At 36.1% G+C, this 72,089-nt stretch overlaps 2 protein-coding genes and 1 long non-coding RNA gene across 4 annotated transcripts; all 3 read left to right on the top strand.

Moving 5' to 3' along the window:
* Positions 1 to 11,414: 11,414 nt before the first annotated feature.
* LOC145791793 (uncharacterized) lies at positions 11,415 to 13,529 on the top strand. Its single transcript, XM_082872233.1, has 2 exons — positions 11,415 to 12,504; positions 12,604 to 13,529. The coding sequence occupies exons 1-2, from the start codon at positions 11,415 to 11,417 to the stop codon at positions 13,527 to 13,529; spliced, it is 2,016 nt and encodes a 671-aa protein (XP_082728359.1).
* An 11,081-nt stretch (positions 13,530 to 24,610) lies between these two features.
* On the top strand, positions 24,611 to 27,775 carry LOC145790245 (uncharacterized). 2 transcript variants are annotated; one of them, XR_014328922.1, is made up of 4 exons: positions 24,611 to 24,806; positions 25,049 to 25,282; positions 25,773 to 25,905; positions 26,956 to 27,775. It is a non-coding gene; the product is annotated as an uncharacterized LOC145790245 (long non-coding RNA). The 2 variants fall into 2 exon arrangements; XR_014328923.1 differs by lacking the exon at positions 26,956 to 27,775 and adding an exon at positions 26,015 to 26,600.
* Positions 27,776 to 61,935: 34,160 nt separating this feature from the next.
* Positions 61,936 to 64,515, top strand: LOC114308103 (putative pectinesterase/pectinesterase inhibitor 20). The gene is made up of 2 exons (XM_028253596.2): positions 61,936 to 62,860; positions 63,523 to 64,515. The coding sequence occupies exons 1-2, from the start codon at positions 61,966 to 61,968 to the stop codon at positions 64,212 to 64,214; spliced, it is 1,587 nt and encodes a 528-aa protein (XP_028109397.2). The 5' UTR covers positions 61,936 to 61,965; the 3' UTR covers positions 64,215 to 64,515.
* Positions 64,516 to 72,089: the final 7,574 nt, after the last annotated feature.

The following is a 72,089-nucleotide window of genomic DNA, read 5'->3' as shown; positions in this document are numbered from 1 at the left end:
TCAACCTGGACTTCATCACATTCACTACTCGAGAAGTTAGCAAGAAGGCAACTAAGTTCACTTCGTTCACGTGGATCATATACCGGTGATAAGACTCTATTCACCCGGTTCCCCAAGAAATAAAATTAATCACTGCTCATGGTACATACAGTAACCCTCTGACGGTAGCAATCTATAACAGTCTGGTATAACGAAAACCAGTCCATACCCAAAATAACATCAAAACTAGACATGTCAATCAATACAAATGCAAATGGAAGTCAACGATCGACAACCTCTATGTCACAACCCTGACATCCTTATTTCAAAATAACTTCACCATTGATAGGTAACTCTACACAGATAGGAGATGTTAATTGAGCCAACTCTAACCCCAAAATCGATACAAATGCAAATGAGATAAAAGAATGGGATGCACCCGTATCAATCAATACATTAGCAACTGAATTGCAAAACAAGAAGGTACTTCTCACTACAGAAGGAACAGGTACATGATCTGGCACTGTAATAACATACACACACCCTGTAGGCCTTTGCTAAACCTGCCCATCCCTTGGAGCATAAGCCTGATGCATTGATAGAGCCAAAGAGGCTCCCTGATTAGCCCTTGAGGCCTATGCTGACTGTGTCGGCTGGTGGCTCTATGCCTGCCTCGAACCAGACACACCAGATGTGCCACCCAACTGTGGACAAAATCTCTTCAAATGCCCTGCCTGCCCATACTGATAACATTTGAGCGACTACCCTCTCCATTTACTTTGGCCTTGAGAACGAGTCGAAGATGATGTTACTCGCTGCGATTTTCCTCTCTACGAGCAAGTTGAAAACTTGTGGCCTAACTAACCACACTTAAAACAAGTAAAATCTCCCTGGCCACCCTTCCCAGAACCTGAACTCGGTATTGGAAAAGTGGACCTCGACTGAGCTCTTTGGGATTGTTAGGGGATAGAACCCCTCTGCCTCTTATTGTCCCCCTGATTATCATGACTCCTTTTGGAGCCCTTCATCCTCTATTCCTCTGTCTGTATAATGGTTTCAAGATGGGTCGCTGCCTCCACAAGGCGTCCATAGTCTCTAATCATGGATTTGACCACTCTAAACATGAGCCCGGTCCTTAATCACTCCTCAAACTCTAGACAACGATGTTCCTCAGTCACCACAAGCTTAGGAGCAAACCTAGAGAGGCTAGTGAATGTGGCTTCAAACTCAGCCATTGGTGTGTTCAACTGCACCAGCTTGGAAAATTGGTCTCTCAACTTCTCTTTAATTGTGGGAGATAGAAACTTGTCTTGGAAGGCATTGACGAATGCCTCCCAAGTCAACCCAATGCGTCCATGCGCATACTTCGACCATTGACCTGCATCCCTTTTTAGTTGGAAAGATGCCAAGGTCACCCTTAATTGGTCATCCTCGATGCCAAGAATCTCGAACATCTTCACTATTTGCTCTAACCACTCATCTACTTTTAGTGGCTCCTTGGGATCACCCAAAAACTTGTCCAGATTTGATCAGAAGAACTCTTTTTTCAAGAAAGATGGCCCTACCTTAGTTACTTGGGCCTAGACTTGATTCTTACCCTTGACAATGTCCATGGATTCTCACAATGCTCTGACCATTTTGTGAACTAAGGCGCCCATGGCCTGTGGGCCCACTGGTTTGGCTACATTGGCCTGACCAACTCCCTCCTCTTGTGCCGGAATATCATCTAATATGGGCACCTCGTGCCTTCTAGGCCTACCACGCCTATCACCACCACCACGTCCTAACATTCTAATGAAGGTAACAAAAGAGTTTAACACATTTACAAATGTGTTGAAGCTAACTCACTAGCGTCCTAATCCGTTGGACAACAGTAATTCACTCCATATAAGCACATAGTCACATAAACACATACGAATTTTATTTCCAGATAATGACCGTCCCGCGGCGTTGCTAGAGTTCCAATTAGAAATGGCAGTGATTAGGTGTCTTTCCAATAGGACTATTAGAAACCCGTAGACTCGACCAACATCCTAGAAATTTAATTCCATACCTATATAATCACATAAGCATGTTATCACATATGCACACAATACATACTAACGTCTCAACTAAGCGAGACAAACCCATTGTGGTAATAACCACTTTCCATGTACCCAAAGTATTCAAACCCCGTACGCTCTGATACCAAATTGTAACACCCCCAAAAATAATACAATAAATCCAACCCATAAGCGAAGAATAATAGAAATGAAAAACTGTCATTCATCAGAGTTCGTTTACAAGAGTTAACATATGCGGTATACATTCACCAATGTTCATCCTGAATCTATAGCATGTATTACAATATTGAGAGAAATGAAACTAAACATATAGTCAGGTACCCTATAGGTTTACATCTTTCCAAGTCATTGCTTGGTTACACAAAAGTGAGCTTAGCTCAATACAATTAATGCCCTTGGCTATACAAAATAATAAAACAAAATAAAGAAGCTCTTGCTTCCCAAAGGTCCCTTCAAGCTATTATCTTGGTGGAGGCATGTCACCAGCACCTGAAAATAGTTTTCCCGAATAGGGTGAGCCAAAACCCAATAGGAATAATCTAACACAGTGTATAAGGTTTAGCAGAGATATAAGTACAATGTGCATGTACAATGCCTGTGACAAGATATTCACATTTGATAAAATCATAAAGTACCAAAGTTCGTATTTCAATTCATTTTCCATCTATTCTTTTTAAGTTAATTTACCCTTTTCAACTCATGAGCCAATTTCATATTTTTTTCAACAATCAAAATGAGACTATAACTCAGTGGTTACCTAATCAATACAATTATCACACAAACACTTCAATCTGCCAATTTTACGAAAATTTTGTTCGCGGGATCGGCACCTATGTATACACAAGATTTTGGGACTTTCACCCTGGACACTTCGGCCAACTTAATTTCAAATAGAGTACATCTTGTATCTCCTCCCAAACAATGAAGTACATCTATTTTCTCATTCCAAACATCATACATACACAATGTATTTAAACATAGTCATATTCAATGAAAACCAACACTAGATTAGTTTCAATTTACCTAATCCTCATGCAATTTCTACAACAATCAAAACTATCCTCCACCGATAGCCCAATACAGTTATTTCTAAACAGATATTCAATCTCATGACAGATAATTTATTCGAAACTTCCAAAGGGGAGAGGTATTACATACACAACTCCACCATCTATTTCAATTTTCGCCCAATTTCATGTTTACAACACAAATTTCATTTATTTATATAAAATAAATATTATAATCTTTTTAGGGCAAACTCTCCCTCTTTTCAAATATCAACCCAAGTTCCAAAATCAATAACTTTGACACAATACAATCTCATTTACAATCTCCATAACCATTTATTTTCTATTCATCAAAAACCCCTCTTTTTGTTTCACACCTAAATCCTAAGTTTGTTCAAATTACTTTTAAATTCCATAATTGTTACACAACGACATATAACTAAGCTAAAGACCATAAGAAAGTGTAGAAAATCCTTACCTCAAGAAGAAAAGATGAGCAAAGCAAGGTTGGAACTTGAAAGACACCGAAACCCACTTTTATTCGAATGAAAAGAGAGCCCATGACGTGCTCTACTTTTTTCTCAAAGACACTAGGGTGAAGAACCCAATGGATCTAGGTGAAATAGTAGAGAGAAGACGAGTTTTAGATAGAGAAACTCAAGATCTAGGGTTTTGGAGAGTTTTAGAGATAGAGAGAGATGAAAAAATGATGAAAAAGGTCATCTTCATAGATTATTATATACGCGGTCCGCTTGATCGTGGAAAGTGACGCTCGAGCGTCAGACACAAGGTTCCTCTAGAGCATAAGAAGCGACGCTTGAGTATCGAATACACTCTTCCAGCATTTGTAGGTCTACAAAAAATACTGAGAGTTTGCAAATCCTGCTCGAGCATAAGAATGGCCGCTCAAGTGGAGGAGAAAAATTGCAAAGCCTGCTCGAGTGCAAAAATGGGTGCTCAAGCGGAGGAGTAAAAATCTAGGTAACATAGGTTTTTCCAAACAACCAACATATTCCAAACACACAATTACAATCCAAATGGCCAATCCAAGGAACAACAAGAGGAATAAAACATGAACAACAACATTGGACCATGAAACCCAAGTCTGGAACATAATAAAATGTCGGGTCAAAACTAGAGTTGCTATAAAAAAGTTGATTTTTTAGTTTTTTTATTTTTATTTTTTGTGACTTTTTTAGCTTAAAAAATTAGTTTTTTTGTGATTTTTTGGCTAAAAAAAATTAAAAGCTAGTTTTTTTTTTTAAAGTTTCCAAAACACCATCAATTTCACCAATACTATTCTAATGGTTAATATGATATTTTGATACAACTAATACTCATTTAAATGTTTGGTCATAAAAATTACTTTGCAAAAAGCCTCTTGTAATCCAAATTAAGAAAAAAAAAAAAAAGTTTCTTGTAATCATAATTTAGTTTTGTTGATGGGACAGAAATGACTTTGCTAAACTTCAAGTTAAATTTAGACTAAGATTTGGCTTATTTATTTATTTATTTATTTATTTATTTTTATCATTAGATAGGAGAGTAATTACATTATACGAAATACTTACATCTTCAAAATAGATCACTAACATATAATAGTTAGAAAGTCAACAAAGTCTAACAATTAAGCCCCATAACCACAAAATATATTAAACTCCTTTCCGTAGGAGTTAAACCCAAGATTTCACACGATAAAGGGCGCTATATAATCACCAGGCAAATGCCCTAATTAGATTTGGCTTTATTTTAGTAAGGCAAATCATTAGAATTTTTTTTTTTTTTTGACATGTCTAATTGAAAAATAATTTTAAAAAATCTTATGATTTTACAATTAGAGTTTTGAGATGTCTAGTTGAAGAATAATTTTAAAAAATCATATGATTTTACAATTAGAGTTGATCTCCTGTACCAATTTGACACAAAGTTTGATAGATTATCAAAATTTTATTAAAATTTTTCCCTCTATCTCTCTTTTGATGGAGACTACAAATGCTGTTTGTATTTAAATTTATTAAAAAAAAATAACAGAGACAATATTTTTTTACATTGGATCAACGTTGCTAAATTTTAGTATTTTGACTATTGTAACATTTGATTATTTTTATTTCATTGTAAGAGTTGTATTATGCTATTTTTTATTTCTATCTATTATGTGCTATTCTTTGTGGTGATTGTTAAGATTGTAGATATGAATTATTAGATTATAATTGTTCTTATATTTATAATTGATCTCTTACCAATTGAAAAAAAAAATTAAAATATGTCAAAATTTAATTGTAATATGCTAGTTTGACAATTTAATATTACAAAATGTTTTTAGTTTGTTTGTTAGATTTGTTATATGTTTTTAACAACTGTTATTGATCCTGAATTTGCAGGCATCCAATTCGATCCATATTCTCTCTCTCTCTCTCTCTCTCTCTCTCTCTCTCTCTCTCTCTCTTTCATTTTTCCGTTTTAAATTTTTATTTATTTTTTTGGGTGTGTAAAATGTGGCCTAACCTATATGTGTGTTTTGGTTTCATTAATTCACTTAGGGGTTGTCTGGTGTCCTAAATAAGTGTACTTTTTGACTTTTTAAATTAAAAATTAAAAAAAAAAGATGATTGTTTGGATTAATTTTTTGATTTTTTATTAAAAAATATGTATTAAAATATTATATAAATTAACAAAATTATAATTTTATCCATATAAATTTGCATGTATGTCAGTACGGATCCATGTGTATTAGAAAAAGTTGGAAAAAAAAATTTTCCGTTCTTTTCCACCATGGTTTGGTACAATATTTAAAAAATTTTTTTTTTTTTTAAATTTTTTATTTTGTTGGGACGTGTGTGGCAATGTTGCATGTCTCCCTCAATTTTTTTTTATTTGAACCCTTGATGTGTACTGTTTTGGTGTAATATTTTTATTTCTATTTTGTATCATTAAAATATTATAAACAGGGTTAATTTTTTTGTTTTTTTAATAACTTTTGATTTTTTAACTTTTATAGTGTATGTCCAATCAGGCCTTAGTCCTTGGGCATCGATTCAAGATGTTGAACTTTGACTTTAGGGGCAAATCGGTTATGTTAATTTAATTATTGATTTATGCAAAATTGTTATATAAAATTTATTATCAGAATAATATGGCAGTAATATTTATACAATTAAATATCAATTAAATGGGCACTTTGATCCATTATAATTATATCATTTTCTATAACTACACAAAAATTAATCACAAAATCAGATATTCAATTCTTGTATTTTTAAACTTTTTCAAATATAATAATAAGTTTAGGGAGGCTCCCCAATTTACTTAAAAATTTACCAACTATCCACATAGCAACCCACCTTAATGTGGAGATTGTTCTTATTTAAAAGGAAAAAAAATATATACAATAATCTTGTCCGAACATAATTCAATTAACTATCAACTTGTACTACTCATATAGAAAGGGAACAAATTCATATGCATCAAATTAAGTGATTATTAATAAAATCTACATACATAGCCAAAAAAGAAAAAAGAAAAGAAAAAGCCTTACATAAATAAGTGATTACCAAATAATTAAGTTATCAAAATGTATTATTGATATCAAAAGCCTCACGTGAATAAGTTATTATTACAAAACTATCGAAAATCAAATTTGTATGGATCTATCAAGACTTAGAAAAAAAAAAAAAATACAAAAAGAATAAATTCATCTTTCAATTTCAACATTTTTTTTTGTCTTTTCTTTTGATTAAAAAATTAACGAACTTGTGTCAAGCTATCTGATTCAATTTGTTTGTCTGAGTTTTAAAAAAAGAAAAAAAAATTCTAAAAAATATTAGAAATTAGTTTGGTAAAGAAAATAAAAAAAAAATCATTATTTTTATATAATTTTCTATTTTGAGTTAATTACCTAAAAGTTCTATTTACAAATGTTATGGTAGCTTAGGTCCTATCTAAGATTTTTTGAATCAATAAGCCCTATTTAATAAAACTAAAAATATTATCAGTTTTCTCAAATTTTAAAACTAAGAACATTATTAATTCTGCATAGTAATGTTCTAGATAATTGTTTCACTAACTAATGAAAAAAAAGCAAAGCATGAGATTAAACGTTTTTGCCTTTTACTTATTGGTTTGATTCAATTATCCGATAAAATCGTGAACATTATCAATTTTTTCATTTTTAATTTCTTTTCCAATTTTGCACGTAAATCTTCCATCATTATTCTCCTTTATAGACACAAAATTTTCAATTTTGCATAAAAAAATGATTCAGGTTTTTAAATATTTTTTTTTGCACATAAGTTTTTATTTTTATTTTTTTCAATTCGAAAGTTGATATTTTAAAGTTTTGCAAATCAAAATAAATGTCAAATCATCATGTTTCTTTATAAATAATCATAAATGATGAACTATCATTATTTGAGGGTGAATAATTATTGTTTGAAGGGCAATTCCGACTATTAAAAATTTAATAGGACTTGAAAGTTCAAAAAAAATTTAGTTACAACTTAATAGAATATAAATTCATAAATTAGAACTTGTATGTAAATGAGCCATCTAGTTTTTGGTAAAAAATAATTTAAAATATTTAAAATATGTGTTTTTTAGTATTTATTTTTGTGAAACCACTTTCTAATTTTTAGAAACAAAAAATTAGAACACAAATTTTAAAAACTCAACAAAACAGACTCATATATATTTGGAACTATTTATTTTATAATTTTGTGCATCATGGTGCCTACAATTCTGAGACAAATTTTGAGGAAAAAAAAAAAGAAATAAATACATACCTATTTTCTTTACTTGTCTTTCTCTGTATACTAATAACAAATTGATAACCTAATTAATTGGAACACTATTTTTTTCTTAAAAGTCTCCACTTTGGCAATTTGGGAAGATTAACTTTTTAGCTTTTTTGTTTTTTTGAGTCACATCACCTCTCTATTTTTTTTTATACAAAAAAATCAAAAAAATCAAAAAGTCAACTTTTGACCATCTTCCTAAAACACCACTGAGGTGGGCTGTCATGTGGGCAGTTGATAAATTTCTAGGTGAATTAGAGAGGCTCTCTAGACTTATTGATATAATTTGGTTGGTATTTTGGGTGGTGTCATTCCTCTACTATAAAATAATACAAGTGTGAAAGAGACATTAAAATGACTTTGGGGTTTGGCCAAATAGTGTAGTAATCATACTTTAGGGTGTAGTAAGTGGGACATTAGAAATTCGAGCTAATAGAGTAGCGACGAACCTTTCAGTTGTAATTTAACTATATTAATATTAATACCATCTTTGTTAAAAAAATTAGACTAGAAATAGACAAAAATATTATATATAAAGTGACATGGCCTTTTAATTGTAATATAATTATACTAACATATTAATGACTGTTTTTATTATAAAAAAAATTAGACATTAAAATATTGTATATAAAGTGGCATGGATGGCTTGAATAGTTAATCGAATTTGCTTCTTGAGTTCAATTTGACATCTTTTTGTCTGCTTTCCTGAAAGAGGGTAGAAAGAGAGGGAATTTTGCAAACTTTTAAATGTTCTTGGCTACCAAACGACAAATTACAATATCCATCTGGGATGCGTTTGGTGAACCTCACTAATTCCCTCGCACGTTGACAAAATCAATGTGATAGATGATAGTGATAGTTCAGAAATGAATAAAAAAAAAAGTAAAATAAAAAATAATTCTAACAAGATGGAAATAATCACACATGTGAGAGCTAGGCCATTTGTCTCATATCTATAGTGGTTTGTGTTTCAATTCTATATCCTTAATACCACTTTCGAAAATTTATTTACAAATTACCATAGAAGTTATATCATGTGTTTTATAAATGAAGCACTTTCTAAATATATGTGGTATTTGAGTTTGAATCTTATTGTTAGGTATTATAATTTCAATTTTATGTCATTGATTAAATAGAAAAAACATATTGTCTTAAGCTTGATGTATGCCAAAAGAATTGTAAATAAACTCACTCTATCAAACTCAAATTTATTAAAAATAGGGTTTTCAAAAATTCCCCATCTAGCCACTCAAATTGACGAACCCATGTCCATCCGCTGTCACTAAGTGGTTTGAAAGTATTGGCATGTGTCATATTTGAGTTTAAATTTCACTGTTAAATTTTATAATTTTTTCTTCTCTTATTTTCCTATCATTAATTTATTTTTTGAAAAAAAAAAAGGAACTGATTGTCTTAGGCTTGATGCATGTCCTGAGAATTGTAAATAAACTTAATTTCTTATAAACTATTCAAAATTATTACAAGTAGCCGTTTGCAAAAAAAACCATTTACTAGCTCAAATTTTTCAACCCTGCTTCGCCACCCGTGACTTGAAAGTGCAGTAATGCTAGAAACACAGAAACTAAACACAGAATAAGATATAACATTTTCACAAAGGATGGGTCCTACATATGTATTGATGTAATCTTTATATATATGTTTGCTTTTTCCATTAATAAAGTTTCATTTCTTTTGTCGAGAAAAAAAAAAAGAAAAAAAAAGGGACAAGTTCTACATGTGGGGCCCTACCGTTTGTGAGAGGGTTGTATACCATTCTATATTTGATTTTTGTCCACATAGATTTACTCTTAAAAGTATTAACTACTTTTAGTTGGACGAATTATATAGTTGTGTGTGGTTTACAATTTTTAACCGATTCAAAAAACCGATCTAACCCTTCAATACTTTTAAATCTTCTCGTTTTTGACTTTCGTCTCTCCCTCTAGACTTTTTATCACCGCTTCCCACCCTTCATTGCCATGCCCACTCTTTGCCGCTTCCTAGACACAAATATATCATCAAGCATTTCATTTATTTTGATTTTGTAATTTTATAATTATTGTATAAGATTTTAACTTTAAAATGTATACATGCTATATGTTGAAATTTACAGCCTGTCCAAACTCATTGGTTTGAAATTGTCAAAAATTCATACCAACCTGCTGGTTTTGAGGCCATGCATATTGATGGTAGGTTAAAAAATTGTCAACCCGTTAAGAGCAGTTTGATTGAGATTATTTTTCCTAAATCAACCTCCACAAAACTCCAATTCCAAGTTTAAATTTGATTTGTTTATAAAATGTTGAATACATGGTTTGAATGTACCACTTGTGCCAATAAATTATTCGTTGGCACAAACGTTTCTTCCAATGTATTATCCCCAGCCTTTCAAGCTAATAATAAAGATTCTTACATTCTTGTAATCAACTGGATTAGCTCGTACCTTCATCAAACTACAACTTTCATGTACATAAAAAATTTGTCTTATTAGACATATCCAAATAAGCATCAAGAAACCTTAATTTTTTAGATTAGGTAGAAAAGGCAATTCAAACAAAATGATTGAACATTGATTTTTAGAATAGGAGAGACCTTGACTTGGTCATGTAAGCCTTTGCTCGAGGCAGACACGTCGAACTTTCCAAAAACTTTAGTGCAAAGATTGTCATATGACTTCTAAAAACAACCTCCCCTAGGCACTTCAATAGATTTCGTTGAGGGTTTTTAATTTTTTTTATTTATTATTAATCTATAATCTAATGATGAGTCGTTTTTTTGTAGGGAAAATTACCATGTAGTCCTATGTAGGGGATCTATTTTCCTTCTAATCCCAATTTATTTTTAATAGTTTAATAGGTCCACAGTTTTTTTAGTTTTATACCCAGAGGTCCCGTTTTTTATTTTCGTATTTTTAAATGACTGTGTTACCCTTTGTTTTGAGATCTATATGTACGTGAGAAATCAAATTTTTGCTTCGTTGAAAAAAAGGAAATCAAATCTTCGTCTCCGCGATCTCGATTTCTCTTCGTTGTGGCGATCTCATTGTGCTGTGTGGTCGATCTCATTGTACTGTGAGGTGGATCTGGTTGTGCGATTTGAATCTCTGTGTACAGGCGATATCTTCGTACGTTGTCTCTCTCTCTCTCTCTCTCTCTCTCTCTGGTGATAGATATATGTATGTGTATGTATGTATCTGTCGATACATAGATATACATATATATGTATATATATATATATATATATATGTCTGTGTGTGTATGTGGTTTGTATTTGTCGATATATATGTATGTATATATATATATAAGCAAATTTGCGTGATATGTGGTTTGTGTTTGGCGAATTTTGTTTGTTTGATTTTGATTTTGTTGATTTTGTTTGTCGTATAGTGTAATGTGTTTTGAAGTTGTATTTTGGAATTGTGAATTCTGGTGTTTTGATACTGATATGTTGTAAGTGTATAATTTTGCAGTTTTGGAATTGTAAATTGTGCACTGTTGTTATTGATATGTTCTAACTGCATAATTTTGCAGTTTGGAATCTGTGAACAATTGTTTGTTGGTTTCTGATTTTGTAGTATGGAGCGGTGTTTCATGTTAATGTGCAAATACAATAATTGTTGTGCTGCTATTAAGATTAGTGACGGATGTAGTTATGATGAAGTTGTTAAGAAAATATGTGCGAAGTTCAAGGAGTTGAGTTTTGGTAACTTTTGTTTGTTTTTCTCTGTTCCTGGATATTCTAATTGTATTGTTGAATGTGATGATGATTTGGGGAATATGCTGTCAATGGTAGGTAGTAGTGGTTGTCATGTTGTTGATGTTATTGTGGGGGATAAGAAAGTTGTGGAGGTTGATGATAGTAATTCTTGTAGGATTGATTCTGTAACTTGTGAGAGTTCTTTTGGGAATGATTGTGATGATGTTGGTGGTTTGTTGCGTAGTTTTTATCCAGAACCAGAGAGAGTTTTGTTGTCTGCTAGTTGGAAGGGGATTATACATAGTGTTGGTCAAGAATTTGAAGGTGGAGTGTCGGGGTTCCGCATTGCATTGGCTAAGTATGCAGTTCAGTGTGGTTTTGCAGTGAATTATTTGAAGAATGATGCAACAAGAGTAACCGCTGAATGTATGATGAAGTCGTCTACGGGTTGTAAATGGTTTGTGCATGGAAGGGTGTTGATGGATTCTGGTATTTTTTTTATAATGAAGTTGGATAATACTTGTGGGGTTGTTGCTCGTAGATCTTGTAGCAAAATGGTTGGTTCTAGACTTGTGTCTGATATTGTGCAAAATGATATTAGTGATAATCCGTTGACTCGTCCTATTGAAGTTAAAAAAAAGTTGAAGAAGCAATATGGTATAGATGTTTCTTATCGGGTTGCATGGTTAGGAGTTGATAAGGCAAGAGGTGGGTTGTTTGGTGATTTTGCAACTTCTTTTGACCAGCTTCGATGGTACCTTGAGACGGCTATGAGAACGAATCCGGGAAGTGTGTTTGAATTAGATGTGGATGAAAGTAGTGGGTGTTTTCGGAGGTTGTTTGTGGCATTTCATGGATGTTTGTATGGCTTTCAATTTTGTCGTCCGTTGTTGTTTGTTGATGGTACATTTTTGAAGGGGTGTTACAAGGGGCATTTGCTTGCAGCAACATCAAAGGATGGTAATCAAGGTATGTATTTATTTGCAGTTAGTATTGGTTTAGTTTGTCAGTGTGTTATTGTATTGTGAGTCTGCTAATTTTTGCAGTTTCATGTGGTTTTGTTTGCAGGTTTGTTTCCTTTGGCTTTTGCGATTGTTGACGCTGAAAATCAAGATAATTGGATGTGGTTCTTAAGTCAGTTGTTGAAGGCTGTTGGTTCAGGCCGGAGATTGACTTTTGTGTCGGACCGTCAACATGGATTGCTAGACGCTCTTTCAGTGGTTTTCCCCAATGCACATCATGCTTATTGCTTGAATCATTTGAAGAGAAATTTGATTGACAAATTGGTGGGACTTCGTACTAACTATAAGCTGTGTTTGATGAAGATATTAGTTAAATGTGCTTATGCGCCAATGGTTGCTTCTTTCCAACATTATATGGAGAAATTGAGGCGTATTGCTGGGAATTGTAGAGTTGATAGTATGTTGGATGGTTTGCAAAATGATAAGTGGGCCAATGCATTTTTTAGAGGGAAACGATATGGTGAGATGTCATCTAATGCTGCCGAGTCTTACAATAATTGGATTGGTGGGGCCCGTGAGTTGCCTATTACTTGTATGGTTGATATAATTAGGGTTCAAATCATGACTCAATTGTCGGATAGAAGAGCTGAATCTAGAAGATGGACTACGAAATTGTGTCCAGTTATGGAAAAGAAGTTGGTGGACTCTTTGGAGCTAGCTAAGTCTTGGGATGTAATTGTTGCTAGTGATACTGTGCTTGAGGTTCATTCTTCTATTTCTTTTTATGTTGATATTGGTAGACAAACTTGTTCTTGCCATGAATGGCAATTGAATGGTTTTTCTTGTTGTCATGCTGTGCATGCTTTGCGTAGTAGTGGTAGAGATGTGTATGGTTTCATTGATCCTTTTTTTCATGTAGATTGTTTTAGAGAGTCATACAAGGAATCTGTTTATCCAGTGCCTTCAAGTGAGAGATTTGACTTTGATGGTGCCAGTAGTTCGGTTATCAAACCTCCTATAACGAAGAAGTAGCCCGGGCGGAACAAGAAGAAGAGGATACCTTCAAGGGGTGAGAATGTGAAGCAAATCAAGTGTGGGAGGTGCTTGAAATATGGGAATCACAATAAGAAGACGTGCAAGGCTGCTATTTGAGGCCACAATCTATTCTTTTGGATTTGTATTTGAATTTGAGGAATTATGATAATAAAAAATGTGATACTTGGTATTATGGAAGTAATGAATAAAGTTGGTTGAATTGTTTTTTGTTTGTTGATGTGTTTTTTACTTATTGAAGTTGTTTTCTAATAGTCTGGTTTTGTTTTTTATTTTTATGGAATGCAGAGAAGGTTGTTGAAAATTTCTTATTGAAACAGTATAATATGGAAACGCAGTTCATATTTCATAGCGATAAAACTGTATAATTTTGCAGTTTTAAGAATTATTAGAAACAACCTGATGAAACCGCATAATTTTGCAGTTTTAAAAATTATTAGAAACAAGCTGATGAAACAGAAAAATTTTGCAGTTTGAAGAATTATTAGAATCAACCTTTACTGTATGAAAATATATGCAACCACAAACAGGTAGACAAACAATCAGAAGAAGAACCACAATAATAATAATAATAATAATAATAATAAGAGCAACAACAACATCAATCATTTTCACCATAACCATGATAACCAGAAAAAGATCATTCCCAAAAGTATATAAAGTACTTGTCACATGTTAAAAAAGAAAAATAAAAAAAAAAATAAAAAAAAAAGGTTCAAAGATATGTTCCCTTGAATATTTGTATTGTTAAGAAGTTTGTTCATTGTTTCTATGGTTTGGTATGTTTTGTCAACATTTGGTAGTGCTCGAGTTTCCAAGATCGGTTCTCATCATTGAGGAATTGATTGATGATTTGTGCTCGAAATTTGACCCACTCAGTTGGACGAAGTTTTTTCTGCACAGGTTGCCAGTTGAGATATTGGTTGATAACATTGCAGACGGCAATTGCACAATCATTCCTGCAATGTTTGAGATGAAGTTAATTAGTTAGGTGAAACTGCAAAAATTAGCATATTGGAAGATTAGTTTATGGATTTTGTATCTTACGAGTGTGGGGTTTGTTGTGGGCATTCCTCAATTGATGCAATTTCTGTCTCGCACTCTTGAGATGAAAACATGTTTCCCTGTTTGCTGAGTAATGCTTTATTCCATCTCAGTTGATGTTGTTGCTACAAAATAGTTAGTGGGTGTTTTTGTTAGTTATAGTGATGAGTTGAGATGTTTGTAAAGGAATGGAACTAAGTATGAAATTTTATTTTAACTTACAATTTGCTTTGCAATTTCAAAGTGATTGTTGTGGCAATCTTTTGCTGGTCTCAAAGAGTCATAGTGTCTCCATATTCCATCAGCATTGTCAAAGACCACAATTGTCCAATGGTTGTCGTGGTTGATTGGGAAATGGATATATCTGTTTTTCATTGCTTCTGGAAAATGGTTGTCCATCAGTTTTTCTCTCAGTGCTTGATCTTGGTTTTGTAGTGGAGTCTGTAAGTCATATATATGTTTGAAATATGTCATAAAACTATGTAGTAATACATGTTGATAAAGTAGAAAATTTTGCAGTTGTAAGGTATGTTAAGTTTTGCTTACATTGATAAGTGTTGAGAAAACGTAAGATCTTCCTGCGTATGGATTGCTTGCAAAGACTAGATCGTTTTTCTCAAATTCTTCAATGGTTGGTTGGAGTGCCAATTGCTTTTCTGAGAAGGCATCAATGACCTGAAACATGTTATATATGAGAATGTGTTAGGTTTGTGGAATAGGTTATTGAATATGTACAGAAACTGTAAAATTGTGCAGTTGGAGACCTACATTCCCATATAAGGGTTCCCTGTTGGTCAATCTGCATATATCTGAAAAGTATACGCAGTTTTCATCTTCGCTGCCAGACCAGATAAAAGCAGTTGATTGTGTGTTGTTGATGAGTTGAATTTGGTCTTGGTCTTTTTTGGATAGGCTATGCCAAACCTTGTTTGTTTTGCGGCATGAAATGGTGAGTGGCTTGTTTGGGATTGATTCTTCCTGGAAATCATCATCACTTTCCAATACTTGAAGATTTGTCTTCTTTTGATTGGCATGCTCTTTTGGGTTTGTTTCAGCAGCAACTGGTTTCTCTTGGCCAATATGTTCTTGCATCTTTTCTTTCTGCTGTTGTTTTGCTTCATGAGCACCCTCTTTTTTGTTGTCATTCTTCTTCTCTTTTTCTTCATTGGTACCCTGTGTTGGTTTGGGTACATCAGCAGCAGTTTGTGTCTTGTTTGTTGCATCTTCTTTGGGTTTGGTCATTGGTTGGGATTCAAAATCTGGGTCATGTGCTTGTTTTCTTGATTTTTGTTTGATTCTCTTGACCATGGATCTTTGTTGGGGACTACCAGTTTTTTTGGTGGACATTTCCTTCAATTGATCGTCTTTTTTACGCAATTCAGCCATGAATTTTTGTTCCATTTCTTGCATTTGTGCTCTCAGGGCTGATATGAGCTTGTCCTTGTCGTCCTCTTTGGTTGGTGTTTGTGGTTAGTCATGACCTATAAAAATGTTGGATTGTGTTTTGGTTAGTTTAATGAAATTTTGCAGTATGCTTTAGTATTAGACAATAGTTTACCTTGTGCATGAAGTATGTCAGATTTCTCTTGCAGTTCTTCTTGTTGGTTTGTCAATTCTTGTTCATTGACTTCTTCGTGTTGGTTTGTTTGTTGTTCTTCTTGTTCTTGTTGTTGGTCTTCTTCTTTATCAAGGTGTTCTTCTTCTTCTTCTTCTTCTTCTTCTTCTTCTTCTTCTTCTTCAGTTTCTTCTTCAGTTTCAGTTTCTTCTTCTTCTTCAGTTTCTTCTTCATCAGTTTTTTCTTCATCAGTCACTTGATTTTTTTCATCATCACTCTTTTCTTCTTGTTCATCACTTTGTGGTTCTTCTTGTGGTTTTTGCTTTCTTTTCTTTTTTTTTTTTGTTGTGCTTCTTGTTCTGATTGTGATTCTGATTCTGAATGATGTTCTTCTTCGAGAAAGTCGTCCTCATCACTGTCTAGAAGTGTTCTTTTTTTTGTTGCTTTTGTTTTCTTTTTTTGCTTATTGTCCTTTTTGTGGTCTTGTTTCTTTGTTGAAGAGTCTGTTGATGTGCTTTGATTGATATGCAATAACTGTATTTCTTGTTCAGTTGGGGTTAAAGCACTTTGGTTAACCTACATTGGAACAATGTGGCATATATCAGTAATACTGTAAATTTGGTCAGTTTCATAAGATGAGTTGTACTGTGAGTAATGTGGGTTAAGTTTCGAAATATATTTTTTGAAACTGAAAAATGTTACAATTTCATAACATGAGTGATGTTAAAGAAGTGTGTGCTTTGAAACTGAAAATTTTCACAGTTTCATAATATGATTTGTACTACAATGAATATGAAAGGAGTGTTGAATAGATTTGTGCTAGAATAGTATAGAAGAGTTTGAATACCTTTTCAAAGTGAGCGAGGCTGATGTGTTTCCACTTGGAGTACATTTTGCCAAGGTTCCATTTCATAAACCTTGGGAAGCCTTCTTTGTTGGATGGTCGGAGGAGTTTACTGTGCTCACAATACCAGTACTGTAAAAAAAAAAAAAAAAAAAAAAAAAAAAAAAAAAAAAAAAAAAAGTTGAAATATGTTAGATAGTTAGAAATAGGTGGATGTCTGATATTTTTGTGGGAAGTAGTTGAGTAATGTGTTTACCAAAAGTAACATGACGCATCCAGTGACATGCCTTGGGTTGTTGTTTGCATTTGCCATTGAATTCATCAGTGTGTCTTTTATTGCCTCAACCCAATTGTACTTCTTGATGTTGTTGAGATTGTCAACATAGTTGAGGAAACTCCAACTGAGTGTATGGCCTGTTGTGGGCATGAGAAGTTTCAAGCACAAGTAAAGGGTGATTACCCTTGCAAGATCTTGACAATCATTGGTTGATTTTCCTTTTTTTGTTTGTTGAAACATTTTGGTCAAAGACTTGCCATCCAATCTCTTGACTGATTTGCATCTTCGTTTGTAAAATGGAAGCTCAAAATCCTTTGGTCTTGCATAGGATTTGGTGGTGATGCTGTCTTCTCCACAGTCGATACCAAAATGAGCTTGACATCACTGGTTCTGAGTTTCATTTCCTTTTTGCCAAGTACAAATGATCTTTTTCTTTTGTTGTAGAGTGTTGTCATTTCTGCTACAATGGAATTGTAGCATCTGCACCAAGAGGCCTTCAGTTGTGTTGAGGAGAGAGCATTTATAAGGGGCCAAAAAGGGGTTTTTTGCAGCTCTGTCTGTTGGGCTTTTGTGAATTTGACCCCCTTCAACAGTTTGATTACCGTTCCGATGTTGGAACGATAATTAAATTGTTGGACTCTCTTTGCAGGGACTGCTGCTTTTTTTTCTTTTGATGCCTTGGTTTTTGTTTTGGGAGTTGATTGGCTTTCTTGGAGCTTTCTTTTTTTGGTTGGAGGAGCTTCTTGGTTTTTTGTTGGCTTTCTTTTGTTTGTTTTTGTTGTGATTGGAGGTGTGGTTGGTGTTTGTTGGGTGGGTAGGGTCTGTGGTGTAGTTCTTGGGCTTTTTCTTGTAGGTGGTGTGGTTGTTTTGTGGGTTTTTTGGTGGGGTCTGTTGGGTTTGGTTGTTTTTGGGTGTGGTGGTTTGGTTTTTTGTGGATGGGGAGATGGTGGTGGCATTTGAGTGGATACAGGAGAGGGACTTTCAAAAGGGGAGATGGTTAAATCCCTGATTGGATTTGTGGGCATACGGGTTTGTTTCTTCCAATATCTTCCAACAGCTATTTCTGAAAAAATGAAAGTGACAACAGGGTATGAGTAATATAGTGACAAAACTGTATAATTTTGAAGTTTTATATGCAGTTTAATATGAAGTTATATGTATTTTGTTGGTAAGAGTTACGAAACTGTATAATTTGACAGTTTGATTTGCACTTTATAATAAGTTAGGTATTTGTTTTGAGTAGTGGTTAAACTGTGTAATTTTGCAGTTTCATTTGCATTTTCAATAAATTTAGATATGTTGCTTGTATAGTGATGAAATGAAACACTATGATGTTGCAGTTTTTATAAGGAAACAGTATGAACAATAGGAACAACCCATTGTATTTTGTAAAAAGCAACAATAACAACAAGAAGATTAAAAATTCAAAAATAAGAATAAGAGAAGCCAATATTGAACAACAAGAATAAGAATAAGGTGTTGAATGTGTAAAAACAGGGATTTATGTGCAAAAATAGTGTTTAGAATGTTGAAAAACAGGGGACTATATATATATATTAAAAGAGGGTTTATACATTTGGAAGTATGTAAAATGTGTATATAAGAAATATTAAAGAATGATGTACAAATGTGAATGAAAAATAATGAATAGGTGAAGAGAGATGTTACTTTTTTTCCCCATTTTTGTGAATCGGAAGTCAGGAACTATGAAATCTCTTCAGAGTGGTGATGGTTCTTCGTGTTGTTGAGAGTCGCCGATTGGAGAATATGAACGGCTTGGTGTTGTGTTGAAGTTGAACGGTTTGGTTTTGTGGTTAGGGTAGGGTTTCAGAGAGAATGGAGTCGAACGGAGGAGAGATGGAGGATTGAGAATGCGATTTCGAGCGGCGGAGATGTAACAGTGTACTGATCAGACTGAGATGATTGTGGGTGATGAAGATGAACGGTTACGTTTTCTGGTTAGGGTTAGGGTTTCAGAGGGGATGGAGTTGAACGGAAGAGAGATGGAGGACTGAGGAGTCGATTTCGAGCGGCGGAGACGTGACAGTGTAGTGATCGGACTGAGATGATGGGGACGTGGGAGATGGTTGCGCGCGTGTAAATTGGATGATATATTGTGGGTATTTTCGTCTTATTGTTAATTTGAGGACTTAATGGAGTATTAAATTTGTTTTGGGTCTAAATGGGGTATGATATGTTGGGCTTGGACCTTTGGGTCAGTCTCCCTTTTTTGTATTCACATTCGGCCATTGGCAGGCACATTTGGATCACATTTGGGTGGGTTCTTCACATGCTTAAGCCCATTTGCTAAGACGTTTTTATTTTTATTTTTTATTTTTCAACAGATAGGAAAGTAATTACATTATGAGAAATATTTAATTATTTATATTATTAAATAAACAGACTATTAGTCTATAATAATTAAAAAGTTAACAAAATCTAACAATCAATTCGCAATGTCCACCAAGCCAAGTTCAATAACAATCACTAATTGTCTAACAACCAATCCACCATGCCCATCAAGCCAAGTCCAATAATCACTACTAATCATATACAACCCTTATAATGGAAAAGAAATAAATCAACCACCACAAAAGATATCAAACTCCTCTCCAGAAGAGTTAAACCTAAGATCACACACTACAAAGGGTGCTATACAACTATTAGGCCAAATGCCTTTGTTTATTTGATAAGAAGTTCAAACACTATAAAGAGGGAAATTTATGATTTGTATTCTCAAAAATGGGTATATTATAAGAAGATTATGAGTTTTGTTCGGATTGTAGGGATTTAAAATAGTGTGCACAAGCTAATTCAAGATACTTTATACATAACAAACACACAAAAAAAATAATAATAAATAAAAAAATCTAAGGTTTAAAATGTGTTTGATATCGATAGTAGTGGTTAAAGAATTTTGAAACTTTTGACATTAAAATGAGATTTTATTTTATTAAATTTTACAAAAATTAAATTCTTTTAGAAAAGCTAATCACCTAAAAAAATTGTCTAGAAGCTTATCCGAAAAAGTGATACGTGACCTAAATTCAATTCTTATATGGTGGTATGATAGGCTTCACACTTAAATAAATCTCAAGTACACAAATTACTATATTTTTTTCGGATTTGGTTGGTAGCTCGAAATTTAGGGGCCCGAATGCCCCTAAATTTCCATATAAGGCAAAAAAAAAAAAACAAGGCAAAAAAAAAAAAAGAAAAAAAAACAAACTTATCCAAAAAAGGAAATTAGGGCCATTAGGGCCACTGTTTTTAGGGCCACAATTCATTTTCCTATTTTTTTTTAGGAAAATGTCTCGTAGCTCAAATTTTGTGGCTCAAAAGTGGCTCAAATGGCCAAAACGACGTCGTTTTGGCCATTTTTATGTTATTCTGCACTCAAAACGACGTCGTTTTGGCCATTTGAGCCACTTTTGAGCCACAAAATTTGAGCTACGTAGCATTGTCGTTTTTTTTAAACTTTTTCTTTGTGAGCTTTGCACATTAATTTAAGTGACTTAATTAGTTGATACATCAATTATGGACAAGTAAAAACCTTTTAACGTTGTATAACACGAGTTGACATATGACAAGATGCCAACTAAGAAACTATCACTACAAAACTTCTAAAGCAACTGTCCTCTACCCACAAATAAGACACACGGTGGCTTGGCATTCTTAAAAGTTATTTATTTATTTTGACTATGCCAATTGTTCGTGCATATTTCAATGGACATGATATTTTAATATTGAATATTATTTGAGAAGTTAATTAAAAGTTGATTTTTTTAATTTTTTTTAATTTTTTGTGACTTTTTTAGTTAAAAAAGTTAACTTTTTTTGTATTTTTTTGACTAAAAAAATTAAAAAGCTAAAAAGCTACCTTTTTATGAAGTTTCCAAAACGCCATCAATTTCACCAATACCATTCTAATGGTTAATCTGATACTTTGATACAACTAATACTCATAAAAATGTTTGGCCACAGAAATTACTTTCCAAAAAGTCTCTTGTAATCCAAACTAAGAAAAAAATAAAAAAAAGTTTCTTGCAATCATAATTTAGTTTTGTTGATGGGGGCAGAAATGCCCTAATTAGATTTGGCTTTATTTTAGAAAGGCAAATCATTAGAAAAGAATTTTTGAGATGTCTAGTTGAAAAATAATTTTAAGAAATCTTATGATTTTACAATTAGAGTTGATCTCCTATACCAATTTGACACAAAGTTTGATAGATTATCAAAATTTTCCTCTCTATCTCTCTTTTGATGGAGACTACAAACGCTGTTTGTATTTGATTTTTATTATAAAAAAAAAAAATAACAGAGACAATATTCTTTTACATTGGATCAGCATTGCTAAATTTTAGTATTTTGACTATTGTAACATTTGATTATTTTTATTTCATTGTGAGAGTTGTATTGTGTTGTTGTTTATTTCTATCTGTTATGAGCTATTCTTTGTGGTGATTGTTAAGATTGTAGACATGCATTATTAGATTATAATTATTCTTATATTTATAATTAATCTCTTACCAATTGAAAAAAATATATTAAAATATGTCAAAATCTAATTGTAATATGCTAGTTTGACAATTTAATATTGCAAAATGTTTTTAGTTTGTTTGTTAGATTTCTTATATGTTTAACAACTTTTTTTGTTCCTGAATTTGCTGGCATCCAATTCGATCCATTCTCTCTCTCTCTCTCTCTGTTCCTTTTTCTTTTTCATTTTTCCTTTTTAATTTTTGTTTTTGTAAGGGTTGGCCTAACCTTGGTCCTTGGGCATCGATTCAAGATGTTGAACTTTGACTTTAGGAGCAAATCGATTATGTTACTCAATTTAATTATCGATTTATGCAAAATTTTTATATAAAATTTATCACTAAGATGATATGACAATAATATTTACGTAATTAAATATCAATTAAATGGATGCTTTATTTCATTATAATTATATCATTTTCTATAACTATACAAAAATTGATCTTAAAATCAGATATTCAATTCTTGTATTTTAAAACTTTTTCAAATATAATAATAAGTTTAGGGAGCCTTCCTAATTTACTCAAAAATTTACCAACTATCTACGTAGCAGCCTACCTTAATGTGGGGATTCTTTTTACTTAAAACGAAAAAAAAAATACATAGAAAGAGAACAAATTCATATGAATCTAATTAAGTGATTATTAATAAAATCTACATACATAGCCAAAAAGAAGAAAAAAAAAGAAAAGAAAAGCCTTACATAAATAAGTGATTACCAAATTAAGTTATCAAAATGTATTATTGATATCAAAAGCCTCACGTGAATAAGTTATTACAAAACTATCAAAAAAACAAATTCGTATGGATCTATCAAAACTTAGAAATAAAAAAAAAAATTACAAAAAGAATAAATTCATCTTTCAATGTCAACTTTTTTTTTTTTGTCTTTTCTTTTGATTAAAAAATCAATGAACCTGTATCAAGGTATCTGATTTAATTTGTTTGTCTGAGTTTACAAAAAAAAAAAAAATTCTAAAAGATTTCAGAAATTAGTTTGGTAAAGAAAATAAAAAATAATTATTTTTATATGATTTTTTATTTTTTTGTAAAAACACTACTAGAAAATGGTTTTTTGCGTCTATTTTTTTGCGACCGTCTATTTAATCGTAGCAAAAAATATACTTATGACAACATTTTTCAAGTTGTTTATTTTCCCTATTTTCTTTTATTTATATTTGCCCTAGTCTGGCACAGGCTCGCTCAAACTCTTGACATTGTTCTCTTTCTCTCGCTCACCCATCGTCGTCTGAAGAACAACGGTATGAATCTCTCTCTCTCTCTCTCTCGATCTATCAATATCTCTTGATCTCTCTCGCATACTCTCTGTATATACATTTGCTAGGGTTTGGATCGATTCATTCATCTGCCCTTCTCGATTTCTGTTCTTCAATTTATGCTCTTTGCGATTTCTTCTTATGATCGATGCCTTCAATATCATTTGGAATTTTGTTCTTTGCGATTTCTGTTTTTCACGATTTCATTTCATTTAGTTTCAATTTCTAGCATAGAACCGCTCTGTTCGCACTCTCTTCTTCTCTTCGATCATTGTGTTTACTCTTTCTATCTACTTCTTATATTTCAATTGTTATTCATTGAGGCCATATTTATATTTCAATTCTTGATAATTTTTATTGTGATTTCTGAGCATCAATACCTTTTTCAACATATAGAAAAATTGCTACATATATAGGTCAATGGTGATATATATATATATATAGAATTGTGGACCTTTGATTAATTTCAATGATATACCTATAGTTGTTGTTGTGGATTGCAATTGAATTCCTTTAGATTGTGTTTAGATTTTGTCGTTAATTTTTTTATTCACTTGAGTGTTTCTATTTGTCTTGATTATTGCCTTACATATAGTTCTGTCATAGTAATTATCTAAGTTTTGGAGTAGCCATCGAAAAGAAAATTGCTACTTGTTAAGATTGAGTTAGTTGTTTAGCTTAACAGGTGCTGATACATGACAAAAGGGGGAAAGCAAGCATTGATATAATGGACATTGCTTCTTTTTAGAAGTATTTTTGCTCTTTAGACTTTTCATTGCAATGTTTGCAATTATAATGAAGTATTTAATCTTAGGAAAATAATTTGTGGTGGTGTAATTTCTCTAGTTTTACATTTGACAAGGCACAAGGTAATGCATTTTGTTCTCTTCTTAAATTCAAAACTAAATGCTACCCGGTTTAAACTTAGCCCTTGCTGTTTTTCTTAACTATGTGGGATTTTGTTGTAAAATATGAACTTAAACCAAAATGTGTTGATTGATTCACGACCTTTACTTAGTTTTGAGGTTTATTTGTAATTCTTATTTGAGCTAGAAGATGTAACAAATTGGAAAGACCAGGGAAATTTATAAGTTTCAAGATTACAGTTGTACGATTCTATGACTCGATCCTACGATCCTAACAGTCATGATATGATCCTACCTCTGCTACGGTTTTTAATGCGATCCAGATCAATTTTAATTTTTTGGATCAGAGGATTGTACTATCCTTCCATGCAGATCACAATTTAACAACTATGTTTGGGCTACATGAGATTTTTTTTTTTTTGCCTGAAGCAGGGTGGTTGGAACTTCTTGGTGGTGGTTTGGAATCCCTTGATTCTTTTATGGATGTTTGAGATTGAGAGTTGGAGTTGGCAGATGTATTCATTGATTTGTCATATAGCATTGCTTTTTTTTTATTATTTATATTTTTTATTATCATTGGTAGGGCAGAGAAGAGTTATGTAACAAGAAATGTACCAATTATTTATACCCATCCATGTACATATTTATGTGTGTTGACTATTTTTTGTGTCTTTGCCCAGTTAAGAGTCTCTATCTTTTACATGATCCCACACTTTGGATTTCTCGCTCGATCAAACAGTTGCTGAGGGACATGACATGATGATGGGGTTCAGTCCACTACTTACGACATAATCTAAAGGTCTAATGGAGAGAGTTTAACAAAAACTCAAGATTGAGCTCAAGCATACCCAACTGTGAGTAACTAACACTTACCAATTTTTTAAGTTTTATCATTTTCTCTTTGTATTTGCTACAATTTCTCTATTCAATTGAGAAAACTCGCTTGTAATCAAAAGAATATTAGAAATTCTTCAGTAAACAAAATAATATTCAATTTCTCTACCTAGTGGATAGCCATTCTGAATTTTCAAGTGTTGCCCATGTGTTGGCTTGCGTGGTTGGCAATTTGAATTTTTTTGGCATATTTCTTGTGCAGCTATTGAATGTTTATGCACCCAAGTTTAAGACTGGTGGAACATTTTGGCCAGTAGTACATAGTCCAACAATATTTTCCCTAATATTGACGCAAACTATTGCCATTGGAATATTTGGGCTGAAGAAAATTCCCCTGGCATCCACCTTTTGTGTTTCTCTTCCAGTTCTCACTCTTATATTCAATGACTATTGCCGGAAACGTTTTCTACCCATATTCCAAGCTTATTCTGCTGAGGTACGTTTACACAGAACACCAATTGTCTTTTCATCCTTTTGATTTTTATTGTTCAATTGATGTCTAACTGATATCAAAGACATTTTGTATATATTACTTACATCTAAGAACAATGAATGAATTCGCTAATTGATATGCATAACTCTGCAAAAACTTTACTCTAATACAGAGGTCAAAACAATTAGTACAAAATATGCATTGAAAATGGCAACTATTCCTAATTTAAATATGGACTGTGAAGCCATCATGGACAAGTAAGAAAAAATTGATAACCTAGAAAAGGATAATAAAATTGATCCGTGTAATAAATTTCTAACAATAAGGCCACCTACTCCGGTGAGTTTTGGGAGCCTAAAATTTGGTTCGTTAGGTAAGATTTATACAATTCACGACTTTGACCTTTTTTATTCTTCTTCTTCTTAATCTTATTTTATTTATTCTTTCTTTCTTTCTTTCAGTTTGAATAGTTTTGAATTTAGTTGTTGTTTAGGGATGATTTGCAAATCCCTTCTTGTCCATACTTCCCAGCCTATGACTATGCCTATGCGCAAGGACATGGATGAGGACACCCCCCAATGGTGCAAGAGCATTTTCAGAGTGTTATCAGTCAGCTTTTTCAGCATGTAAGGGACTATTTTTTTGGTTTTCTGTTCAACTCTACTGTTGGTTTGTTTGTTTTCTCTTCTAGTATTTAACACTGCCTTGCCTTGGTGTTTTAATTGGACTCCCAAGAGGATAATACGTTGCGGTGGAGCTGTGAATCATGAATTGTAAATGGCTATTTGGGATCTCATGTCAGTTCAGCTGATCCTCTCATTTTTTGCATTTTTTGGATGGGAATTAATTTTTGTTTTTTTGCATTTGTAGGTAATCATCAATTTATCAGTCATTTGTATTGTTCTACATATGAAAGTAGCTTAAAATTAATAAATAGCTGTGTATGAAGTGCTAAATGTTTCTTTATGCTCAACTCCAACATTAGTGTTAAACATTATGTTGTCATTTTGCTGAAAAAAGGTTTGGATTTGGGGACAGATTAAATTTTATTTTGTGACTTTTGCTCTAGTCAAGAAAAACTGCAAGCAACAGTCTTGCAGATGTCATCCAAAACATTGTTGTCATGTGGCACTGATTATGGCTTAGTTTGATCTGCAGATGTGACGTGTTCGGATACATCCATTTGGTTGATCATATCTTTCCACAGGTTTACCTTATACTATTTATATTGTGACCAATCATTTTTCAAAATCTAATACTAATATATTGACACGGTTTTTGAGCTACGTGTTTCACTTTTAGTAGATTCTCAAGTACCTGTTTTGAGTCATATTAGTGATTCTGTGAGCATCGCCAACTAGTGAAGCCTTTTGCAGGAGCTGTCTACAGAACTTTTTCAAATTTGCAGGGCAAAAGGGCTCTGCCTCCTACGTAATATGATGTTGTAACTTTTGAAATCATTTAGTTATTATGCACTTGTTTATCTAATGGTCCCATTTTTTTTCTTTCATATTAACAAATCCATCTAATAGTAAAGTTATTAGAATGTTGGATTTATAATCCCCAAATGTTCTACTATGTAATCTGTTAACGATTGGTACTTTAGACGTTCGCACAAGCAAATATTTTAAATGTGAAGGCTGTATTGTACATGATCATCTACAATGTATTTGCAGATCATTAATGGAGTCTAAGTTGAGAAGTGGAACCACCCTCATTGTGGACAGCTATTCATTTTCTAGGGTAGCTTTTTCATCTGCCAAAGGTCTTGACTTTGAATGGTGCAAGGTGTGAAGACATGCTTCAATTTAAAATTCCAATCTACATATCAGGTTATTTTTCATTTCTGCTAATAAAAGAATACTAAAGATGTGAGGTATAGAATTTCTCTACTTTGATAACCTTTTGTATCACTTGCCCATTATTGGTGTATAGGAAATGAGATAATTTTATAATAATCTAACCAATAATTACATGAGCCACAACTAATTACTATTATTAATTTTTTATAATAATCTTTTGTTTAGAAATTGTTAGTGTATGTATGTCCTGTAGTGGGTAATTTTAATATATACAGGGACCTCTTTGTAGAAAACATGAGAAAAGAGGGTTGTGTGTGCCTGTAAGCTAGCAAACTAAAAAAAATAGAGATGGTAGTTCTTCTGTGCAGTGGAAAAAGGTAGCAAAAAAGAGTGATTTTGGTAGCTTTTGTGCTATGCTCTAAAGGAATAAGTGAAAACCTTGTAAACTTTTATGAAATAAGTGAAAATCTTGTAAACTACCAAGAAAAGAGGGTTGTGTCTCCTTTTTATTTTATATTTTATTTTTTTCTTGTCGAGTCTGGTGACATGGAATATAACTTATTATGATAGTAGCCATTGGAGCTATAACTTATTATGCAAATATTTTTTCAAATTATTGTCATTCAGATTACTTGCTTTGTCTATAAGCAGGAATCCAGCTTATTTTTTGTTTGTAAACAAAATATACACATTATTTTAATTGCACTAGTACTACTCATGCATTGCCAAAATGTTCAAAATTGGGACTGTAATAATTATTGTATCGCTTAAAAGTTGCAAGCAACCAGCTCAGAGGAATTTAGAGAATGAACTTTTTTTCTCTTGACAATTTCTTTTGGAATAGTTTTATTTTTATTATTTCAAGTTAAACTGCATTAAATTTTCAAGTCACGTGTACATGTTTTTGCAGGTTTTGTTGAAGGAATAGTTTATATGATTGAGCAAGTGATGTTTGGGAGCCAAACTAAGATTAAGTTGCGCTTTTTTTTTTTAATTTCTTTTCTTTTCTTTTTTCTTTTATTTATATTTATATTTTTTTGAGGACTTGAATCTTTTAGTATAATATATTTTAAGGATGGTTGATGGATATTTGTTTTGCATGTATGAAGGTTTATGTTTTGTTTGCACACTTATATGTGAATAGGTGAATATTTCTATTATAAGTTTAAATTAATTTGTTAATTTTTCATTAAAAAAAATATTTGTTAGGTGCTTGCAATTGATTTTTTTGTTGTAGCAAACATATTTATGATTTTATTATAAAAATAATGATTTGCGACGGTAAAAGAACAGTCGCTGAAAGTGTTTTTGATTTTTTTACAACGGTAAAATAGTTGTCGCAAAAAGTAGGTTAGGCAATCGCAAATAATTTGCGACTGCTGTTTTGCGATCGCAAAAAGTATTTGCTACCCCCACATTAGCGTCCCCCATATGCGGTCGCATGAGCCGTCGCAAAAGGTCTTTTGCGACTGTATTTTTATTATTTGCGACGGCTTGTGACGGTCGCAAAAAGCATTTTTTTTAGTAGTGAAAATAATTTTAAAAATTTTAAAAATGTGTTTTTTAGTATTTATTTCTTTCAAACCAGTTAAAAACTCAACAAAACAGGATTATATATATTTGGAACTGTTTATTTTATTTTATTTTTTAGTTCTATGTATCATAGTGCTACAATTCTAAGACATATTCTGAGAAAAAAAAGAAATAAATACATACATATTTTCTTTACTTGTCTTTTTCTATATAGTAATAACAAATTAATAACCTAATTATTCTTTTTTTCTTACAAGTTTCCACTTTTGAGGTGGGCTGCCACGTGAGCAGTTGATAAATTTTTAGGTGAATTAGAGAGACTCTGTAAACTTATTGATACAATTCACTCTTAATTTGATTAGTATTTTAGGTAGTGTCATTTCTCTACTATAAAATAAAGTGTGAAAGAGATATTAAAATGACTTTGGAGTATGGCCCAATAGTCTAGTAATTATACCTTAGTGTGTAGTGAGTGGAATATTAGAAATTCGAGCTAATAGAGTAGCGATGAACCTTTCAGTTGTAATCTAACTATATTAATATACTAACGCTATCTTTGTTTAAAAAAAAAAAAAAATAGATAAGAAATAGACAAAAATATTATATATAAAGTGGCAAAACCTTTTAATTATAATCTAATTATACTAACATATTAACACTATTTTTATTATAAAAAGAATAGATATTAAAATATTGTATATAAAGTGGCATGGATGGCTAATCTAATTTGTTTCTTTAGTTCAATTTGACATCTTTTTGTATGCTTTCCTGAAAGAGGGTAGAAAGAGAGGGAATTTTGTAAACTTAGGCTGTGTTCAGTTTAATTTTGAAATTGTAATTCTCTTTTTAGAATTGTGATTTAGTATAGAATTGTAAGTTGAGTTTTAAAAAAAGAAAATATATTTAGTTCTGAGTTTTGAAAAGTGTTTTGAAAAGAGTTTTGAGTAGTATTTTGAGTTTTTGAATTTTGAGTTGTATTTTGAATTTTTTGGATTTATTTTTTAAAAGTATTAAAAAATGTTTAAGAAAATTTTATTTTTTATTATATATATAATTTTTATTTAAATTTTTTATTTTAAAAATTTTATTTTATTTTGTAAATATTTTAATTTTTAATTTTAATATTTTAAACTCAAAACATAATTTCACACTCAAATCGTAAGCAAACACATAACTCAAAACTCAATTCAAAATTATTTTCAAAACTCATAAACCAATCATATAACTAGAAACTCCACACTAGTTTCAAAACTCTATACTCAAATCATAACCAACACGTAACAAAAAAATTAAAATATTTAAAAATATATTTATAAAATAAAATAAAATATTTAAAATAAAAATTATATATTTGAAATAAAAAATAATTTTTAAAATTCTTTTTAATATTAAAAAAAATACAATACATAAATGTATAAAATATAGTGCACATTAAAATAAATAAATAAATATTTAAAATATAAAATATTTACCCTAAAAAAATTAAATTTTTTTAAATATTTTAAAAAAATAATTTTAAAATACAACTCAAAACTGTTTAACTCATAACTAAACAAATTTTTTATTTTCAAAACTTAACTCAAAGCTCATAATTCAAAATATGATTTCACACTCAAATCATGACTCTAAAAATAATTTTTAAAAATAAAATAAAAAAATAATTTTAAAATTTTTTTTCTTTTAGAATAGAGTTTTGAAGAGAATTTGATTTAAGTTTTGAATTTTTTTTTTTTAAATTGCGTGTTTGGTTATAAGTTTTAAACTTAATTTTTAAATTGAATTTTAAATAATTTTAAGTTATGTATCTAATTATAAATTTTAAAAAGTAATTTTTAAAATCATAATTTCAAAAGCAAATCAAACGCAATCTTAAATTTTCTTGGCTACCAAACGACAAGTTACAATATCCACATGGGATGCGTTTGGTGTACCTCACTAATTCCCTCGCACGTTGACAAAATCAATGTGATAGATGATAGTGATAGTTCAGAAATGAATAAAAAAACTAAATAAAATAAAAAAACAATTCTAACAGGATAGAAATAATAACACAAAAAAAAAAAAAAAAAAAAAAACAGAAAAAACAATTCTAACAAGATAGAAATAATAACACATGTGAGAACTAGGCCATTTGTCTCATATGGTTTGTGTTTCAATTCTATGTTCTTAATACCACTTTCGAAAAATTTATTTACAAGTTACCATGGAAGTTATATCATTGTTTTATAAATGAAGCACTTTTTGAATATGTGTGATATTTGAGTTTGAATCTTATTATTAAGTATTATAATTTTGTATTATAATTTCTATTTTATGTCATTGATTAAATTAAAAAAAATATTGTCTTAAGCTTGATGTATACCAAAAGAATTGTAAATAAACTTACTTGAACGAACTCAAATTTATTGAAAGTAGAGTTTTCAAAAATTCCACCTATATCCACTGAAATTGCCTAACCCATACCCATCCGCTGTCACTAAGTAGTTTGAAAGTATTGGCATGTGTCATTGTTGGTTTTTTTGACTTTCGAAGGTTAGCATTGTAATTTTAGCGTGCCAGCAAAGATCAATAAGTCCTTACAGAAGATTAATTGTCAACCGATTATCAGACGATTATATTTTAGTTCTTTCAGCCTCAATAAAGAGGACTTTTATTGGTGGCTTGTTTAGGAGAATTTAATAAATAACAACTAAATGAAGAATAATTTTAGAATTTTATTAAGTAAACTGAAAAACTTACAATGATCTGACTCAAACTCGTAGAGGTTTACAGTAACAAGCTATTTAAAACTACTCCTATAAATGAAGTACAGTACAGGAATTTGAAGTACAAAAATGTAAAGAACTGCAAAAACTAAAAGAGGAAAACAAAGTAAATAAAACTGGCTTTTGATCTGAGTCTGGATCTTCCTTTCTAGGGCCTTCTTTACTATTTATACTTCTCAATGATAATCGTCGAAGTGGGCTTCTAACCGTCGAAATGCCCTCCATGATTGCTGAACATGCTCTCTCACAGTCAGTCCCACTATGCCACATTTGCAGTTACACTTCCTTCTTGATTTTGAATTTGAACCTAAACCTTGTAAGTAACCGTTAGGCCACATCACCTTATATCCCTCGATCATTTCAGTACTACGCAGACCCATTATTACCAATATAGGCTAACTTGTGTCTGATTATGGTTGGCAACTTGTATTAACTCTCCAAATTGCCTTTTTTTATGCCACGTGTTGAATTTTGATTGGCTTATACAAATTATACAATCAACAGTCATATTTGAGTTTAAATTTCACTATTAGATTTTATAATTTTTTCTTCTCTTATTTTCCTATCATTGATTTTTTTTTTATTTAAAAAAAAAAAGAAGTGATTGTCTTAGGCTTGATGCATGCCATGAGAATGGTAAATAAACTTAATTTCTTATAAACAATTCAAAATTATTGTGAGTAGGCATTTGCAAAATATCTATCTATTGTTCAAAATTTTCAACCCTGCTTTGCCATTCGTAGCTTGAAAGTGTAGTAATGTTAGGAACACAAAAACCAAACATAGAATGGGATACAACCTTTTCACAAAGGATGGGTTTTACATATTGTGGGGAAGTGGTTTGGAAATAATCTTCAGATCCTGGGGAACGCTCGCGATCCTCAGATTGTCACCTGAAAAGAAATGAACACTGCAGTCGGGTGTGCTGGAATTAGCCCTCCGATGGACAAGTTAGTCTCTACTCTCTCTGGATTATTTGTATTTTAAGTTAAGTATATTGATTCTCACATACCTCTTTCTGGCTGATGTGCGTCTATTTATATATTTTCTTTCTTGGGCCTCGGGATTGGGCCCATTTTCAATTCACCATTCGGCTCCTTTTGTAGCAAATCGCTTTTCACTCGGCCCCTTGCTCAACCGGCTATTTGGCCGAATAGGGTAGGACTTTAACGTGCGATACGGGGCCGAGTGCTATATATATTTCGACTCTCCAAGTTCAACTATTCAGCCTCTTTACGACTCCCAATATTCAGCCCCCACAATTGCCCCCCAAGCACTCCACTAACGATAGTTGGTTGGAGTGTTTGGTTTCGAACTCGAAAAGTCAGAGCCGAAATTCGGCGGTTGACCTCATTCCAACGCAGATGTCTGAGTACACGCTTCTCGGTTATCATTTCAACTTCCCGCCGCTTCGTACACTTCTATTTATTGTGATTTAAAATTTCGACGTCTTTTCAAATACATACACATTTTTAGGTGCTCGTCGCTGGACTGCCTTCCGAATTACTTCTGCAACTTCTTTTCCTTCACTATCCTCGTCGTCTCTTGTAAGTTCTCTCCCTCTCTGCTTTGAATCCTTTTTCCTAGTTTGTTTTTGGTTAGCATATTCCTATAGGCTGAAGGAAATGGCAAACATTTGAAAGATCTCCTCTCCTCGGATCGAATTTCTGGCTTTCGACACCATTTTTCCATTCCTGATGACGTCCGTCTGTCACTCGTGACAGACGGCACCCTCGATATGGAGAGGGCTGATGAAACCACGATCGTCTTCCTTCTCCTATCAATCATAGAGGGTGGAGTCCGTTTCCCCCTTCACCCATTCCTTAGGGTTGTGCTTTGCCATTGGGGTCTAATCTCTTCCCAACCCAATGTCAACTTTTTTAGAATCATAATGGGGATTATAGGGCTAAACCGTCACCCGAGGATTAACCTCGGAATTCCTGCTATTCGGCATTGTTATGCCTTGGCCAAGTCTTCTGGTCGGCACGAACGTTATTTCCTTAGGGCCAAGGACACCGACCATCCATTAGTGACTATGCTTTCCTGTTCTGGGAAGCGAGTTGATGATGTTATGGTCATTGTCCAAGGTAACTGGGAATTCGGCGAAGGCGAGGATCGCCTCGATCCTATTCCTAGACGGAGGGGCGAACCAGGTGGCCGTATAGCTTCTTGTGTTTATTTTTTTTGTTATATTTGTAAAGCTTCATTTTTGAGACCTCATGGTTTTGTTTGTGCAGGAAACGATTTGAAGAAAGTCCTAACTTTAACCGACGACGCCGTTCTTTCAGAAATCAAAGTCGCACTCAAATATTTCGGTCGTCCGAGTCTTCAGAAACAGGGGAGGGCGGCCCGCGTTCTGCTTCGCTACGAGCCGATATATACGACCTTTTCGGCTGCAGAAAACATCCCAATTCCGAAGGGTGAAGAGTGTCTTACCGCTCTTATTTTGACCGACTTCAAAAACTTGCGGCAAGTTGGTTTTGAAGGGTCCGATTCGGAGCTGGCAGAAGTAGCTGAGGTCATCGAGTCAGATCAGTCCGAAGCGAAAGTAGACGAGGTTTTGAAGTTGGCCTTTGAGGAAGCCGGCCTTAATTCAGTCGACCTTTCGTCCACTTCGGGCCGAGGAGACCTTCCATTTGACAACATTTTTAACGGTTTAGAGGGCCTTCCCGGCGCATACCCCGAAGACATGGTCGGGTTAAGCCTCACAGAACTTGCCAAAAAGAAAAACGTGGAAAGGATGGCCGAGCGGCGAAGATCAGAGGCCATTCGATCTGAAGTGCCATCTGTCGCCGAATCTCAACCCTCCCTGCCTGTTGCCGAATCTCAGCCCTTCTTGCCTGTTATTGAGGAGGCAATGGCAAAAAATCGAAGTGCCGAGTCCAAGGTGGTTGTGCAGGCCGATCAAGAGGCTGAGCAAAGGGCAGAGAAGCGTCCTGCCGAGGTCGAGGCAGGCTCGAAAGAAAACCGTGCCAACAAACGGCCTCGTTTAGAGGAATCGGATATGATTGTGCCTTTTGTCATTCAACTGAAGATAAAAAACACGCCGATCTCCTCTGATGCTTCGGCAATTAAAGACCCAGCCGTCGCACTCAGCATGGTTACGTCCGTCTCATTGTCGGTTGATAAGGATATTTTCCGGGCGGAGCCGGATCTGCTGGCAATAGCGCTAGTCGCTCAATCGGCTCTCCTGGTATATATACCTTGACCTTGTCTTTCCCTTTTATGCAAATATTATTTTGGTTTTAATTTCTTGTTTCACAGACGGTCGGGAGAATAGCCGAGATAGGTCGTCGCTAGCATGACGCCATCGAACGACTGGGTTGTTTACAAACGGAAGTAGAGGGCCAAAGGAGCAGGGCTGATTTTGAGGCGGTGAGGGCGAAAATGGAAAGCGCCAGGGCTGAGGCCAAGATAGAGAGGGCGAGAAATGTGGATCAGCTGAGATTGGCCACCGAGAAGAGGGCAGGGGCAGACGCGAGCGAAGACGCGCTTAAGTTAGCCCAAGAGGCGATCGCCAAACTACAGGCTGAGTTAGAAGAGTTAAAGAGGGCGAAGGAAGTAGCCGACTCAGAGGCTTCCAAGGCGTTCGAGGTCGGGCAAAGTGCTGCTCTCGCCAACTATGTGGAAGAAGTCCCCAAGTTTGAAAATCGGGGATTCAAACATGGCTGGCTCAAAGCCCTTGCTGCTGCTGATGTGACATTGGCTATGTCAATTCCATACGAGCAAGTGGATGTTGAGCCGCTGGAGTCTGACTCCGAGGATTAATTTGGGCGACACTTGTTTTTGTTTTAGGATTTTGAATGTATTCTTACAGTTTTTTGTTTAGTAGTTTTCATGTATTGCTACAGTCATAGTTTTTTGCTAGGCATTTTCATGCGAACTTGTAGCTTTTTGTTTAGTAGTTTTCATATGTAAAATGGCTACAATTTGTGCCCAATTTACTAATGAAAATTTCCTTTGTACTTTGCTATTATTTGTGCTAAATTTTGTTATTGATGAATGGTATTGTTTTTTGCTATTTTGGATAAAGCATTCATGTATACTTGCTGATTAGATAACTAGACAATTTTAATTTATCCTCATTGAATAGCCGATCAGATTACTAAATATGCCCTTGCCCCAGCCAATGTATGAACTCCAAAAAGCCGAATACTAATAGTTCATGGAGTGGCTGTGGCACACAATGATCGGCATCGGGCTTAGGTGCTTGGCCGATCAGATTAATAAATCTGCCCCTGCCCCAGCCAATGCATGAAATCCAAAAAGCCAAATGCTAATAGTTCATGGAGTGACTGTGGCACACAATGATCGGCATCGAGCTTAGGTGCTTGGCCGATCAGATTGATAAATCTGCCCCAGCCCCAGCCCCAGCCAATGCATGAACTCCAAAAAGCCGAATGCTAATAATTCATGGAGTGACTGTGGCACACATCGATCGACATCGGGCTTAGCTGCTTGGCCGATCAAATTAATAAATCTGCCCTTGCCCCAGCCAATGCATGAACTCCAAAAAGCCGAATGCTAATAGTTCATAGAGTGGCTGTGGCACACATCGATCTGCATCGGGCTTAGGTGCTTGGCCGATTAGATTAATAAATCTGCTTTTGCCCCAGCCAATACATGAACTCCAAAAAGCCGAATGCTAATAGTTCATGGAGTGGCTGTGGCACACATCGATTGGCATCGGGCTTAGGTGCTTGGCTGATCAGATTAATAAATCTGTCCTTGCCCCAGCCAATGCATGAACTCCAAAAAGTCGAATGCTAATAGTTTATGGAGTGGCTGTGGCACACAATGATCGGCATCAGGCTTAGGTTCTTGGCCGATTAGATTAATAAATCTGCTATTGCCCCAGCTAATGCATGAACTCCAAAAAGCTAAATGCTAATAGTTCATGGAGTGGCTGTGGCACACATCGATCGGTATCGGGCTTAGATGCTTGGCCATTCAGATTAATAAATGTGTCCTTGTCCCAGCCAATGCATGAACTCCAAAAAGCCGAATACTAAGGGTGTGTTTGGTAACGTTTACGTTTTTAGTTTATATTTACAAAAATTTTACAAACTGGTTTTTGTTTATTTTTTGTTTATTTTTAGAAAAATATAAACTACAAACACATTTGATAATTGACAAAATGTTTAAAAATATAAAAAAAAAAGTGAGAAATGGCAAGTGGTGGCAAGTGGCGGCAGAAGACGGTAGTGAAAAGTGGTGACGGTGGGTGGTGGGTAGCTGGTGGTGGTCGGTGGTGGCGGGTGGGTGTGTGGGTGATGGTGGCGGGTGGTGGGTGATAGCGAGTGGGTGGTGGTGGTGGCGGGTGGTGGGTGGTGGTAGTGGCAGGTGGGTGGCGGATGGCGAGTGGTGGCAGGTGGGTGGTGATGGTGGGTGGTAGGTGGTAGCGAGTGGGTAGTGGTGGTGGTGGTGGGTGGTGAGTGACAGGTGGGTGGCGATGACATACAGGTGGCGGGTGGGTGGTGGGTGATGGTGGTGGTGGGGGGTGGCGGTGGTGGTGGCGGCAAGTGGTGGGTGGTGACGGGTGGATGGTGGTGGTGGTGGTGGTGGTGGTGGCGAGGGGTGGGTGGTGGTGGCGAGTGGGTGGCAGGTGGGTGACAGGTGGCTGGTGGGTGGCTGGTGGCTGGTGATGGCGAGTGGTGGTGGCATGTGGTGGTGGTGGTGGAAAATGGTGGCAGGTGGTGGCTAATGTTGGGTGGTAAAAAAAAAAAAACTCAAAACTCAAAACGGAAACACATTTTTTGTGTTTTCATTTTTTGGCCAAATTTATAAACTGAGATCACTGATTTATAAATCAAAAATTTTACCAAACAAGTTTTTATTTGAGTTTTTAAAATTTTTGTAAATATAAACAGAAAACTGAAAAACGTAAGTGTTACCAAACGACACCTAATAATTTATGGATTGGTTGCGATGCACATCGATTGGCATCAGTCTTTTGGAGTTTAGCGTTAATGAAATCATCTCGGGGGCACTGCAAGCATTAGAAATAAATGGGATGGACTCTTCGCGCCAGTGACTCCGCTTATTGTGTTCAGACTCAATTTAAAACAATTTGTTGCGTAAGGTTAGATAAGTGTGAATGTCAAATAGACTGTTCTTCAACAGCAGAGGAGAAGTGCGAACATGGGTTGAGCTTGATACTGCAATGAATCGCAGCAGCGAACCCACCTGTGCGGAAGGTAGGACGTCCAAAGAACGAGAAAAACGTCAGCCTCCAAGTTATCGAAGTAGATCACCCCGAAAGGAAAAACAGCAACGGGGAAGCTCTCCACGATCGCGACCGAGACCGAGAAATGAGGCCGACGCGACGCCGCGACCGTTGAGTTTTGCTATTTTTGTGGGGAATAAACCGATGACGGAGACGGACTCCATTGTCAACGACCCAGGTGTAGCGGTCGAGTTTGCTCGACAGATTTTTTCACCGGAAGTCCAGCAGTTGATGGTTGGTCGACAGGATTTCGAAGTATTTCGAGAGGGCATCCACGGGGCAGTGAAAGGGCTGTACACCACTTATGAAGTCGGCATGTGCCTGCGCGCCGCGCTGCGAGAAATAGAGAAAAAAGACGAACGAATTCGGAACTTAGAGGCTCGCGCGGAGAAGGCCGAGCGTGAGCTTAGGGAACTTAGGAAGGCTCAAACCACCGAGCCACGTGCGGCAGGTCAATCTAACCCGGTCGTGGATGAGAGAGTGACCCAACGGCTATTAAGTCACGCGGTAGCCGATCGGGATACGACAAGCATGTTTGCTGTGGAAAATGCAAGGACCGTGGGTTATGAAGAAGGCTTCCACGACGGCCAAAGAGTTGGGATAGAAAAGACCAAGGAGAAACTCGCAGAGGAGGTGTGCCGATGCGAGAATCGGGGCTTTAGGCACGGGTGGATTAAGGCTCTCCAAGCCTCAGAGGCACTCCAAGGAGCATGAGTTGAATCGGCGTTGCCATTATATCATCGTCACGACCTTCCTTTTGACGCTTTTGAAATTGAGAAGAGCGATGACGAGGGCGATGCCGAATAGAACTAAACATATATTGTAAACACTCTAACACAGATTGGGCGTCAACTATGTATCTATTGGATAATTTAATAAAGTATTTTATTTTAAATGTTTGTGTTTGATTCTGAATGTTTACATGCCTAATTGGGCATCTCGTTTCGAATGTTTGCATATTTTAATTTTGTTTATGAGGTTGTGTTGGCCCAACTTATTCAAGCATTTCATTTTCAATGTTTGTATGCTTTTAAAGTGTAAACGGTTATTGCCGGCTCAGCTTAAAAAAACATTCCACTTTGAATATTTATATGCCTTAACCTTTGTCGTGAAGGGCACTCCGAATCCAGAGTCTTAATCGGCCCAAAGGTGTCATGCGCCGATATGGCTCCGAATCCGGAGACTTAATTTGGCCAATCGTGATATCCACGAAGGGTGCTCTGAATTCGGAGGCTTAATCGACCCAAGTTCACCGATGGGGCTCCGAATCCGGAGACTTAATTTGGCCAATCGTGATATCTACGAAGGGTGCTCCGAATCCGAAGGTTTAATCGGCCCAAGGGTGTCATTCCCTGATGGGGCTCCGAATCCGGAAACTTAATTTGGCCAATTGTGATATCCGCGAAGGGCGCTCCGAATCCGGAGGCTTTAATCGGCCCAAAGGTGTCATGCGCCAATGGGGCTCCGAATCCGGAGACTTTTGAACTGAATTGCGCGATGAGGAAATGGGAGACTTTGCATTACAAGAGTGAAATATGTACATGGTGAACCATTCAAAACTAGTATCATTTCCCACAAGTCGGGTTTAATGATAAAATTTACGTAAGTGCGTTGAATTCCAAGGCTGTGGCAGGCTCCTTCCAGACATGTCTTTAAGCCGATATGCCCCTACTCCAGCGATCGAATCGACCTGATATGGGCCGTTCCAGTTTGGACCCAATTTTCCATCAGCCGGTTTTCTGGCACCTGGGAGTACTTTTTTCAGGACCAACTTTCCTAGTGTGTAGCGACGCAGCTGAACACGTTGATTATATGACTTAGCAAACTGATGCTGGTACCGTGCCATGGAAGCAAGGGCATGGTCTCTTCATTCTTCAATCAGAGTTAAATCCAAGGCCAGTATCATGTCGTTTTGGCCCAGGTCAAAAACTTTGGACTTTTGGAAGGCTGATCTCTAGGGGTATAATCGCCTGGGTTTCAAAGCATAAAGCAAATGGTGTTTTCCCAGTGGATCGCCTCGGCGTAGTTCGATGAGCCCACAACACACTCGGTAATTCTTCTACCCATTTGCCTTTAGCTTTCTCCAGCCTCTTCTTGATGTCGTCCAAGATGGATTTATTAGAGGTTTCAGCTTGACCATTACTTTGTGGGTAAGCCGGCGTGGAAAAGTAAGGCCGGATACTATACTTGCTGCACAGATCTCGGTAGATGCCACAATCAAATTGGGTGTTGTTGTCTGAGATAAGTGCTCTTCGTGTTATGATATTTCTCCATACAAAGCGCTTAACATCAGCATCTCAAATATGCGTTAATGCCTCCGCTTCAACCCATTTTGTGAAGTAATTTATCGCGACAATCAGGTATCGTTTGTTCCCTGGGGTCCTCAGCAATGGTCCGACGATGTCAAGTCCCCATTGGGCGAACGACCAAGGACTAGTTATGGAGCTTAGCTCTTCAGCAGGCAGGTGGGTCAAGGGAGAGAACTTCTGGCATTGTTCACACTTTTTCATGTAACATTTGGCATCAGCTCTCATTGTCGGCTAGTAATTCCCCTATGTCACGGCTCAATGAGCCAAAGAGCATCCGCCAGAATGGGCGCCACAACTGCCTTCATGTATTTCAGTCAGAAGCTCTTCGACTTTGTCCTGATGCACGCATTTCAAATATGGACCAAAAAGGAATTTTTTATAAAGCTTTCCTTGCGGATCGAAGTAGTATCGCAGGGCTTTGTTTCGCAGCTTGTGCGCTTCTTTCTTGTCCTTTGGGAGCTGTTCGGAAGACAGGAATGCAATAATGGGATCCATCCAACTCGGTCCAGATTCTATGACATTGACCTGGATTTCCTTCGAAGGGCCAATGCTCGGCTCCGGGATGAAACCTATTTCGATGGTCCATTTAATCTCTGAGTTAATGGCGAAGGCTAGGCAAGCCAGGGCATCTGCATGTGTGTTCTAATCATGTATTATCTGATTCAATTCATGCTGGTCAAATTTTTCCAGCATGGAGTTAGCCATTTTCATGTAAGCCGCCATACAGTCGTTTCTTGCCGCGTACTCCCCCTTTAGCTGATTGATCACCAGTTTTGAATCGCAAAATACAAGCAAACGCCGAGCACCCAGAAGATGTGCATTCCGCAAACCGGTTATAAGGGCTTCATATTCGACTTCATTATTTGAAGCTTCGAAGCCGAGTTTGACGGCCTTCTCAATTATTGCGCCGTTGGGAGCCATGATTACTACTCCGGCTCCACTGCCTCGCTGATTGGATGATCCATCATAGTACAACTGCCAAATGTCCCCAACATAAATTCTCCAATTCGACTTCGTTCGAATTTCATCAGACTTGAAGTCGGCAAGACCCCCAGTGAATTCGGTAACAAAGTCGGCAAGCACTTGTCCCTTGATTGGGGTTCTAGGTAGAAACTGAATATTGTACTGGCCGAGTTCAAGAGCCCACTTTGAAACACGTCCTGATGCTTCTGCACTATGTAGTACTGATTGAAGGGGATAATCTGTTAGCACCCCGATACTATGCCCCCAGAAGTAATGCATCAGTTTTCTTGCCTCCATGACTAGGGCTAGGATGAGTTTTTCCAGCGGAAGGTAGCGTCAACCAATGCCTTGTTCACATAATACACTGGCTGCTGCTCCCCCAGCTCTTCCTTTATCATTACGGCGCTGATGGCCCGGTCGAAAACTGCCAAATACAAAATAAGCGAGTCGCCAGCCGATGGTGTTGTCAAGAGTGGAACTGATTGGAGGTAGGTTTTAAGGCTGTTGAAAGCGGCTTCGCACTCGGCGAACCATTCAAAAGCCTTGCCCTGCCGTAGTGTATGGAAGAATTGTCGGCAGCGATCAGTAGACCGACTGATGAACCTGTTAAGTGCGACGGCCATCCCCATCAACTTTTGAACCTTTTTTACTGAACGAGAGGAGCCGAGCTCCAAGATTGCTGTGATTTTCCTCGGGTTGGCTTTGATTCCACAATGCTTGACAATGTAACCTAAGAATTTTCCGGAGTCGATCCCAAACGCACATTTGGAAGTGTTCAGCTTCATTTTGTATTTGCGTAGAATGCTGAATGTCTCTTCCAAATCGGCTAGATGAGTTTGCTCTTCTTTGGACTTAACCACCATGTCATCAATGTACATTTCTATAGTGTGACCGAGTTGTTCCTTGAACATGGCAGTGACCAGTCTTTGGTAAGTTGCCCCTGCATTCTTCAGCCCAAAAGGCATAACCTTATAGTAGTAGGTTCCTCTGGGGGTAAGGAATGCAGTTTTGTCTTGGTCCTCCAAATGCATGGCGATTTGATGGTAGCCTCTGTAAGCATCAAGGAAGCTCATACGCTGATGGTGTGTCGTCGCATCTACAAGCTGGTCAATTTTGGGTAGGGGAAAACAATCCTTAGGGCAGGCTTTGTTTAGGTCCGTGAAATCAACGCACACTCGCCAAGTCCCATTTTTCTTCTTCACAACCACAGTATTAGAGAGCCATGTAGGGTAGGTCACTTCCCTGATTGCCCCGGCATCAAGCAACCTGTCAACCTCTTCAACAACGACGGCTGTATGCTCTGCGGTTGACCACCGGCTTTTCTGAATGATCGGCTTGCATTTATGGTTAACATTCAAACGGTGCTGCGAAACAGACGGATCTATACCCGGCATCTTGTATGGAGTCGACGCAAAGACATCAAGGTTTCTGAGTAGGAAGGAAATTAGCTGCTGTCTGTCGGCTTGATTCAGGGAGGCGCCGACCATGAAGAACCTGTCTGGGTTTTCGTCGATTTCAACTCGATCTAGGGCTTCCGTAGCCTTTTCACTTGGGAGTCGCCCAACATCGTCGAGGTTCTCCCGATTCGGCACCTCGATAGAATTCACTTGCAACTCCTTTGGCGTCTTTCCGGCAAGGAGATAGCATGCTTGTGCCGACTTCTGGAGGCCACAGATTTGCTCAATGCCGCGTTCTGTTGGCAAGCGTAGCAGCTGATGATAGGTGTTTGGCACGGCCTGCATAGTATGCAGCCAAGTTCGCCCCATGATGAGATTATACGGCGATGACAGTTTCACGACTAAGAACTCCACATCCACTGTTCAGGAGCTCGCTCGAACGGGTAGTGTGATTTTCCCTAACGGGTATTCTGGATTGGCGTTGAAGCCGAATAGTGGATAAAGTGCCGGAGAGAGATCCGATTCGGAGAAGCCGAGTTTGGTGAATGTTTTGTAATACATAGCTTCCAATGTGCTTCTTGGGTTAATGAGTACGCGCTTAACGGTGGATCAGTTTACGCGTAACTCGATTACCAATGGATCAATGTGGGGAAGTGTCACTCCGACCAAATCTGAATCGTCAAAAGCAAAGCTCGCAGTTTCATGGGGCCGTTTAGACGAAGTGAGTTGATTTTGAGGGTCGGGATTCGACTGAATCGTATGCACCGCGGATGACATTGGCAGGCTGTATATCATGTGGATCACGTCGAGTGGAGGTGAATCTTGTCTTAAAGTTATTGCTTAGGTTGCCGACCATCTTGTACCAACTCCTCCAGGTGATCCTTTAATGCATAACAACTCTCAGTATCATGGCCGTGATCCTTATGATACTCGCACCGCCTATCCCGTCTTCGCGTGTCGGGAGGTCCCATCATTTTCGACGGCTATTTGAAGAACGGAAGATGTTGGATTTTGGACATGACCGTGCTGATCGGTTCTGATAACTCCAATATGTCTTGTCGGCGCGCTTTGTGCGCCTGCTATCGACTTGCAATTGTTCATTTGCTCAGTGGGAGCATTGGTCGCTTGACCAGTGAGAATCCCGTCTCTTATCTCGTTTAGCCCGATGCCGTGGTTCAGGGCTCTGAGGTGGTACAAAATTTAATGGCTGAGTAATTTCAGAAGGAGCCGTCTTGTTGGTCACATTTTCGGCTTTAACCCGCAAGGCGTCATCTTCCACTTTACAGTATTCCTCAACTTTCTTCATCAACGACCAGACTATTTTGGGGGGCCGTCTGGTTAGAGAGTTGTGGAGGGCACTGTTGGGATGCAGTCCCATCTTGAAGGCGGTAATGGCCATGGAGTCATTGCAAGCATCATCTACTAGATTAAAGCACTCTCAATACCGCGCTGAATACGCACGAAGGGTTTCCCTCGGTTAAATCTGCATTGCCTAGAGGGAATCGGCTTGCTTTGGCAGGACCTTATTAGTGATAAACCTTGCCCTGAAGGATTTTTGGAGTTGGTGGAAGCTCTTGATCGAAGCTGGCTCCAGTTTATAATACCACCTGACAGCCAGTGGTCCCAGACTGCTCAAAAATATTCTGCACATGAGAGTCTCGTCGTCTGCATGTAGCGTCATGGCTTGCTTTGTAATGGCGAATATGATCGGTGGGGTCTGATTTACCGTCGTACAAGGTGAATGATGGTGCTTTGAATTTCTTAGGTAGCACTGCCCTTGCAATCCGTCGTACAAAGGGATCGTGCTGGTCTTCTTTGTCTGAACTGTTTCTTCTTTGCTTATGCCTTATACGTGGACTTTCTTCAGAGGAACTAGTAGTTTTGGGTCGCCCTTTCTTCTTGGGCTCCAGGGATAATAAGTCGGAGTCGCTATCAATGTCTTGTTGTCAAGCTCGAGGTCGTCGACCACCTGCCCTCAGAGGTCGTTCCGGATCTTGGCGTATAGCTTGTTTGGACTTCGCCACTTCCAAGGCCAAATCCTGACGGAGACGTTCATTCTCAGCGATCATGTTCTCCAACCTCTATTCGTTTTGCTTTGCTTGTTCCATGATCGCTTGCATTGTCTCATGCGCTGAAGTCGAGAGTAAGGTGAAGTTCAAGGCGCGTCTTGCGGCGATAGTCTCTGGTCCAAGCATGTTTGTTGGAGTAAGGTCGTCTGTCTATGTGGTTTTGTCAGTGACTATCGGAGGGTCTTCCCGTTACGCCCGCCATGGATGTGTTTGAGTATTCCCACAGACGGCACCAATTATGGGGAAGTGGTTTGGAAATACTCTTCAGATCCTAGGGGACGCTCGTGATCCTCAGATTGTCACCTGAAAAGAAATGAACACTCCGGTCGGGGGTGCTGGAATTAGCACTCCGACGGACAAGTTAGTCTCTACTCTCTCTATCACATACCTCTTTCTAGCTGATGTGCTTCTATTTATATCTTTTCTTTCTTGGGCCTCGGGATTGGGCCTACTTTCAATTCGCCATTCGGCTTCTCTTGTAGCAAACCGCTTTTCACTCGGCTCCTTGCTCAATCGGTTATTTGGCCGAATAGGGTAGGATTTGAATGTGCGACACGGGGACGAGTGCTATATATATTTCGACTCTCCAAGTTCAACTATTCGGCCTCTTTACGACTCCCAATACTCGGTCCCCACACATATGTATTGATATATGTGTGTATGCTCTTTCCATCAATAAAGTTCCGTTTTTTTTGTCGAAAAAAAAAATGGTGTAAGTTCTACATGTAGGCCTCACCTCTTGTGAGAGGGTTATATTTCATTATGTATTTAATTTCTGTGCACATAAATTTACTTCTAAAAGTATTGACTGCTTTTAGTTGGACCAAGTATATAGTTGTGTGGTTTACAATTTTTAACACGTCCAAATAACCAATCTAACCCTCCAATACTTATAAATCTTCTCATTTTTTACTTTCATCTCTCCCTCTAAACTTTTTATCACCGCTTCCCACCCCTCATTGCATTGCCCACTCTTTGTCGCTTCCTAGACACAAATATATCATCAAGCATTTCATTTATTTTGATTTTGTAAATTTATAATTATCGTATAAGATTTATAACTGTAAAATGTATACATACTATATGTTGAAATTTACAGCCTGTCCAACTCATTGGTTTGAAATTGTCAAAAATTCATACCAACCTGCTAGTTTTGAGGCCATGCATATTGGTGGTAGGTTAAGAAATTGTCAACTTGTTAAGAGCAGTTTGATTGAGATTATTTTTCCTCAATCAACCTCCACACAACTCCAACTCCAATTCCAATTTTAAATTTGATTTGCATATAAAATGTTCAATACATTGCTTGAATGTGCCACTTGTGCCAATGAATTATTTGTTTGCACAAACGTAGCTTTCAATGTCAAGCTAATAATAAAGATTGTTACATTTTTGTAATCAACTGGATTTGCTCGTACCTTCATCAAACTACGACTTTCATGTACATAAAATTTGTCTTATTAGACAAATCCAAATAAGCATCAAGAAAGCTTTTTTTTAGATTAGGTAGAAAAGGCATTTCAAACAAAAATGAACATTCACTTTGTTTGGTTTGAGTTTTTTAAAAATATATTTTTTAAAATTTTATTTTTTTATTTTTTTTGTTTTTATTGATTTTTTTAATATTTGAAGCACTTTTTAAAAAAATTTAGACACATCTAACATAAATACACTTAAAAAGTATAATTTTCATGAAAAAAATCTTTAAAAAATTCATTAAATATAAAAAATATAAAAATATATAAAAATTCAGTATATTTTTCATATTTTTGTGTGTTTATTAATTTTTTGAAATATTTTTCACAAATATTTTACTTTTTAGATACATCTAAGTATGGTGCATCTAAAAAAGTTAAAAAAATATTTAAACTTCTAAAAATATTTACTAAAAACAAAAAAATACGAAAAATAAAAAAAATCAATTTAAAAAAAATTAAATTTAAAAAATTGAAATCAAACGCACTGATTAATTTTTAGAATAGGAGTGACCACTACAACAAAATGTACATTTGGCGACCAAAATTGGCGACTAAAAAAAATTTAGTCGCCAAAAGTTAGGGAATTGCCGACCAACATTTTTTTTAGTCGCCAAAAGTAAAATATTTAGTTACTAATTTTTTTTAGTCGGGGGTACATACATTATTGGTGACTAAAAAAAATTTAGTCGCTAAAAATGCCAGAATTGGCGACAAAAAAAAAAAACTTAGTCATTGTATATTGACTTTTGGCTACTAAAATATTTAGTCGCCGAATGGAAAATAAAAAAATTATTTTTTCTCTTTGGTGCCTAAAGTTTTAGTCGCCAAAAACTTACTTTCAGCGACAAAAAATTATTTTAGTCGCCTTTAGCTAACTTTTTCTGACTAAAATGTTTAGTCACCAACTGTAATTAAAGTTTTTAAAGAAAGATTTTGAATTTTTGGCGGGCTCCTTAATTAACGACGAAGCTTTATTTTAGTCGGGGAAAAAAAGTTAACAAAGATGTAATTTTTAGTCAATAATATTACTTATTGGCGACTAAATTTGAATTTAGTCGGTAAAAAGTCCCCTTTCAACGACTAAAATTTTGATTGGTCACTGTTGGTCCAAATTTTAGGCCCAAAAAAAGAAATTAATCAGCAATATTGGTTTTTTCCCGACTAAGATTAAAATTAGTTGCCAAATAGCACTTTTGGCAACTAATGTTTTCGTGTTTAGTAGCCTTTTGGCTCTAAAAAAATTTAGTCGACAGATCTGTTTTTTTGTCGACAAAAACAGATATTAGTCGCTAAATGTTCAATTTTCAACCCGCCAATCCTTTATTTCCGCGCACGCCTCTCTCTATTATACAACATCACACTTCATAACACGTACACACACACACCATCCTTTGAACCTCACATTGTAGGTTCTCTTTTCCCTTCATCGTAGCTTTGACATTATGACGGCCACCGCCCCCCGTACAAATCACCACCGTCATAGCCGCACATTTCAGGTTCTCTCTCTCTCACTCTCTGTGTCTCTCACACTCTCGTTTTTGCTCACGGTCTGTCCGTGTGTCTCTCTCTCTGTCACTTGGCTTCTCTCACAGTCTCTCTGTCTCTCTCTCTCTTCTTTATCTGTTTCCCCCTCTTCTGACATTGTTGGTTTAGGGTTTATTCAAATTTGAATGTATGTGCCTCTAATTTATTAAAAATTTGAAAGATGATGTTTAATATATGTGTGTGTATGTATATAAAATGCTTTGTACATGTATTGTAGGCGTCTCTCTCTCACTTGAGCTCTCTCACGCACAGTCTCGATCTATCTCTGTCTCTCTATCTCTCTGTCTGTTTGTCTGTCTGTCTGTCTGTCTGTCTGTCTCTCTCTCTCTCTCTCTCTCTCTCTCTCTCTCTCTCTATCCCCCCTGCTCTGTTTCCCCATTTTCTCACATTGTTGCTTTAGGGTTTATTCAAAATTTAGTGTTTGGGGCTATAATTTATGATAAATTTCAAACATGAATGTGTGTGTATGTATATGCAGGTGCATGTGTGTGTGTATATAATGCAGATTGTGGAATGTGTGTGTATATATAATGCTATGTGGATATATATATGCAGATGTTTGTGGTGAATTTTAATTTTATACTACAGATGTTTATGGGTGAATTTTATGGGTGGATATATGCAGATGTTTATAGTAAATTTTATTTTTATCCTTATATTTTGTAGAACCAGCGAGACAAAATGATTATGAAGACTCTGTCCTTTCTTTTGCTCAATTTTCTCAGCAACCAAACTGATTATATATAAATGCTCTATCTACATATGCAGGGGATTCAATCACTACACTTATTGTCACTCAACAGCAGCTAGAACCTTCAACCTACACTACATAAGGTACCGAGTTTGTGTCCTGTAAATTTTTATGACGTGGGTATTATTGTGTTGTAATAATATTTATTAAAACATGAAGGAAAAAAAAAAAACCCTTCAGTCATTTCACAGAATACAAGTGAAGTAGAGGAATACATAAGGTTGATTAGGAGACTTAATTAACCTCAGATTTATGCATCTTATACATAGAGAAACCTGATTTTATTCGCAACGTACCATTGCTTTTTTAATAGAATTGTAGGCACCACATTTTTGACCGTCCTCAAGACTTGGACGTCATCGTTTGAATATTCGATGATCATCCATGCTTGTGTTCGTTTTGAGTTCCTGAAGGTCTCGACTGTGCGCCTTGCCTTGGAGCCTCTCAACTTGTCTGTTTTGTGCTTGGTTGTAGACCAAGAGCTTGTGGCTTTGTTTCTGAGGGAAGGGGGCGGCTTGTTGGCCAGCCCTACAACCCATCAGCCAAGTCCTGTGCCCATTGACCGTGCCCTCTTTCCATCGGCCATCAGTGGTGACCAGTCGGCATCACTAATGGCAGGTCGGCACCTTTAATGGCCAGTCGACCATATATTTTGGCCGAGGCCCTTTTCTTTGCTTTTGCAGATAATTTGTTGCTAGCTGGTGAGTATAGAATGCATCCTCCATACACGTATATGGAGGGATTGCACCAAGCTTCTAGCTTGTCCAAGAAGCTTGAGACTTGGATTTCTATAAGAGGGGAGTCTCCTCTCCCCTTTCAAAGGTTCAGAAAATTTGCATAGAGCCATACATATCTCTCTCTCTCTCTATATATATATATATACATTTCTCCATTTCTCTCTATATTTGCACTAGTTTGTGCCTTAAAGTGGTTTTTCTTCACACTTTTGCACTAAAGCACCTAGTGAAACGCCTTCACTCTTGAGCTGAGGTTCTTGGAGGTTGCTTTTGAGTAGTTTTGACTTGGTTTTTGCCTCTGAGGTTGCTGTTTTGAAGTTGTTCTTCAAGGATGAGTCTTGATCCTCTTTAAAGCTTTGTTGTAGTTACTTACTTAGCCATCTTTGCATGCTTATTTTGGCTTAGTTTTCAACTGTAAAAAGTTCTATTTTCAAGTACTTAAGGTAGTTGTTTGAGACCTCTTTGGTGTTAGGGGTGGTTTATCCCCTTTGGTGGCTTGTTTGGCTTTGTTTTGTGCCATCCTTTTAGGCCTTCAAGATCACCTTTGTTTGGCCTCTTCACCACTGAATTCCAGAGAAATTTCAATGGTGGAAAGTGTGTTTTGAGGCCCCAAATAGGTAGGGGTGGTCCCCCTTCTTTTGTATCTTGTTTGCATGTGTTATTGGCTTACCAAGTTGGCATGTTTTTCTACCTCCTTGAGGCTCCATCTTAGCTTGTTTCAGGCCTTATTTTGCCATGATATACCTCTATCTAGGGTTGTTTTGGTTACCTCTTGCATGCTCCTTGCACTTGTAGTGCAATTCCACTCACTAGCCTAGCATGCTTACTACTTTGGCCTATGGTTCTAGTTTGTTTTGGCTCTATTTCAGTATGTTTTTTGATTTCACATGCTCTAGGTCTGATTTGGGTGGTCTTGATCATGTATGCTTTGCTTTATATAGCCATAGTGTAAAGCCCCTCCACTAGCTTGGTGTTTTGAGCCCACTAGCATGCATTGCTTGGGCTATTTGCATGTTTTGGCATGATATTTCAGAGCATATAGTGTTGTCACACTTCCATGTTTTTCACTCTTTAGGTGCTCTTGAGAGTTACACCTTTATGCCTTGTTTATGAACCAATGCATGAGCATCATTCTCTTGCCATTCGTGCTATCATTTCAGATCATATTGGTCATTGTTTTGGCATATATGAGGTCTGTTTGGTGTTGGTTTAGTCCATTGAGCATTGTATTGCATGCCTCTTGTATGATGCTCTTTACTTGCTTTGATGCTTTAGCCTCCAAACATGCTATGCATGCATTGCTTATATGTTAGAACCTTGTGCATGCCACATTAACATTGTTAGATAGGCATGTTGTGTGTGTTGCATTGTGTTTGGATCGGATGTTGATCCAAACACAAGAAACGAGGGGCATTTCATACTTGAAGTGATGAAACGCGCCTTATTTCTCGGTCGCCGACCCTCTTGATCAAGCATGATAGAGGTGGAGGCCCTTATGTGTTATTTGTGCATTCATTGACACTGAATTGTGCAAACTTGGCTTCTCAGCCATTGTGCATTATGATGCTCGGTTGGTGGCCCGAGAGTCGAGTACTGTACTCCCTTGAGCTTGAGAAATGATAGGGAGGGTGGTTGTACACACATTCCTTACAAATACACTGTCATGCCTCTGTTTGTGCTATGTTGTAGCAAAAGGAGAAATTACAGGAAGCAGTGGCCGATCGGCCATCAAAGTTGCCGACCGGCCACCAAGGCTGCCGATCGGCTATCAGAAGTGGCCGATGGCCATCAGCTTTGGCCGACTATCCCTCAGCATGTTCCTAAGATGGGTCAAAGGCAACTTGGAAGTTGGCACAATTTTCAGAAGACCAAAAGAGTGCAAATAGAGGCATCATGAGGCACGGTAGTGGATTTCCGAGCGAAGCCGACCGAGCATGCATATCCTCCTCGCCTCCCGAGGCCATTTGGTTAAATTGCTTAGCTAAACTAGTTCATTAGCTTAGTTATTTTGTAATTAATTAGTTAAGTGTTTAATTAATTAATTCGGTTTGTAATAATTAATTAGCTAAGTTAGTTAATTAGTTGGTTTGTAATAATTAGTTTAATTAGCGTAGCTAGTTAGCTAAATTCATTCGGACCCTCCATCGAGAAGGCAAATGTTGTAATAAAGGTGCGTATGCGTGTGCATGTCTTCCAACCCCCATTTCTTTCTCCCTTTTACTTATCAGCTTTTGATGGTTAGTTTAGGGCATGTTTCAATTAGCATATTTATGCTTTGCATGCGTGCATCATTCATTTGTCTTGCATGTACCGGGCTCGGCGCATCATACAAACTGCATTGTACTTCAATACCTACTTGAATACGTGTTTCAAAGCATGTTATCAAGTGTTACATTCATATGCCATCTTAGATAGCCGAGCCTACTTAGTTACATATTGCATGTCTTGTATTAGGCATTCTGCGTAGTTAGGATCATGCATTGATTTCTAACTAGTTGTTGTTTTGGCTCAGAGTACACTGTAAGTGTTTATGCTTTAGCATCCTTGCATGTGTCTAAGTGACTGCCATGATAGCATGCTTGCCATGAGACTATGTGCTTAAGTGATTAACTGTATGAATGCCCGTGGATGAAGGCTTCATTGCTTGAATTGGAACAATTCATCAAAATGTGTGTTTTAAGCCCACTTGCTTGTGGCAAATCATGTTTTAAGCCCACTTGAGGGTGGAAAATCCGCATTTTAGCCTACTTGCAAGTAGCATCTTCAAACCATTTTCGAAAAACAAACATGAGATGTTTTGTTCCAAATTGAGTGATTTAGTATATACTTGTATGCTGCGCGCATCACATAGTAAGGTTAGCTAATAATCAGAATAAGAACACATGTGTTTTCAAAAATAACATATCATGTTTAGTAGAGGCCAATCCTTTGATCGGGTGAGCGGGGGTGCTCATTTCATGACCTTCCCCTCTCGTACCCAAGTTCCCGAGCGGAGGTAACTTTGGTGATGACAAACACGTGGCCTTAGGCATGAGTCAGGTTTCGTAAATTTCCCAAAACAAAATATTTAGGTGGCAACTCTGAAATCTGGAAAAACAGTCCATGTTTGACGCTTTTTAATTAAAATCGATTTTCCAAAACGATTTGCTGGATTTGGATTCTTTGGTGATTTATCAGTCTTACATTGCACTTTGTGAAATTAGATTCAGAACCGTGACATGAGTCCAAACTGTAGTAGCTAGAACTACAATTCGCACCCTCGCACGCGGAGCGGAGTTCGGGGCGGTCTACAAGAATCCACTAGGTTTTTGAGTCCCCTCTCTTGCATTTGAATGCTCTAACTTTGCTTACTGGTTGCCATCCAGCTTAAGCCCAAAGTGGATATGAGGAAAATGTGCCCACTGTTAAACAACATACATATTCACAAAAAATAAAAATAAAAATAAAAATATACTTGTTATAATAACATGTTTTTGTGTTGTGAACAATATATATAATAACATGTTTTTGTGTTGTGAACAATTTTTTTTTTTTTCTTTTGTTTACCTTAAACATGAAAAAGTGTTGCACTAGATGATGAATGCAGTAGAAATAATATGTTGACATCATTGAAAATAATAAGATGTCTGATTCCAAGATATTATTTAGGGTTAAATATGTTGTCAATTCCCAAAGTATGCATTTTGTTTCATTTTCGATATTTTAATATTTCAATTTGATTTTCAATTTTTATTTATTTTTAGTTGTGAGACATTTTTTGATGAATTTCTAAAACAACACCTTAAAACTAATTGTGGTTGAACATTGTACGAAATCAAACCCTTTTTGTGCTTTACTAGGGAAGCTAGTTTGATGAGATATGCTTACAAACCTACTTTGGTCCTAGTCCTAGTTCATAGAGATGTCAGTTTTTACCTCTTCAATATAGAATCTCACTACTGAACACCAGTGATAAAAGAAACGGCTAATTTTATGCATAGAAGAGTATCTTATTCACCAATCTTTAATTTGATTGTAATATTTCACAAGCATATATATGTGTGTGTGTGTGTGTGTGTGTGTGTGTGTGTGATTTGTTTTCTATGTTTTGATGATCTACAATGATTATTACAGGTTACTCCATTGAAGGAAAAAAAAATTTTCCAAAATTAAGGCAGTGGAAAACAGACTCAATCAACTATGTAAAAGGTATGTAGTTTGCATTTTAACCTTGATTTAGTGTCCTTTATGTATATTTCTTCTGTTGATTGATTTGGATTTGAATCCTAGATATTAATTTTCAAAATCTTATTGAAGTCAAAGGTCTTAGGAAGAAATTTTGTTTATTTAATGTGTTTTTCTCAATTTCTATATTAAACTTGTTGAGGATTATGGGGGTTTACGATACCCAGAAGGAGAAGATGAATAATTTGGTGTTGGACCAGAGTTTTTACATTGAGAGCGAAGATGAAGATCAGGAGAATGAATTTAACAAAGGTGAAGATGATGGGAATGATTCGGATTCTTCCAATTATTCAAATGAAAACTGGCAGCAGAGCAAAACCGGTTCTCTCAACACCACCACATGGCCACAAAGTTACAGGTCTCTCTATCATTTTTCTCTGTTTTGCTTTGCTCAGTTTCATGCATATCTTAGTTAGTGATCTGGAATTTGTTTATTGAACAGGGGGAACCTACGGATTTTTCATTATCTTTTTCTGTGTTTATTGGATTGTTGTGATCTGAAAGTTTTGTTTCTTCTGAAAAAATATGAATGGTGAAATCTTTTTAACTTGGATACTCTTTAAGCTCATGCAATGCTATAGACCCGAAGAAAGTGAGAAAAACAAAATTAATGATTGAGAGAGGATCTGGATCCGCATATCATTAGGGTGAAAGTGAAAAAGTGGACAAATTTGATTTTGAAGTGACTATAAATTCTCAGATGAGGTTAAATGCTCCCTGGTTGTTGCCAGGGTAACACTTTTGTGAATTAAAAAAAGATGCTCAAAAGTCAAGATTGAGTGTAGTGAATTTAAAAGGGTAACTCCATCCTTTCACTTTATGTGTAGAATTTAGAGGGAGTGAAAACATCAGTTCAGCATATACTCTTGAATTGGCATGAACTTGGGAAAGTTTCTAGAACATTAGAGTTAAATATTGTCATCTTCTTAATGTGAAAACAATTTTGAAATTAACAAAGCATACGTGAAGAAATAAAAAACAATCTTGAAATTAACAAATCATACGTGAAGAAATAAAAATTATAATACTTGAGAATAGTTCAAAACTCTTTCAATTATTCCACATGTGAATTGGACGTATGATGAAATCTTCAAATGTTAGCTTTTCCTTGTGATGTATAACGTATTGCTTCTATATCTACTTTCAAAAACTTAATTTTTTTCTCAGCTAAATTTTCAGGCAGTCAATTGATCTGTATAGTAGCGTGCCATCTCCAAGTATACAATTTCTTGGCACTTCTTCATTATCAAGATTAAGCAGTTCATTTCTTTCCTCATCACTGACAAGGCGACACTCCTGAGTTTCAACCTTCTGAGTCTAAACCTCTGTTGTCAACACCAGAAGATGAGCAACAACCGAAACAAAAACGTAGTTTACATTCTCTGCTTCCTCCTGTTCCATCAAGGAAGTCTTCTGTGAGGAAATCAGTCAAGATTTCACATGAACTTCCAGTTTCTCAACAGAGCTCATATAGCCAAGCTGTGCTAAACGGTAAGTTACATGAGCTCATTTCAGTACTTATATATGTTAGATTTAATTCGTTGGGATCGTATATAAAAGGCTCCACATAAGTCAGCTGATAGACTGAATCTACCATATTAATGTCTGGATATTGCACATGGCTATTAATTGTGTGCTTGTAACCTTGGTACAGACTATGACTTGGTGAAGCTACTTAAATTTTGACATTTTAGTTATTCATAAAGTATGGTGTGTGAAGAACTGCTAACTTTTTGATGATCCTGAGGGGTTCTTGCATGATTTTTTAAGTGTCTATAATGCCCTTTGCTTTGAAGAGAACTGAGCACTGCCATTCTTAGAAACTAATTCATAATATGTCAGTAAATTTTTATTCTCATAAGAAAGAAGGAAGAAAAGAAAGGTTTGTTACGTTCACTTTTAGTCGAAGATTGAATGGATTGCTGAGTCTATGTTGTATGTTTGATCTTTTTCTGTGAAGCTTCATAAATATTGGTAGTATGAATTCACTTTGGGAAATTGGGGTGACTTGTGAAATTGAAATTTTCTATTGTATTTTTATTGCGTTTCTATATGACCATAGATGCAGACATGTGGAAATTTTTGACCATTATCACAAATGATTTAAGAAAACTGAAGTGATAGTATTTTATCAAGTCCTTAGCTGATGATTTAGCATTACTTATTGAGATGGCAGCCATTTTCTTCATGACTGACTTGTGAGACTAATTTAGCTTCCAAAGCCTATTAAACATAATGGATGACTTTAATGTACACAGCTCAAGTGTGCTCCTTGTTAAAGATTGGAGGATAGAAAAGAATGAAAAGAATTATTTGGCTTACCAGAACTGCATTGGTGATTTCTACTGTGGTTATGGGTATTTCCATGCCTTTCTTTGGTAAGTTTTCATGCTTTACTAATTGTTTGATAATGCTCGATTTAGAAGCTTGATTGGAACCCGTCCTTTGGTTGGTTCTGCTATGCTGTTTACAACAATAGATTTTCATCTTTTTGAACATGTTAATGATTGCATTAGCATATCTGTTTCTGGTATGACAGGTCTGGTGATGGCACTGCTTGGATCTTTACATACGATGCTAGTAGTAAGTATTTGTGTACCGTTTTTACCCATTTTTTTCTCCTATTGCTTTCACTTCTTTCCAAGTAATCAAATTCAAAAAGTTTATGTTCTTTACATTGTACTGACTAAATTTTCTATTGCAGACCTTGATACTTCCTTGTGCCTGTTATTTGAGCATCTTGAAGGGGAAAATAACTTGCTTTTAGGTATGGCCAAGATGCAACCTTCATTTGTATTCATTTATGTTGAACATAACAATATCAGTTACATACTTTTAAATTGCTTAACTTGTAGTTCAAAATAGCTTCCCCATAACAAATAGGACTTGTCACAACTGACGGAATATAATCCAGACCCGTAGGTTGGGAGTTAGAGCCGAATACGCCCTAAACTTAGTCAAAAAATGGCGTTTCGGGGCGAAAATTCAAAACAGTGCCCGAACCACCATGTGACTCACTCGTATAGTTCCCCCATGAAAAATAGGACATGTGACAACTGACGGAATGTAATCTGGACCCGTACGTAGATAGTTAGAGCCGAATACACCTTAAACTTACTGAAAAAAGGGCTTTTAGGGCGCGAAAATTTAAAACAGCCCCCGAACCACCGTGTGACTCTCACGGATAGCTTTGCCATGACAAATAGGACTTGTGAGAACTGACGGAACATAATTCGGACCCGTTGGTTGAGAGTTAGAGCCAAATACGCTCTAAACTTAGTCGAAAAAAGGCGTATCGGGGGCGAAAATTCAAAACAGCCCCTAAATGAATGTGTGGCTCATACGGATAGCTTCACCATGACAAATAGGACTTGAGAGAACTGACGGAATGTAATTCGGACTCATAAGCAGGGAGTTAGAGCCGAAAATGCCTGAAACTTAGTCGAAAAAGAGCGTTTCGAAGGCGAAAATTCATAGCAGCCTCAAAACCAAAGTGTCACTCACACGGACAGTTTTCCCATGACAAATAAGACTTATGAGAAATGATGGAACGTAATCCGAACCCATAAGTTGGGAGTTAGAGCTGAATACGCTCTAGTAAAAAAAGAGCGTTTCGAGGGCGAAAATTCAAAACAGCCCCCGAACGACTGTATGGCTCACACGGATAGTTCCTCCAAGACAAATAGGACTTGTGATAACTGACAGAACGTAATTCAGACCTGTAGGTTGGGAGTTAGAGCCGAATACACTCTAAACTTAGTCGAAAAAAGGCGTTTCGGTGGCAAAAATTCAAAACAACCCCCGAACAACCGTGTGGCTCATGCGGATAGCTTTACCATGACAAATAGGACTTGTGAGAACTGAGCGAACGTAATTCGGACCCGTAGGTTGGGAGTTAGAGCCGAATATGTCCTAAACTTAGTCGAAAAATGGCGTTTTGGGGGCCTAAAATTCAAAATAGCCCCCGAACGACTATGTGGCTCACACGGATAGCTTCGCCACGACAAATAGGACTTGTGAGAACTGATGGAACGTAATTCAGACCCGTAAGTTGGGATTTAGAGTCGAATACGCCCTAAACTTAGTCGAAAAAGGGCATTTCGGAGGTGAAAATTCGAAACAACCCCCGAACCACCGTGTGGCTCACACTGACAGTTCCCCAATGACAAATAGGACTTGTGACAACTGACGAAACATAATCCGGACCCGTAGGTTGGGAGTTAGAGCCAAATATGCTCTAAACTTAGTCGAAAAAAGGCGTTTCGGGGGTGAAAATTCAAAACAGCCCCTAAATGACTGTGTGGCTCATACGGATAGCTTCACCATGACAAATAGGACTTGTGAGAACTGACGAAATGTAATTTGGACCCGTAAGTAGGGAGTTAGAGCCGAAAATGCCCGAAACTTAGTCGAAAAAGAGCATTTCGGAGGCGAAAATTCATAGCAACCTCAAAACCAAAGTGTCACTCACACAGACAGTTTTCCCATGACAAATAAGACTTGTGAGAAATGATGGAACGTAATCCGGACCCATAGGTTGGGAGTTAGAGCCGAATACGCCCTAAACTTAGTAAAAAAAGAGCGTTTCGAGGGCGAAATTCAAAACAGCCCCCGAACGACCGTGTGGCTCACACGGATAGTTCCTTCATGACAAATAGGACTTGTGATAACTGACAGAACATAATTCAGACCCGTAGGTTGGGAGTTAGAGCCGAATACACTCTAAACTTAGTCGAAAAAGGCGTTTCGGGGGCGAAAATTCAAAATAACCCCCGAACAACCGTGTGGCTCACACGGATAGCGTCACCATGGCAAATAGGACTTGTGAGAACTGAGGGAACGTAATTCAGACCCATAGGTTGGGAGTTAGAGCCGAATATGCCCTAAACTTAGTCGAAAAATGGCGTTTCGGGGGCCTAAAATTCAAAATAGCCCCCGAACGACTTTGTGGCTCACACGGATAGCTTCGCCGTGACAAATAGGACTTGTGAGAACTGATGAAACGTAATTCGGACCCGTAAGTTGGGTGTTAGAGCCGAATACGCCCTAAATTTAGTCGAAAAATGGCATTTCGGGGTTGAAAATTCAAAACAACCCCCGAACCACCGTGTGGCTCACACGGACAGTTCCCCCATGATAAATAGGACTTTTGACAACTAACGGAACGTAATCCGGACCCGTAGGTTGGGAGCTAGAGCCGAATATGCTCTACACTTAGTCGAAAAATTACTTTCCGAGGGCGAAAATTCATAACAGCCCCCGAACCACCGTGTGGCTCACACGGACAGTTCTCCCATGACAAATAGGACTTGTGAGAATTGACGTAACGTAATTCGGACCCGTAGGTTGGGATTTAGAGCCGAATACGCCCTAAACTTACTCGAAAAAGGGCTTTATGGGGGTGAAAATTCATAACACCCCCCTGAATGCGCCTTACACTTAGTCGAAAAACTTACAACACTTAGTTAAAAAAGCAACAACTTTATTAAAATAACATCTACATATTCTAATAATTGTCTTTATATATTTATAGGACGAAGAAATTACATATTACATTGTTTGTACAGTTGGTTGGAATAAATATTACATGATACATATATATATACTTTCTTTTATTTCCAAGAAGACATTTCTCGATTGTTCTACCTTAAATGCAAGTTAGAACATGTTCCATATGGCTAACTGAATTGATATTTTGTAACCAATTCTAATGCTTCATTTTTTATTTTTCTTTATAGATGGTTTTGTTGCGTGGAATTGTGGATAATCCATATTAGTCTATGAAAAAGAATTTTCAATTTTGTGTAGAATTAATATAATATTTTTGTCGTCCTCAGTTTTTGTGTAGTTCATTATTACTAATACAAAAAACTTTTGGCAAGCAACAGATAATGACTGTCATGGTACATAGATCACCTTCTGTCGTGGTACATATACCATTTGTCGGCATACATATAGGATGTTTTCTCATGATCCATAGAAAACTTTTGTCGTGGTACATATATCACCTTTTGTTGTGGTACAAATTACTACACCAGGCCAAATGATAATTTCGCTTGGTAGTAAATGTATTTTTTTGTATACGGAAGGTTTTGATTTTTATATGATATATTTTGTATGGAATTATTATTTTTGTTTGGACAACAGTTGATTTGTATGAACTTTGATAGTTAATGTTATTTATTTTTGGTATATGGATGCAGATTGTGGAATGATTGATAGTATGTATTATTTTGTTTTTGTACGTATTACACGTTGCATTGTATATAGACAGGTTGTGGAGAAATTATTATTTCGCGATGAAACATAATATCATGTTTTTGGCGACTAAACAATTAGTAGTTAAAAAGAAATTAGGAAAAGACATTTGGCGACTAAGAGTTTTGTAGCAAAAAAAAAAAAGACATTTGGCGACTAAAAGTTTTGTAGCAAAAAAAAAAAAGACATTTAGCGACTAAAAGTTTAGTAGCAAAAAAAAAAAAAAAAAAAAGACATTTGGTGACTAAAACTTTAGTAGCCAAAAGAAAATCAAACATTTAGCGACTAAAATATTCCGTAGCTAAAAACAAAAAACTAAATTATAAACACACTTTTGCTGATTAAAATTTTAGTAGCAAAAAATGTAAAACTTTAGGCGACCAAATATTTAGTAGCTAAAAGAGGAACTCTTTGCCGACTAAACATTTAGTAGCCAAAGATGGAGACTTTCGGCGACTAAATTTTTAGTAACTAAAAAAGAACTCTTTGCCGACTAAAATTTTAGTAGCTAAAAAGGTGGGACTTTAGGCGACCAAAAGTTTGGTCGTCGAAAATGGTCTAATTTAATTTAATGTCTAACCTTTTGGCGACTAAATATTTAGTTGGCAAATGAATAAATTTAGCAACTAAAATAATTTTAGTCGCCAATTAGCTTTCCCGACAACTACTCTTCGGCTACTAATTTTGCGACCAAAAAATTTAGTCGCTAAAACCTTTTACTGACTAAAAATTGACTTTTAACGACAAAAAATTGAACCGCCAAAAATAAAAATTCTTGTAGTGGACCTTGACTTCGTCGCGTAAGCCTTTGCTTGAGGCAGACACGTCGAACTTTCCAAAGACTTTAGTGCAAAGATTGTCATATGACTTTTTAAAACCTCCCCTAGCCACTCTAATAGATTTCATTGAGGGTTTTTAATTTTTTTATTTGTAATTAATCTGTAATCTGATGAGGAGTCTTTTTTGTATTCACATTTGGCCCTTGGCCGGCGCATATGGATCACGTTTGGGTGGGTTCTTCACATGCTTAAGCCCATTTGCTAAGATGTTTTTATTTTTTATTTTTTAATAGATAAGAAAATAATTACATTATGAAAAATATTTAAATATTTATATTATTAAATAAATAGAGTATTAGTATATAATAATTAGAAAGTTAACAAAATCTAACAATCAATTCACAATGTCCACCAAGCCAAGTTCCATAACAATTACTAATTGTCTAACAACCAATCCACCATGCCCACCAAGCCAAGTTGAATAATCACTACTAATCATATACAACCCTTATAATGGAAAAGAAATAAATCAACCACCACAAAAGATATCAAACTCATCTTTAGTGAAGCTAAACCTAAGATCACACATTACAAAAAAGTGCTATACAACCATTAAGCCAAATGCCTTTGTTCATTTGATAAGAAATTCAAACCCTATAAAGAGGGGAAATTTACGATTTACATTCTTTAAAATGGTTATATTATAAGAAGATTATGAGTTTTGTTCAGACTGTAGGGATTTAGAATAGTGCGCATAAATTAACTCAGAACACCTTATACATAATACATAAATATATATATTTATATATATAAATCGAAAGTTTAAAATGTATTGGATATCGATAGTAGTGGTTAAAGAATTTTGAAACGTTTGATAGTAAAATGAGATTTTATTTTATTAAATTTTACAAAAATTAATTTATTTTAGAAAAGCTAGTCACCTAAAAAATTTGTCTATAAACTTATCAAAAAAAGGGATACATGATCTAAATTCAATTCTTATATGATAGTTATGATAGGTTTCACAGTTAAATATAATTTTTATTTTTTTTTTTCTTTGTGATCTTTGCACAATAAGGGGTCGTTTGGCAATTACTTTTTTAGTTGATTTTTTGGTTTTTTTTGACTATTTTAGTCTGAGATTTTTTCGGTTGTTTGGTTTTCTTGTTTGAATCTTTTAACTTTTTGGCTTTGGGATGGCAAATTTTTTTTTGTCTTTTTGTGATTTTTGTCTTTTTATGATTTTTTTGACTTTTTTTTTGTCCTTTTATAATTTTTTAGCCCCAAGAGGGAAACCAAACGAGCACTAAGTTAAGTGACTTAATTAGTTGATACATCAATTATGGACAACTAATAAGATCTGAAATATCCCAGAATTATAGGGTATGGTGAAAGGGCTGATAAGGTTTAGCTCTAAACTGACAATTAATGGATTAATTTCAAAATCTTAGGGCTTGTTCAGATACTTGGTTATTTTATTTGGCCTTTTAGTGATATTTTAACTTGGTTAAAAAAAGTAGTGTTTGGCATAATAGTTGACTTCTTTTGTTTTTGTAGTTAATTTGATAGTTGTGAGAAAAAAATAAAATAATTATGTTTTAAATTTAATATTTTATTTTATTGATAATTTTAATTAATTTTTTATTTTTATTAACTATTTTAACCAAAATTACTTATCCCAAAACTTTCTTGAGAGACAGACTTGCAAATCAAGATCAATAAGTTTTTTTGTCAGACAAAAGAGTCGACTTTGACAATATTTAATTTCAAATTGTTTCCACAAGTAATTCTATATATAGACCATCTCACATCACATTATTACCTACAAATCTTAAGCGTCACAAACAAACATGGCATCCATGCATTCCTCTACTTGCATTTTCTCTCTCTTTCTCATCTTCCATCTCTCCCTTGCAATCCCCTCAACAACTTCCTCACCCGATACGGTGTGTAGGTCAACTCCTTTCCCTTCCGTTTGCAAATCCATGTTGCCGGGTAACCAACCTGGCAGTACCATACATGACTATGGCCGTTTTTCCATCCGCCGGTCCTTAGCAACAACTCAAAATCTTCTCTCTTTGATCAATAGTAACCTTAGTAACCAAAACACATTGTCTCAAACCGCCATTCGTGCTCTCCAGGATTGCCAACACCTCATCAGCTTAAACCTAGATTTCTTGTCCAATGCCAGCCAATCCATTGGTTTTACAGACACCCTTCAAAGTTCACAAGCTGATGACACACATACTTTACTAAGTGCTGTCTTGACCAACCAACAAACTTGCTCAGACGGGCTTCAAGTTGCGACTTTGCCTTCTTCAGCCATTCAAAATGCCCTTCTAACTCCGTTAAACAATGGAAACATGATGAATAGCGTGTCGCTAGCTCTTTTCAAGCAAGGTTGGGCCCACAATGAGGCCAGACGTGGGCGGGGGCTGCTGACACAACTATTTTTTGGTGGTGGTGCTGGAGGGGTGAATGTGAGCCAAATGGTGGTGGTGAACCAGGATGGTAGTGGGAACTTCACCAATATCACTGCTGCGGTGGCGGCAGCGCCTACTTATAGCAACGGTAGCAATGGCTATTTCGTGATTCATGTGGTGGCCGGAGTTTATCAAGAGTATGTTACGATTACAAAGCACCAAACTTACTTGATGATGATCGGAGATGGGATTAACCAGACTATCATCACCGGTAACCATAGCGTGGCGGATGGGTGGACAACTTTCAATTCTGCAACATTTGGTAAATTTTTATTTTATTGTATTTGGTAGGCTCTTTTAAGCAATGCAAATGCAATTAATTATATTGATTAATATGAGTTTCATCTCATAAGCAAATATAGGAGGTATAAAATTAGCAAATTTAAGCAATGCGATAAATTATACCCACATGCAATTAATCATATCCATGTGAAAGAAATTTGAAACATTAGCAACTAAAATATTACAACTTCTTTTATAATTTATCAAAATTCAATATGCTCTGTACAAAGTTTCTGCATGAAGTTTATCTTACTTTAAATAACTACTTAAGCAGAGTAATATTATATAAACATAAAATTTATACATAATTTTTTTTTTTATAATTATGTGATAGGTTTGAGTTCTATTACTTTAAAAATAAATTTGAATCAATGCGACTTAATGTTAATAATGAAAAAATTAGGTAGTCAAAAGAGTAAATAAAAAAGTGTCCTAAAATAACGTATATAATATATATTTAAATTTGATATGATGTAAATAATACTTTGAATAAATCTAGTCTACATATTTTATTTTCTTATGAGCAAACTTTTATTCACCAAAAAAAAAAAAAAAATCTATACCACATATACACTTCATTTATACATGCATAGCATTTCGAAACCATCTAAACCTAACATTTTGAATGAAAACACCTTGCAGTTGTGGAAGGCCAAGGATTTGTGGCCCTAAACCTAACCATCCGCAACACTGCCGGACCGCAAAAGTCCCAAGCGGTGGCGCTTCGAAACGACGCCGACTTGTCCACTTTCTACAACTGCAGTTTCGAAGGATACCAAGACACCCTCTACACCCATTCCCTCCGGCAATTCTACCGACAATGCGATGTCTATGGTACCGTCGATTTCATCTTTGGAAATGCCGCGACTGTTCTTCAAGATTGCAATATATACCCGCGGCTTCCCTTGCTAGGCCAGTCTAATACAATCACCGCGCAAGGTAAGACCGATATAAATCAAAACACCGGGACTTCAATTCATAATTGTAGCATTACTGCTGCCCAGGACTTGGCGTCGAGCAATGGCACGACACAAACTTTCCTAGGCAGGCCATGGAAGCTTTACTCGACGGTAGTTTATATGCAATCCTTCATGGATAGCTTGATTAATCCTGCTGGGTGGGCCCCGTGGTCTGGGGATTTTGCATTGAACACATCATACTATGCAGAGTATAATAACTATGGACCGGGGTCCAATACTAGTAATCGGGTCACATGGCTTGGTTACCATGTGATTGGTGCAACGGATGCTGTGAATTTTACTGTCTCTAATTTCATATTTGGAGATCACTGGTTACCTCAAACTAAAGTCCCTTATATTGGTGGTTTAATGTGAGTTATGATTTTAAATATTGGTACATATTATCTGATATTGGTTGATATATAGTTATATAGCCAATGTTGATAAGTATCTTGATACCATTATTTAAAACTATAATAAGTATAACACCTTTTGCTATTTCATTCTTGAATTAAATTTGTTTTCAATTTTCTTCCCTTCCAAAATAACATTCCATGATGTAAGAATGCCAAGAAAATGTCTTACTTATGAGTTGTAATTTATTTGTTTTAATGTAAACAATCTCTAGTGTTATTCAAGATTTGGCTTGGGAACTCCCACAACCAAACACCAGTAATCAACAGTGTGTACAGTATACATGCTCATATGGTATCTACTGTTCCTGTACTTTCTTTCATTCCCAAACCACTTGGCTATTATTTTTCGGAGAAGTTATTATTGAATTGTATTCAGTGGCGATATGATAAAATTATTAAAAATTTATTACTTATTTGTAATTAATTTTTTAGAACTTACACTACTGAAGATACGAAAGTTAATTTTTTTTGTTATTTTTTAGCAGTAGAAGTCTATATAGCTAAATTTTGTAGAAGCATTTAAAAGAAGAAGAACAAACTCCAATTTAGTTGTTATTGGAGCTACTAAATTTTGAAATTGCTATAAGAGCCACTCAAATAGTAAATATTAAAATAACCCTGCTAAAACTTTTTTTTGTTTTTGACCTGTGATTAAATTATTATTTTTTGTTAATTTGAGAGATTGAATTACAACGAGATAGGCCTTGTTTCACATAATTTTTTTTGGTTAAAATAATTAATAAAAAAATATATATATTTAGTCAATAAAATAAAATATAACATTTAAACCATAATCATTTCATTTTTTTTCTCTCACAATCATCAAATCAATTACAAAAAAAGTTATTTATTATCTCAAACATAACTTTTTTAACCAGATTAAAATAATAAAACATTTAGATTAAAAAAACCCATCACAAACGGGGGCTAAAAATTGAAAATAAATAAATTTTAACTCTATATAACACATCTCAACTAAGTTGACGTATCTGCGCAACAAATCATTAATAATTTCATCCTTTTCCCTCAAGGAACACCTATAGGTTGACAAGATGCCAACCAAGAAACTATCACCCAAAAAACACCTTAAGCAACTACTCTACCCACAACAAAAAAAAGGCAAACAGCAAAAACATAGCAAATTTTTAGCTCTGTTTTTTTTTTTTTTTTTTTTTTGATCGGCAAAAAGTAAACTTTATTGATGAAACACATACAAAGTATGATAAAATACATCAATAAAAAGGAACTTGGAGCTAATTCAAGCTCAAATCTCCTAGTTTGTGAGAGACCAACAATCAGAGCAAAGCAAAGAAAACTAGCTAGCATTCCATTGCTTGGCAAGCCACAAAACTTAACAGACAACATCAGCAGGCAGCTCCAGCCCTCAACTTTAGCAGACAACAACACAACATTACTGCCCAAAAAACATCAACCATCACAAATCACCCAAGAATGGCTGCCACTACTAACAAACCAACAAACAACAACCAGCAAACAACCACCATCACAAAGCACCCATGAGGTGTTAAGAGACAGCAACACAACATCACTGCAGTCCTACAAACTATGCCTCCTCAAAACTAAAAGTGGACAAGCAACACCAGTACATTTCACACCCTTCCACCAATACATTTCCTAATCTGCTAAATATTGAGCAAAAAATCAGTAACAGAGAAATTGAGATCTTTGAATGAAGTCTTGAGCCAAATAGCAACTCTGAGGATGATTAATTCCTGCAACTCTCCCATCTTTGGTTGAACACTATTGAACACAATCATTTCTACACTTCCAAATTGACCAAATAGCTACAAATGAAATAGCCTTCCAGATTCTCCCCTCTGCGTTGTTAAGCTAGATTTCAGCCCACCATTACAGCAGACATTCAATTGAACTTGGCACAACCCAAAGCATACTCCACCACTGCAACACACCTATCCACACTCTCCAAACCATGGGGCACAAAAAAAGGACATGTTCTATTGTCTCAAGCTCATTTTTTGCAAAACACACAGTTAGAGGATACACTCACATCCAATATCTCAATCCTCTGTGGAAACACACAGGTCTTTACCTTATGTTTTCAAGCAAGCCACCCAAAAAATTGCACTTTGGGTGGAAGATAGTTCACCGATATTGACCTACTAAGAAAACCCAACTCCGTAACCTCTACTGCTGTATAATTGTACAATGTTGATACAAGAGACTAACCAAATTTGCCAGCCGACCACACTGGTTTGTCCACACCATCCAGATTAAGAAATGGAGCCAATCTCAGCACATCTTTGAGCCTGATAAGTTCCTCATCTTCCCAAACAAACATATGCCTTCTGAAACTAAACACCCAATTTTCTGAACTTCCTTTCTTTTCAACAAAGAGCCTTAATGAGCCCCTTGCTCAGTAGATAACCTGAATAATCTAGGGAATTCCTTTTTAAAACATACATCACCACACCATTTATCATGTCAAAACTTCACTCTAAGTCCATTGCCCACTGCAATCTTGAAATGATTAACATAAAACTAAACCAAATTAGCCCTACACTTTGCCACAGCTAAGATATCCCTTCTGATTTTTGAGCTCCTATTATCTTGATTTAGAATAGGAAACCAGTCTCCCCCTTTCAGATTGTGCTTGTTGCAAATTACCTTCTTCCATAAAGATTCCCCTTCATTTGCAAACCTCCACCACCACTTGAGCAAGAGGCATACATTAACATCCCTAATTCTCTGAATACCCAACCCTCACTGTAGTTTGCTTAAAGTTACCTCCTTTCACCTCACCATATGCACTTTCCTCTTCAAATCTGTGCCTCCCTATAAGAATGCAGCCTGAATTCTATCTATTTCCTTGGCAATTCCTTCAGGCATCTTGAACAATGATAGGTAATACACTGGTAGATTAGATAATACTGCCTTGATCAACGTCAACCTACCAGCAAATGACAAAAATCTCTTTTTCCATCCAGAGAGCCTGGCCTTTATTTTATCCATAATTGGTTTCCAAATGTTCTTTCTACTTGGACTCACACCTAAAGGCAACCCAAGATATTTCAGTGGGAACCCTTGAGTTGTACAGTTCAATAGTGTTGCAAACTCCTTGCTGGATGCTTCAGAAATACCCACTCCACATACCACACTTTTATGATGATTAATCTTGAGACTTGAAAGGATTTCAAACCACCTAAGAATCCTTTTTATATTTAGCATCTCCTGCCTATTAGCCTCACAAAACAATAGGGAATCATTAGCAAATTGCAAATGAGATGCTATTATTCTATTGACACCAATTTCCACCCCCTTAATGAATCTCATTTCTCTTGCTCTCCTCAGTAAAACACTCAGCCCATCAGCAGCCAAGTTAAATAAGAATGGTGATAAAGGATCCCCTTGTCTAAGCCTTTTTTGAGGAGAGAACTCTTTAGTTGGTGATCCATTTCCTAAAACTGAGACTCTGGCTGATGACACACATTCCTTTATCCATGAAATCCACTTTGATCCAAACCCAAAATTTGAAAGCATTGAAATAAGAAATTCCCAATTAATGGAATCATAAACCTTCTCAAAATCAAGCTTAAACAACAAACCTTTCTTCTTAGCTTTCTTTCACCCATTTGCTATTTCATTGGCTATTAACACTCCATCCAAAATGTTTCTCCCTCCTAGAAAAGCAGATTGTGTTTCACTAATTACCTCAAAGCATTTTCCTTCTTTGGATAGGATCTTATACATAGACCCTATCAAACTTATTGGCCCAAACTCATTTAGACTCAAAGCATTTTCCTTCTTTGGAATGAGAGTAATAAATGAGCTATTCAAACCATACTCCAACCTTCCTCTGATATAAAACTCTTTCATAAAATGGATCATTTCTTCTTTGACCACCTTCCAATTCTTTTGAAAGCACAACATGTTGAAACCATCTGGACCCGGTGCTTTATTACCATTACAGTCTTTCGCTGCTGCCCATATCTCTTCATTAGAGAAATCTTCTTCTAGCTGTGCAAAATTCTGACTGTGCCTTATAGACTTGAAGTCCCCTATTAAAATAGGCCTCCTCCTCCACTTTTCTGAGAAATGCTTTTTAAAATAGGTCCAGACCTCATGTTTTACTTGGTCAGGCTCTTCAGCTACACTCCCCTCTACTGTAATGGAGTTTATTGCATTTCTATTGAGTCTGCAGCTTGCTGTGATATGGAAGAATCTAGTATTCCTATCCCTTCTGAGATTCCAATCCAATTTTGATTTTTGAAGCAATGCCCATTCAATCATATGACTGAGAGTCCACATCTCACTTCTTAACTGTCTTTTCTGTTTCAGTTCTACCTCCACTAATGGACTGACTTCAGCTTTCAAATCAAGAATATGCAATTCATCCTTAACTGCTTTTTGTTTTGATTCCACAGTGCCATACACCTCTCTATTCCACTGTTTCAAAGCCATCTTTAGAGCTTGTAATTTCTTTTGTAAAGTAAAGCTAGCATCCCCTACTATGTATGACTCTCTTCAAACCTTCACCATTAGAGAAACAAACTTAGGATGCAATAGCCAAGCATTCAAGAACTTAAAAGGCTTTGGCCCCCAATCCCTCACATCTTCCATAAGCACTAGGGGACAATGATCTGAGATGGTTCTTGATAATCCCCATAATTTGAGCTTAAACCTTTTAATCCATTTAGGACTAAGAAGGAACCTATCAATTTTACTCCATTTAATTCCATCATGAGCATTGTACCAGGTGTATTTTCTGCCAAGCATCTAAATTTCAATCACCTCACATCTATTTATGAACTAATTGAAATCTTTCATTCCCATATCCCTTCTTGAGCACCCTATTCTTTCAGCTACATTTATAATTTCATTAAAATCACCACCTAAACACCAAGGCTTTGAAAAGCTACTTTTAATGTTTAATAGGACCTTCCATAAGTTACCTCTCTTCACCGCATCATTTGGAGCATATATATTGAGAATTACACACTCAAAAGAATGATGAAAAATACGTGATTGTAGTATAAAATTTATGTTGCTACAACACTGATAACTAAAAAATTCCAAGATCCCAAATGCATAGCAGCCCTCTAGCTCTTCCTTTAGCCTCAACTGACATGTATTCAGATCTGTCCCTATGCCATAATCTTCTGACCTCTACCTTTGATATGCTTGATAACTTAGTCTCTTGAAGTAGAACCATATCAATCTGTCTAGCAATTAAGAGTTTCTTTATTTATCTTTTTTTCTCAGATCTTCTAACTCCTCTAATATTCGAGCTTAACATCTTCATAACAACATATATTAACCATTGTAGACCACCTATAAAGAGTTGATTACAGGCACCTACCATTCCCCTCTCCCACTCTCTCTTTATCACCCTCCTCAAGCAGGATTAATTGTTGTATTATTGCATCATCTCGGCCCTTGGTTTCAATCCCTAACCCTTTCCCTAATTCTAGAGTTTCCTGTGTCTCCTTCAGTCTTCCATCATCATAGATGTATTGTGGCTTTTTTGAGAATTGCTTGGACAACACTTTTGCCGCAGCTCTGACCACTACATTTTTTGGATGCCTTTGCCTGACCCAGTTCCTCACTACTCTAATCTTTTAACAAAACCAGAAAAACCTCATTTCACTGACTGGTTTCTGGAGCCCATACTGGTCATTCCTCCCATTTTTCCTTTCTTTAGTTGATTATTTATAGAATCACTACAGAAAGAGCTTATAGTGTTACTCACATAAGACTTAGATCCCACCATAACAGGCCCAAATCGTCTACCTTCATTGGTCTGTCTTGTATTCTTCAGATCTAATCCACACTGCCCTGGCCCATTGATTTAGCTACTGTAGTGTTCTTGGCCCAAATTTACCTCCAGACAAATATCTGGTCTCTCCCGTTGAGTCCCATTGATACCCGAAATAAAACCATGTGTAACAATCTGTCTATCTACTAACTGACCTTCATGATTACACCTCTGCAGCTGCCTACTTTCCTCCCTCAACAATGATTCCTCTATACTTGGACCTACCACATTTGATTTCCCCAAGCAATCTGCAGACTCTGCAACTACGGATACTACCTTCCACCTGCCTTCCACCTCGAGCTCACCTCTAACCTGCCTCCGATCTGCTATAACCCCTTTTGCCATCTCCTCCTTCTCAATTTCTTCATCAGCCATGACATCATCATCTTCTTCCTTGCTACATGCCTCTACCATCTGTGTCTCACCATGAACATTTGAACTTCCATAATCCCTTCCACCTTCATACATATTACACATGCATCTGCTCTTTACCTCATTCACTATCTGTTGTTCGCATACCCTTATGGGATATATTCTTCCTTTGCATTCGAAATTTAAACTTGAATTAATCAACTCCATTACACTTGTAACTATTCTTATCCTTCCACAGCTAAAAGATGAAGGTTCACATATATCCTCATCAAAGTTAACCACCTTACCCCATAATCTTCTAATTTTTTTGAAAGTATCAAATTCCACAGATTCAAGGGAATCTCATAACAACTCAACTAGACCAATCTTTCTTGATCAATATGAAGACCTGGAGCCCAACCTGTTATATATTCACACCACTTGTGAAAGCCTGCATTTAGTACACTTTCTTTGCTTCTTAGCTCCTCCTTTGATTTGAATGTTATTACCACATCCCTACCAACTCCCCTTTTGACTACCACATCACTCAGACCTCTGTTTCTGAGTTTCTCTTTCAGCTCCATGGTGGAGTATTGTGGTTTAAGTCTCATGATCTTACTCGCATATAACCACCCATTCTCAATCTCTTTTATTTCAATGGTAGTCATTGTTGTGCCTCTTTTCTCAACCCCTTTTAAAACCTCAGCAAAAGATCTGCTATCCCTACCAGGATTTCTCACATTTTTCTCTACTGCCTTCGTATCTTGTCGCACCACAAACTTTCTACTGTGATCTGATTGCCTCCATTTGATTTCGCCTTGTTCTTTCCCATAGGTTGCACTTTTAACAGCCAATGCTTTGTTGTCTATCCATAGGCCATTTGCTTTTTGTTCAGCAATTTGGGTTGCAATTGGGCAATCAAAACGAACAAAATTGAACCTTGTTTTTGTTATTGAACTCGTCTTGTTTAAGATAAACACATCCCTAACCACTCCAAACTTTGTAAACAAAGTATACATGCTCTTTGGGTTCATTGCTTCTAGTATATTGTCCACAAATAATGTCAACAAACCGGATCTTCTTTTCTCATTCCATGCTTCCGTCTTCCTGTGCCTTCCTCATTGCCTTACCACTGGTATCCATACTCCTTGCTCTCGTTGATCAGCCATATACAAACAGAAAATTTACACCATTAGGGATTGCCAAATAGAGTTGTGGATTAATATTATATCTATTTGAGGAACTCCATTAGTCCATCAATTTTGTTAGGGATCATTAATGAGACATGTTAGATTTACGCAGTATGTAATTACAAGTAATGCTATGGATCCCAAATGATTTATCAAGTCTCTCACATGGATATATGACCCACACAAACCCACATGTATGTGGGTCCCACACCCGTGTGAGAGATTTAGTAAAAATTTGGTAAATCATTTAGGGTCTCTCGCATAACCCTGTAATTATTGTGTATAAATATCATATTTTAATAGATTTTTTGGATTTTGACTAGTTAACGGGTTAGTACAGGTCGAGTTTATTTAAAAAATTAAAATCACATCCCACCCATAAGCCTAAATCTTATAGGTCATAATCAAACCATTATTAAATTTTACATATTTTTCATTAACATGTTTTTAAATTTTCATTAGTTATTTTTCTTGTTTAATTTCTAACATAATTCAAGTA

This window comes from Camellia sinensis, chromosome 5 (assembly GCF_055761805.1).
Source record: "Camellia sinensis isolate YWXY chromosome 5, ASM5576180v1, whole genome shotgun sequence".
Classification (NCBI taxonomy): domain Eukaryota; kingdom Viridiplantae; phylum Streptophyta; class Magnoliopsida; order Ericales; family Theaceae; genus Camellia; species Camellia sinensis.
The sequence above is the reverse complement of the archived record's forward strand: the minus strand, read 5'-3'. Positions and strand labels throughout refer to the sequence as shown.

Bases quoted from the DNA above. Each gene is read 5' to 3' on its own strand.
- LOC145791793 (XM_082872233.1), top strand. From the start codon at position 11,415: ATGGAGCGGTGTTTCATGTTAATGTGCAAATACAATAATTGTTGTGCT. The intron at 12,505-12,603 runs GTATGTATTTAT...TTTTGTTTGCAG, and splicing joins ATCAAAGGATGGTAATCAAG to GTTTGTTTCCTTTGGCTTTT.
- LOC114308103 (XM_028253596.2), top strand. From the start codon at position 61,966: ATGGCATCCATGCATTCCTCTACTTGCATTTTCTCTCTCTTTCTCATC. The intron at 62,861-63,522 runs GTAAATTTTTAT...AACACCTTGCAG, and splicing joins TTTCAATTCTGCAACATTTG to TTGTGGAAGGCCAAGGATTT.